At 45.6% G+C, this 72089-nt stretch overlaps 2 long non-coding RNA genes across 3 annotated transcripts; both read right to left on the bottom strand.

Annotated features, from left to right (window-relative positions):
- Positions 1-18482: 18482 nt before the first annotated feature.
- On the bottom strand, positions 18483-40912 carry LOC126543873 (uncharacterized). 2 transcript variants are annotated; one of them, XR_011890357.1, is made up of 5 exons: positions 40658-40912; positions 34700-34735; positions 32522-32589; positions 23010-23105; positions 18483-18805 (listed from the first exon to the last, which is right to left on the bottom strand). It is a non-coding gene; the product is annotated as an uncharacterized lncRNA (long non-coding RNA). The 2 variants fall into 2 exon arrangements; XR_011890356.1 differs by having other exon boundaries at positions 34704-34735.
- Positions 40913-43795: 2883 nt separating this feature from the next.
- On the bottom strand, positions 43796-55359 carry LOC140213504 (uncharacterized). The gene is made up of 4 exons (XR_011890355.1): positions 55296-55359; positions 53210-53292; positions 47941-47982; positions 43796-43824 (listed from the first exon to the last, which is right to left on the bottom strand). It is a non-coding gene; the product is annotated as an uncharacterized lncRNA (long non-coding RNA).
- Positions 55360-72089: the final 16730 nt, after the last annotated feature.

Below are 72089 nucleotides of genomic sequence, written 5' to 3'. Positions count from 1 at the left end.
GGCGTTTTCAAGAAAGGAAACGCAAGCAAGGCCGATGACGATTATTTTTGTGTGGCAGGGATACACCCCAAAGGGCGTAACTTTGCCTAAGAGTGTAGTACGTGAACTTATTTCTTAGAATAGATTGTGTCACCTAATCTATTTAGCGCTGTATTTTTACCAAAAGAACTTTATGCAACTTTCTCCATCACTTTGTTTAAAAAAATATGAAAATATCTGATATTCGATTTGAATATTCGGAGATCGTTTTCCTCGCTTATTGGTATACGATTCGATAAAAAAAAAGTCGCTGTTAGAACAACGCTAACGGTAAAGACGAGACTCAAGAGAGGAGACGCTGGAGGCTACCAAACCGGAGGCCGATGGCCCCTTCTGGGAAGGGCGGCGGCAGAGCACTGGCTACAGCCAGCATTGCAGAACGTAGTCAACGGCGTTACTAGAGACTCACTGCGCGTGGGCCCCGACGGATGGCGTGGTGACGCTGCCCCCTGACGCGTCACTTCGGCAAAGCTGTTCATTGGCAGGTACGATGACACCCACCTCCCTGCTTCCTTGAATGAGAGGTTATCTTTTAGCTTAATTGGCACGATTTCTTTCTCTCTTTTCCAGGATGGACAGGACCGCGAGTATGCGGTGTTTTCACAGTTTAGAGTGTTTTCGCAAGATTCGGTTGGATGTTTGTGTGCACCGCATTTATCATAGGTAAGTCGGCCTCGGCAGTTTTGTGAACTGTGGCCGAATCTTTGGAATTTGAAGCTACGGAGAGGGTTAGCGATGTACTGCCTTACTCGGATCGTAATGTAACCTGCTTGGATGGTTTGTGGCCGTACGCTGGAACCTAATGTGAGAACTAGGTGCTTGGTGTCAATTTCCTTCCTGTCGCGCCTCATTCTAATTCATTTTCCGTTGATAACATTTTGTTACTTCCATTTATCCAAAAGTTCAGCCTCGGCCAGGGCCATCGAGTCATCATCTGAAATCACACCGTGGATGGTATTCATAGTGCGGTGCGGGGTCACTGAAACTGGGATGTCCTCAAAAGATGCTATAGGCTACTTAATTTTTGATACTGCCTTTTGTCATGAAGTACCAAGAGGAGGTCGCTACTTGCTAGTCTAGATGCCTTATAGCCTGGGCCAATTGTCTGACTTAGACATTTGGAAACGAGGAAAGGCGAGATCATTTTAGTTGTCTTTTCTGGTTTCTCAGAGTGAGTGACTTGATAGCGGGGGAAGTTCTCAGTGTGTCGGCCAACAATTTAAATACTTTTTCGGTGCGCCATCTTTTCTGAGGGCGATCGGGGAGTGTTGGAAATGAGCTACTCATAGTAAATGTACCGTTTTCGGCAGTAACGGCAGCCGCCCACCATGGAGCTCGACAAGGGGAGGCCGCAGGTCTTATAAAAAACAAGTCGTGCGGAGCACAACTGTACGTTTCCGCGATAACCAAACATGTACAACGAAGGTGTTTTTCCTTCTCTTGCTGCCGGGAAAATCGGCAGTAAAAAGAAATGAAGTTAGGGAAGAATAAAAAATTTGAGATAAAGACATAGATTGAACAGGAGGGCAGGAAAAGGTAACTGCTGATTTGCCCCGAGTGGGCCAGTCGATCTGGGGGTGCCGTCTATGTGAAGCAGAGGTAAAATAGGCGTGTTGCCTCCGCCAGGGGGCCTTAAAGGTCCGAGAATCCGGCATCGACTCCACTACCAGAATCCCCCTTTCCCCAGACACGGCTAAGCCGTGCATGGCTACAAGCGGGAGGGTCCAAGCCTCATGTGCTCGGGTATGTGGGGTCGCAAACACACCAAGCGCCTCTCACGCAGGAACCTCTACGGGGCACAAGTGTGCGGGACACAAGTGTGCATAAATTTGACGGTTGCTCTGCTGTGGCGCCCCGCGTACGACATGTAGAGTCCAGAAATGACGTGAAGAGACTCGGGGAGCCAGACAAAGGGATGCCAATTCACGCCCACCATTTCCGACCACGGCGGTTCCACTGGGGATAGGGACCGAGCATGATAGCAAGATGAGACCCCAGGACATCTGCCAGCTGTATCACACGTTAGGCATGTAAGCTTGGTAATGCGTGAATTCATGGTCCTTTGTGTATTTGATTAGGTCATTTCCGCAACCTAGCGCCCGTACACCCTCAGCAGCCCGCACAACATATTTCACGTAACCCGACTACGGTTGCGTCTCCGATACAGCCTACCCAGTTTTTACTATAACTGGTTGATTCCAAGTGATTTGTATTGCCAGGCGCGAGAAGTATATAGTATGTCTCAGTTTTCAGAGTCAACACTGTCGAAAGTAGCGACGTGTGTGTGCGTATTCTGTGTGTCCTCTGCGATACAGCTTGCTCTTCCCTAGAAGCTGACTTTATCGCGCGTGTCAGCTCCGTTTTAAAGAGAAGCTTTCTTTTCCCTTCCATCGACTTTTCTGCTGCTGCTCCTGCAGCTTTCTCGCAGACCGCGTCGGGGGGTGATTCAGAGTATGTATATACATGAAAGGAGGGTGGCAAGGATGAAAGGCGACGCGAGAAAGTCGAATGGGACTTTCCATCGCGTGACACGTGCACAATGCCCTCTGGAGCTCCCTGGACATTGCCATATCAGCCTCTTGAGTGCTGTAATAATATCTGACCCTCCGCAAAAGCACTACAGAAACTGTAGCACTTACCCTTCTACTAACGTGCAAGTCCAGACGGGAGGTACATGTAGATAGAAGGGTAGAGACGAGGTAGGGAGAGCAGACAGATAATGGGTAGAACCGACGCAGCCACGAAACGAGTGAATAACATCGTTGCCGCTCTTCGCTCGCCATTCCCGTACAGCAGGGGGAGAGCCAACAGGTGACGTGAGAAGGCAAGCAAACGCTACTATTATTGATACAGCAGCGGTTGCGGCAAATTGAAGGTATACGGTGCGATACGTGTCTGCTATTTCTGAAAAAATAAACACCATGAAAATTTGTCAAGCGGACAACTGACGCAGGACGTGTAGACGTAAAGCCGCATTAAATCACCGTAGGGTCAAGGTGACACTACGGAAGTGGTCGCACGTCAAAGCAACACTTCTGTGCACGTCGCAGTAGCTTTGCGGCTATGGCACTGCTCGAGGTCGTGGGTTCGATCCCCACCGCCGCAGCCGCGTTTCGATGGGAGTGAAATGGCGAGGGTGGTAAAATTAATCCGGAGTCCGCAACTATACAACGTGACTCATAATGAGATTGTGGTGTTAGCCTGCTCTGCCCCATAATTCAATTAAGGTAAACACTTATGCCATGATGCGAGAGCCATGTGAGGCAATGGCAATACTCAATCCTCTCCGAGGTTATGAAATATGGCGCACAACAATGCCTCAAACACATCACCCTGTGTGTCCAGTGTTGTATGCTGACAAAGAGCAGTGGTGCACGCAAGGTAACGTGTAACATCAACTGACCAATGTCGCATTGGACTAAACGTTGAAGAAATTAAACATTCGCCCCCAACATCGCCTCAAATTATGGCCAATCAAAGCAAACAGCACAGAAAGCTTCGCTTACATCGATTCCCACAGTGTGTGGTGATTCGCCCGACGTTTCAACGGGTGTCGCTAATCTGTGGTTTAAAAACCACGAAACCAATCTTCGCAGGTGGGCGGGCTTGAAGTCAAGCTTCACACAAGTATTTGGCCAACCTGCCATGCGCAAGCATCGTGCTGAACAACGCCTACGAAATCGATCCAAGCAAACTCGCCAGGCGTTCATCAGCTACATACATAAAGGGCATCGTCGACCTCTGTAGACGCGTCAACTCTACAAAGACGGAGGCGGACGCCACATCGACGCCTTTCATGTGCTTGTGCCTGAGAACCGTGTCACTTTTGTCGTTACAATTTCTTTTTTTTTTAGCATGTTAGGCTTGCATCATGCAAGACTATTTAACACTGCTGATTTATCGCTCATTGTACTGATAAAATAGAGTGGCAATGCATCGCAGCGAGTATTTAATTTCTTAGGAAAGACATCAGACGCTTTAGAAAAATGCTCTAAAGTGCTAGGAGGCTACAAAAATGAAATGTCTGTGAACAACAGAGCATGCTATCGACCGCGGAACGAACTCTTTGCAAGATAAACACGCCATGCAAGCCCGTGTGCTCACTAATGGATAACCGGCAAAGCACTTCCACAGCTTTAGTATATTCTTTATATATCCCGCATGCTTTCCACGGCTCCTAAAGGCACGAAGCTACTGTTTTATAAAACGCTGAACGGACCTACGCTTGAGTATATGGCCCTATTGTTCGGTGCCCTTTCTGCCATTATAATGTCAGCCATATTGAATCCGCGCAGGAAAATATGTGGGCGCTTTGTATGCCACAGATAGGACCGATACTTATCCTCTGCTACTATTCTTTTCTTGAACTTGATGCCCCACTTTGCGCGCAACGATGTGGACTTCCTAAAGTGTTGGTATGATATCGTTTATTCTTCCTCCAACCAATCCAACTGTGCTCACTTCACTCGTTAAAAAAACTTCTGCGAGGAGTTACCACGAACGTATTCTGCAATCCTTCTGCCCACGCATTTATATATTAAGTATACCTTTTAGCCCAGAACAATTGACCTTTGCAGTTTGTTACCTGTTAATATGCGTTCCGTTCCCCTTAACGATTTTATTTCTGCAACTGATTCTACTATGTCATGCTCTGTTGCCTAGCGTTTTTTTAACATACGCGTTCATGTTCGTATCTTGCGAATCTTATTTTGTACCCACTCCTGATATATCCCTTGTAGGGCTGAAGTATGTGAAATAAATAAATAAATAAATAAATAAATAAATAAATAAATAAATAAATAAATAAATAAATAAATAAATAAATAAATAAATATATACTGAACTCGAGAAGCAACCTATACTTGTGATGATCTGCCAGGTGGACTTCAGCCGCTCGATCTCGCGGCAGATAGTGTACTAAGATATACCGTACTTTTGTAGTTTGAAGACCCACGATGTTTGAAATGCTTGTCTAGAAGAGGTGGACCAACCGCGTCAAACACTCTTCACGTAGCGACGACGCGCGTGGTACGGCAGCGGAGTCCTCCAGGTAACCTCACGCGTGCGAGGACGCCATTCAAATTTTTAGGGCCCTTTTTTTGGGTAAGCTTGAAAATATAGAAGCACGAAGCATAGAAGTTCGCACTTCTGCACCTATATATATATATCGCAGTTCTGTAAACTGCATCCATGAGAGCATGTATAGCGGACAAGCTTGATATGTTGATTTATGTCTAACATGAATTTGTTATATTGTTTACAAGGGTGTTGCACATGTTCTACTCACAAATTAGTGGCATTTTTGAGTCATGTACAATATATCAATTTTGTCCACTTTATATGCACCTTTAGGTGTAATTGACAAAATTGAGATATTTCTTTTGATTGATGAGTTACAGATAGTTTTGCTTTCTGAATATGTGCGATTTTTGCCAATTTTTATAAAAAATTGACAACCTATGTAAAGAAACGGAAACCAACAGTAGCTATATGTTAAATGTTTCTTTTGAATGCAATAAACGTAACCAAATTTGGTGCTGTGGCTGCCGAGAAAAACAATTTCTCAATTTCCATGTATTTAGATAGGAGGCCAGAGCAAAAGCTTTCTCAACGTCGCGCAGCGTCTACGAAAGGCGCCTTCGTGGACGGCTTTCGATTTTCGATTATCAGTTTTTAAGGTATTCCCTATTTTTTCCCTAGCAGTCTTGCTTTCCGCACTGATGGGCTACCACAGCAGCTGCGATTCGAGAAAAGATGTGCTTACGTATTAAGATATACGCATGAACAAGTTGGTTTTGCACCTTCTTGCAAAATGTATGACACATTAATTGTTCGAACTGTTTCCTTGTCGTTGCCCCTTAGTACGCTATGGCAGAAACTGCTCACAATATCGTGTTACATTTACTGGTCACCGGACCAGGTACACCTTTGGGCATGGCAGATACAGTACTTGCATTTAGTTGTCAAAGCACTGACCTGTCACGGTTATTCAAGCGCGTGGAAGATGATCACTATTTAAGATTATTGTGGAGTAATACATGCAGGATTTGTCTGTTCTCCATATTGTGTAATATGTTGCCGTTCTGCTTTTATAATATAGCCGCAATGCAGACTAGCAGGTATCGAATGCCAAGAAGGCTGCCCACGTACTCAAAGGCCTCGCGCACAACTCCTCACACTTATTTGCATTCAAGAGTCGTTCGACTGTCGAAGACATCATTAAGAAATATGTTGAAGTAAAATTTCGGTTTGGGCGAGTTGGTACATGGCCATTCAAAAGGCGCAGTGCGACTGGGACGGAGATAAAGAAACACAAACCACATCACAAACGCTATGATGTCGTCTGTGTTTCTTTGTCTCCCTCTCAGTCGCGCTGTGCCTTTCGAATAATAATTAAGGAATGTTGGCAGTTCGACGAAGGTGACAGTCGGCTCACGAGACAAATTGTTCGCCCCCTCATTGCATGAAAATCAGTATCAGCCTTCGAAGAATGACACCGTAGAGTGCATTGTTATTATTGCGATGAAGTCCGCGTCGCAAATTTCAGACCCATGCCTCACCTTGTAAGGATTCACCCTGTAAGACTGAATATATATATATATATATATATATATATATATATATATATATATATATATATATATATATATATATATATATATATATATATATATATATATATATATATATATATATATATATATATATATATATATATATATATATATATATATATATATATATATATATATATATATATATATATATATATATATATATATATATATATGTAAGACTACACATATAAGCATCTCGCTTATATGTGTAGTCACCCCATTATTTCCCGGCGCTGGCGTCGGCCATAAAATCTACGGGACCTCTCTTGAACACTTGCCGACATCCTCCCCTTATTTCGTTCTATCAGGTTTCAGCTGAACTCTTTCAACAGTCATTTTATTTGTCTCGAAACTTGACCACCCTGCAAACGCATCTTATGGGCTTTTATGTTTAAGTTATATTTATATTTAAGTGAGTGCTGTCATGAGATTTCCATTGATTTCACCTTTCCCAAGATGCCCGCATTTCGGTCGACCTTCGTTCATATCTTGGGGGACCATTGAGAGTCGTTGAAATCATAGCACGGTCTCCTGACCACGCTGTCCAAGAAGTGATTTTATTTTCCTGAAGCCGTCTGCAAGCTTCTGTATTCTTGCCTTTCATGAACCTCCTGAGTTCACTATCAATGGTAGCCCATTTTAACGACTACGATTCCACGGAAGTCGGCAGTCACGCAACGGCCATTTGACTGAAGCTGTTTAAATCAAATTTACCGTGAACACAACAGCCGCTTTTTCCCACTTCGAAAGTCCCTATTTCATTAATGAGCGCGATCCTTAAGCATATAACTTCACAGAATAGAGAATTGTGCGGATCCCACGCACTGTGGGAATAGCTGTAAGCGAAGCTCGTTGTGCTGTTCGCTTTGATTGAAAATATTTAGCGGTGATGGTGAGTGCGAATGTTTCATTTCTTTAGCGTTTCGTCGAATACGAGTGTGCTGAGTTGATGCTAAATGTTACCTTGCGTGTACCGCTGCTGTTTGACTGCGCAATACACAGAACATACAGGGAGACGTGTTGGTTTGAGGCGTCCGTTGTTGTGCGCCATTTACAACCTATGAGAAGGTTGAGCCTTCTCATTGCCTCACATGGCACATCGCATCGCGGCGGAAGTGTTGACATAATTACGGAGCTGTACATGCCAAGGCATAATCGAGTTATTAGTCACGCCATAGGGGCGGACTCCAAAAATTTGGACCACCTGGGCTTGTTTAACGTGCATCTAAATCTAAGTACATCGGTGTTTTCGCATTTCACCCCCGTTGAAACGCGGCCGCCGTGGCCGGGATTCGATCCCGCCACCTCGTGCTACCGGCGCTCTTTACGCAGCACTTTCGTCTTATGCATGGTTGTGAACCGGAGTGAAGGGCAGGAGGGTAGCACGCCTTCCCGAAATGAAACATTCGGAATAAGGCTTTGTTCGACGGTTTGGTATATGTCTAGTGCCCACGATACGAACCACCTTGAAGTCGGTATCAGCTTGCAAAGTGGGAACTCAGATGAAACGTTTTCAAGCGGATAGGATTTTAATTATCATAAGGACATTTCTATTGAAATTTCGTCCCCTGCCTTGAGGTGAAAGCTGACTACTAAGCATTGAAATTGCTTTTATTCTTAAGGCCTCCTGTAAGGAAAAGGTTGCAGTCTTTCACAACCTCCTAAATTAAGATGTATGTTATGAATAATAAATTATTGTGTTAGATGTGTAAACGCACAGGCAAAAAAAGTCCTAGTTCATTTCCCAGTAGTCACTCAATGAAAATGTAGCACGTCTATGCTGTCACGTTGTAGTGATGTGAAGAACAAGGCAGTTCCAAAAGAGTGAGTCATGAATTTAACTCATAATAAGGCGAGCTTGCGCTGAAAAAGAAAACACTCAATGCACAACGATGGCTGCGTGTAAAGTAGTGCTTCTTCTGAATCTGATCTACAGATCAAGGCATCGGTTCATTATATTTTAATGCTCGTACATTACAGAACGATCTCGGGCGCTCGAATGTCATCGAGATTGTACGTTCCGTGGATTGAATCCGTGGCAATGTTCTATATATTAGAACATTGTTCTATATATTATGCAGGTGCGTCTGGAGCTAACCGATAACATTGGGACAGTGGTAAGACGCTAAAAAAAGCTCACCCCAAAAAGAAAAAGAAAATAATGTACAGCTGTACTAATGTAAAATTAGCTGAAACCGTGCTCATGGTAAGAAGGGCCCCCAAGACTGCACAGTGGCGCCGACATACCGGAAGTTTAAAAGCTAAACACTTTCCGAGAACTGATATTTATCAAATCAGCATTTCGTGTTCTAATCTAGCCTTGTATCCCAGGGGCCAGTTCCACCACGGGTACTGTGTCGGAGCTTATATTTCCCATGAGTGTACGTATGTCTACATTAATTGTCACAAAACCACAGTATTTTCTTCTTTAGGTCTTAACATTACACAGCCAAAATATATGCAGCAAAACCATCATCACAATACTTCAGTACTTTTTGTCCTAACGTACATGTCCGCGCTGCTCCATATTTTATAATGTGCACTTTACGAACGGACGAACACCGCTGCTGGCGGCTCAGATTCTAGGCCCGAGGCTGCAAGAATACCATCGAATCACGTGGACGCCGGGCCACGCGGGTCTGGAGGGGAACGAAAGGGCGAACGCCCTAGCTCGAGCGCTAATCAACCGAGCGGGGCAAGACGAATCGTCTCATCAATCCCCACCCTTTACCTTCATGCCTCTGCCGTCCAATCACTGCGACCGACTCGAGATCCAGCGACTCAACCGCAGGATTTATCCTCCGCCTCACAGAAAGCTCAGCACTGAAGATGCCGTAGCTCTCCGACTTATTCAGACAAACACATTTCCAAACCTACACAGATACAGCAAAATGTACTCACAAACATATCGCGGCATCTGCCCCTGGTGCGGCGACACACGCCCTACACTCTTTCACATCTCGTGGGGGTGCGGGGGCAAACCTCAACACTTAAAGAGACACTAAAGGGAAAAATGATTTCTTCTGCATCAGTAAACTACCGTTCTACAACATCAAAAACACCACTATTACAACGATAAGATGTTTGGTAAGCCAGAAAAAGTGCAAGAACGAAATGCGGGTGGCGACGCCTACTTGTGTTCCCGCACCTGGGGGCTGTGACGTCTTGAATTTTGATGGCATCTTCTAGGGTCTACTAATTATATATAGCGGTGCAGAATGACTACATTGTGTTCTAAAGGAACCAATTATTAAACACGGCAAGTTTCGGGAAACTTTACTCAGCCAACGCGGCCCAAATGCGAAAACATACTTTGGAATCCCTGACGTCACACTGACGTGGCGGCGTCGGGGTTTCGGCGCAAAATTCGAATACTGACACTTGGACCTTCATTTCCTCATCTAATAATCACACTATTTCTTTTTGAAATTACTGCCTGCAGGGTTCTCAAACAATGCCTCATTAGACTAAACTGATTTATTGTTTCGCTTTAGTGTCCCTTTAAAGACGCCTAGCACGTCATTTGAGCTGTGGGAGGTACAGCTGAACGGAGATACCCTGGCGGGACAAGAAGCTCTCGTCCAGCAAGTACGTCTAGCAGCCATTTCCAGTGGAGTCCTGGAATGAGGACACCACCCACTCGACCTCAAGCTCAACCACCTCGATGGTTCAAATAAATGTTTTTTTTTTCTCTCTCTCTCTTCGAATGCTTTCCCTCGGGCAGCTGCTGGCTTTTGAACAATCCGCAAATTATTGCCCAAGAATTCAACACTTTTTTTCGGTTCTGCATTCAGCCGAAGAGATCAGAGTGCTGCAATAGATTTAGAATGCGAGGACCATATAATGATAGCATTTTTATCTCTAAAGAAGGTATAGTCGACATGTTGCTAAAATTGGACGTAAAAACGTCTCCTGGTCCTGACAAAATACCGAATGAGTATTTAAAGCGATAGTGCGAATGGATTGCATGCTTCTTGGTTAAAATCTTTTCTCTGTCATTAATAAATGGTGCATTACCAAGTCAATGGTTATTAGCGAGGATTGTGCCTGTTTATAAGGCTGGATACAGGCTAGACATTAGGAGCTACCGTCCGATTTCCATAACCTGTACGGCTTGCAAAATCTTAGAACATATAATTAGTAAACAGTTAGCAGAATATATTGAAAACAATAACATTTTTTACAACAAACAACATGGTTTTCGAAGGCGTCTGTCAACTGTCACGCAATTATTTGAAACAATACACAGTTTTGCAGAAGCCCTTAACTGTCGCGAACAAGTTGATGTCATTGCTCTGGATTTATCAAAGGCATTTGATAGGGTTAGCCATAGCAAGCTAATTGAAAAGCTTTATGGGTATAATGTAAATTCAAAAATTATTAAGTGGATTCAGGCCTACTTACACAACAAACAACAGTTTGTTGAAATAGATGGCGAGTGCTCCTCTTACCTTCCTGTATCATCAGGTGTACCTCAGGGCTCGGTCTTGGGTCCAATTTTGTTCCTAGTGTATATTAATGATATAGCAACTGATGTACGTCCTATGATTGAAGTGCGGTTGTTTGCCGATGACTGCCTCTTGTTTTGTCGCGTGAAAGGTGTTTCTGATCAAGAACGACTAAATGATGCTTTATGTCGAATTTATAAATGGTGTGAAAAATGGCATATGCAAATCAATTTTGATAAATCTGTTTGCATGACAGTTACGAATAAGAAAACTTCGTTGATGTTTTCGTACACTGTAAATAATAATGTCATTAAGCGTTCCACAAAGCTGAAATATCTTGGCGTAACTATCACTAGTAACCTCAACTGGAATGAACACGTCGAAAACATATGTGGATCAGCCCAGCGCAAGCTTGGTTTGTTACGGCGTAAATTGAGAGATGCTGCACCAGATATTAAACTTAAGGCAAACACTACCATTGTTAGACCAAATTTAGAGTATGCTTGTATAATTTGGGACCCTCATCAACAATACATAACAGATAAATTAGAGCGCATTCAGCGAATGGCGGTTTGGTTTATTTTTTCTGATTACGACAAAACTCACTCAGTAACATCCATGCTCGCCAGGGCTGGTCTCACTACGTTGGCTGTACGCAGGAAAATCGCGCGCCTTATGTTTTTATATCAACTCTATCACAATAAGCTGAACCTGAATTCCAGTTTGTATTTGAAGCCTCCTGGAAGGGTTTCACCACGAATTAACCACAATTACGCTATAATGCCTTATGTGCCAAGAGTTGATGTCTTTAAGCACTCTTTCATTGTCAAGACAATTGTTGAGTGGAATAACTTGAATTCTTGTGTGTTTCCGAGCAATAACAGGGTTGACTGTTTTGAAGAAAATTTGACTGCGTTCTTTGCGTGAACTTTGTGTGCTCTGTATTCCCACCCTGTAACAGCCCGGCAGGGCTCACAGTATTGGAAATAAATAAATAATAAATAAATAAATCACAAAAGTACAGCATACTAAAAGTTACAGCTGGAGTGAGATTGTGAAGAAACATTAAGAAGAACCCTGAAGCAATATGCTTTTTGTAACATGTTTGGGGAGTAACTAGCATAGCTCCTGCGGTCCTATATGTAGGGTTGGGACCCAGAGACAGCATTCTTAAGTTTTGATTGATTGCCCGGGTGATCTCGTTTTGATCTCGCAACTTTCCCGGATGTTATCGTTTGAATGCTCGGATATTGCCTTTGGCATTTGGATCAAGGTCAGTTGAAGGTCGTCGACGGCGGGAGCCAAAATCATTTCATGATTAATATCTATGGTAAACTTACAGCTTACAACCTAAAACTTACAGCTAGTGTAGTCACTCTACGGAACAACCTTCAACTAGACCTAGAAAAGTGTGCGAATGCCTCCTTAGAATTGAAAATATATTTCCTGAGTAGTATGTACCCACTTAATATATTAACTGCCAAAAAAAATTTTTCCCGACGAGTAACTATTTTGAATAGACTACCATGTATAATTGTGTTGTACGTTGTGCTCTGTAGAAACATCAATGTGTTGCTTGTGCAATTGTAACAGTATGTGTCCTAAGGTTGTGAAACTCAGCTGTATAAATGCAGGAAACGTTTGAAATACTATTGAAGCGTAATAATCCTGTTAAATTAGTTTTAAAATGTTATAATGATGGTAAAAATATTTTTTTTTGTATCACTATTGTTTTGTTATGCGACATGCTCTTTCTCATAATTATGCTTGAATGAATACAAACTAGCCTCAGGCTAGGAACTCAGATGCATTATTGCAATTCCAGTTTTTGTAAATTGTGTTATGTGAACAAAATTCAACTCCGTAAACCAGCATAAACGGCGTCGTGAGCATTGTTCCTTGCACCGCCGTGTTGTAATGGAATGGAATGGAAAACTTTATTGAGTCGTTTAAGGTTTTAGTGGGTCGAGGCCGAAGTCTTCATTCTGGAAGCTTGGGTCCTCTTCAGCCATGGATGGGCCCCTAGTCCAGGGCTCCACTGAGCCGGGCCGCCTCGCACGCGTGCGCTATTAGAGCTCTTTGAGCCTCTAGCTCGCGGCTGGTGAGCCAGCTCTCCCATTGCTCCGCACTTGGTGTTTTGTGTTTGTGGAATGCCTGGTTTCTTGTACACTCCCATGTGATGTGGTATAATGTTGGTTTAGCTCCACACCACGGACAGGTTGCGCTATACTGCTAAGCGAAATTTACATACGGGAGGACAACATTCCATGCCTTCGGTTCGACATCCAAGCACACTGCCAAGATGTCGGCAAGGGTCTTAATTAGGTTTTTCCTACGCCAATTTGTCTGTGCGTGGTAGGCGGTTGTGTTCGGGTTACTGGTCTGAATGCATTCCAGCGTGTCTTAGGTCAGCTCCACTGTGAAAGCCATTCCTTCATCCGTGATCGGGACTTCTGGAGCACCATCTCATAACAGGATGTTCTCGACAAAAAAGTTCGCCACGTCGGTCGCGCTATCTTTGGGCAGTGTTTTCGTTTGGTGTAGCGGGTAACGTAGTCGGTTGCTACGACGATCAACTTAGTCGAAGATGATGACATCGGAATGGGTGCCAATAAGTCTATGTCGATCTACTGTAATAGACTGCAAGGATGCTCGATTCCCAGTAGTAATCCTGCTCGCCTTCTAGTTGGTGTCTTGCGTCACTCGCACTCTCGGCATTTCTTGAATTAAGGGGCAACGTTGGTGGGGAGGCACGCCCAGTAGTGTTTTTCTTGTGTCCTCGCTAGCGAAAGGGAAAATACGAGGGGACTTGCAACTGCATCATGCAATGCAAAACCTCTGACCTGAGTAATGAGAACACACCCAGAAGGTAGTTCACTGCGACTAGGGAGTTCTTTTCGTGTAGGTTGTTTTCCAGGGAAAACGAAGACAATCCGTGCGTAAATACCGTATTGACGACGTCTGTCTTTCCTTCTATATAATCGATGAGGCTTTTTAGTTCCGTATCTCTTCGCTGCTGTTTAGCGTAGACTGCATTTAACATTCCCACGAAGATGACCATGTGGAGGTCGTCGCGCGGCGGTGGGTCATTTGGGGCACGGGACAAGCAGTCCATATCAGAGTGTTTCCGCCCTGACTTGTTGCTCACGATGATGGTGAACTTTTGCATTCTGAGACTGATTCGTAGAAGGAGGCCTGAAAGGACCTCCATATTTCCTAGCCAACACAAGACAGGGACGCCGCCTACGACTTGGAATTGCCTGCGGTACAGATAGGGTCGAAATTATGCTGTAGCCCTAATGATTGCAGGGCACTCGTTTTTCAATGTAGAATAATTGGGTTCTGCTTTCGATAGCGACTAGCTAGCGTAAGCTATGACACATTAAAGTCCATGTTCTCTCTGGACAAGTAGCTACCTGCTACACAAGGCGCATAACGTTCGTTCGCACAGTGCGCGAAATCAGCACAACCTTTTTTTCTTATCTGACCTAACAAGAACAATAAAATGATGAAATAACATACTGAATGACACTTTTTAGTGTAGGAAGAAAAGATCCCAGCGAACATAATCTATATAAGAGAGTATGTGGGCAAAATATAATGATTACCCGACACAACCCAATGCATCGAGCATCTCGAAACATACAGAAGCGTGTTGGAAAATGTTGCTTTCAGAAAAAAAGATGCTGCTGCTATTTTGTCAGGTGCCGGTGGAGATAACTATTGCCCACATAATACGCCATGGGTTGCCGAGTGCACATGCGCTCTAGAAGGGTGAAAAAGTTTGTCGTGATGCGAAGTGCACAAGCGGTCGTATTAGAATTACTGGGCATAAAAACTACTTGCATGACGTTCCGCACAATGGTTTTTATGGCGAAAGCAATACTGCTCGAGGTTTCCGCTCTTGGCCGTCGTCCTGGAGAATCCACCATTGACCTTTAGCGTGACCTATGTGTGACGTCACACCAGCTGTGAAAAAGCGGGGCCCCAACTCGGCTCGTCGCGATCGTCCCCAGCGAATCCTCCATGCTGCAGCTGCGCGCCGCTGCCGCGAGGGGCGCTCGCTGTACGTGACGTAACAAAGTAACAGTAACAGCCGAATCTTTCCAAGGCAAGGACAAGGTTGTACTTGAGGAAAAAAAGAGCATGAAAGAGACCCAAGGGGGAAAGGAGCTAGTGCTTACAAATTTAAACTGGAAGAAAGCGGAAGAGAAAATTCCTAAGCGCACAGCCACAGGGCTAGACGAGGTTCCCGTTAGGCTGATAAATGAACTGGGACCAAAAAGTAAGGAAGCTCTCGTGAAAGCAGTTGAAAAAACTTTAAAAGATAGACGAATACCAGACAGTTGGCGACAAAGTAAAATGAATTTAATTTATAAAGGTAAGGGGGAGAAAGACAGAATTCACTCGTATAGACCGTTGACCATTACATCGGTAATATACAGGCTAGCAATGCAGGCAATCAAATTAAAGCTTCAAGCATGGGCAGAAAATAATGGCATTTTGGGAGAGCTTCAGAATGGCTTTAGAATAGGTAGGCGTTTGGATGATAACTTGTTTGTTCTTACGCAGTGTATTGAAATATCAAAAGCAGAAAGCAGACCGTTGTATGTGGCCTTTTTGGACATTACAGGAGCATACGACAACGTAGACCGCAGCATTTTGTGGGATATTCTGGAAGGGGAAGGCTTAGGTAACGATTGTATACAGCTTTTGAGAGAGATTTACCTAGAAAATACTGTTTGCTTTGAATGGGAAGGGATGAGGAGCGCGGAGAAAGTTCATATCAAAAAGGGACTGAGGCAGGGGTGCCCTTTATCCCCGCTGCTGTTTATGATGTACATGGTGAGGATGGAGAGGGCGCTAGAAGGAAGTAATATCGGGTTTAATCTCTCATACAAACAGGCAGGTACAGTAATAGAGCAGCAACTCCCAGGTTTATTTTATGCGGACGACATTGTGTTGCTCGCAAACAAGCAAAGTGATTTGCAACGTCTGGCTAATATCTGTGGACAGGAAGGCAACAATTTAGGTTTGAAATTTAGTGTTAGAAAATCAGGTGTTATTGTATTCAATGAAAACAGTGAACAGACAGTGGAGATACAGGGCCAAGAAATACCTCGGGTAACAGAATATAAATACCTTGGTATATGGATAAACGAAGGCAACGGATATATGGAAACACAGGAAAAAACCATAACAGTCAAGGGGAAGAGAAATGCAGCCATAATGAAGCACAGAGCGCTATGGGGATACAATAGGTACGAGGTCCTCCGAGGTATGTGGAAAGGGGTAATGGTTCCAGGACTTACTTTTGGAAATGCGGTTGTTTGCTTTAAATCAGGGGTACAATCAGGACTCGACGGGAACCAAAGGTCAGTGGGTCGCCTCGCATTGGGCGCGCACGGGAAGACTACAAATGAAGCTGTGCAAGGGGATATGGGCTGGACTAGTTTTGAAGTGAGGGAAGCTCGCAGTAAAATTGAGTATGAAGAACGGCTGAGGAATATGGAGGAAAGTAAATGGGCTGGGAGAGTGTTCAGGTATCTGTACAGGCAAAACATTGATTCACAGTGGAGGAAAAGAACTAGGAAGCTTACCAGCAAGTATGTGGCCTGTGGGGTGGGCAACACAGCAACAAAGGTCAAGCGGAAAGTCAGAGAGGCTGAATTAATCTCATGGGTGGCGGCAATGGAAAAGAAACCTGCCATGAGTAACTACTTAAGGGGAAAAAACGAAATTAGGAAAGAAACCATTTATGATAACTCAAAGGGAAGCTCATTACTTTTCGAAGCGAGATCGGGATGCCTTAGAACACGCACCTATAAAGCGAGGTATAAGAAGGAAGAAGAAGCATGTGCTAGCTGCGGTAAAGCTAGGGAAACGACGGAGCATATTTTATTAGAATGTGAAGACGTCTATCCAGCGGTCGATTTAGGCACTGGCCTCCTTGAAGCCCTTGGGTTCAGCGGGAGCAGTGGTAAAGCAAACAGGTCCGCAATAGACATCAGTAAGAGGCGATTGGAGGATTGGTGGAAGAAAAGTAGGGAAACGACAAAAGACGGAGACGTACAAAAGCACAGTTCGCAATAGGGTATCAGAAAATTTGGACGTGGTAGTTCATAGTGGGGTTTTTTTGTTTTTTCATTGGTTAACCTAGGTAGGATATTAAGCAGCATAGTAGCAAGAGCTTGGTGGCGCAAGCCACCGCCCCGTTCCAAAGGGGCGCTCATAACATCCATCCATCCATCCGTCATGCCAGCTGTGGAAAAGCGGCCCCCCCAACTCGGCTCGTCGCGATCGTCTCAGCGAATCCTCCACGGTATGTCGGATGACGTGTATAAGGTGAAGCTGCCACGATATGCTGCAGCTAAGAAGCGGCGGCGTGCGGAAGAAACGGATGAAGAGGATGAGAAACAACGTTTACCTAAACGGCGTGCATATTATGCAGCCAGGCGAATGCGTTCAACCTCTCTTGATCTGGGTGCATCTACAAGTATCATGCATGCTCTCAATGCTGACGCGACTTTGGCGACACCTGAGCGTTCGACAGCAAGCCTTATGGATGCTTTAAATGGCGACGAGACTGCATCTACACGTTCGATGAGCAGTATGGAACTCTACAACCTGAACAGAAGATTGCTTTCGCAATCCACTAGGCTTAGTCAAGCTAAGCCTCTGCCAATTTTTGAAGAAATGCGTGGTGCTGCCGTCCGTGCAGCTCGCTTCATTCTGGCAACGCATTAACATATCATGCACATCGAACGCACATATTCGAATATATGCGAAGCGAAGATTTCGCGAAGCAGTTAATCAAATGCTGCAAATTTTACCTATTTGATTCCTGCGTGTTTGGCGTAAAAGAGACTGACGCTCGTATGTGATTTCTCGTACCGGTTGTACACGATGTGACGAATTTCACATAGACTCGTGTTTCTCTACCTCTTCAGATGTATTGTAAATGTATTAGCCACTTCCTGGCCAGTATACTACTGTGCGTATGTGCCATCGTAAGGAAATCACAGTCATGATCAACACGCGGTGGTTGTCTCAAGGAGACAGTTAGCGTTGGCACGATATTTACCTCCCGCGTCTTAGTATGCGAGAGAAGTACACGTGCTATTGTGGCAAAAACTCGCTCACTATCTCTAGAGCATCGGCTTACTGCACTGGGTGGTGGGGGAGGGGGGAGGTGGGGCAATGTTACAATTCCGCTGCCGGACGCGTCTCACTTTTTTGAAGAGAGTGCAAATTTGCTCGTCGAGAACCCGATCGGTGACCGACCGAACGACCCAGGCGAAACCATAGAATGGTCGACAGAGAAAGTGTCGCTTCAAAAATTGTCCCGGTCGAAAAGGTGAAGCGGTGATAGACGATGTTTACATTGTTGAATACATTTATTCAAGCACTATCTCGAGCTAAAGGAAACCAAGAGCTCCAACGGTGTACGTATGTTAATAAGAATTCTAAATTTATCACATGACAGTCAAGGAACCGACTGCTATGTTTATGCAGCTGTGTTGCCTCGGTGCTATTCTTGTCATTTGTTGTGGCATACATATATTCACTAGCGACGTCTTCTTCCCTCATTTTTATTGCACTGGTCATTTGTTGCACAATGAGCCATGAATGCTTGCTTGCATTTTTTGTGCATAAAGCTGGCTGTACTAGCAGCAACCCAGGCGCTGCATAAACCCTTATCTAAGGGGAAAAAAAGAAAGAGAACATTTACAATTGGAGATTCGGCAATGATACACAGGTGCCAATATACGCAAAAGCATCTTTATGAATATATATATATATATATATATATATATATATATATATATATATAATGACGATTTGTCAACGGCTATCCACCCGCCGTGGTTGTTCAGTGGCTATGGTGTTGGGCTACTGAGCACGAGGTCACGGGATCGAATCCCGGCCACGGCGGCCGCATTTCGATGGGGGCGAAATGCGAGAACACCCGTGTACTTAGATTTAGGCGCACGTTAAAGAACCCCAGGTGGTCTAACTTTCCGGAGTCCTCCACTAAGGTGTGCCTCATAAACAGAAAGTGGTTTTGGCGCGTGAAACCCCGTAATGTTATTTTTAAAGGCTATCTATATTTATAGAAAATAAAGTGAGTTATATTTTTACCCACTTTATAGTCGGTAAGATAGTTACATCTTTATCTAAACGTGAGATAATCAATTGCTAATTTAAGTTGTAACTAAGCAATAAAACAAGCGCAATGTAAATAATTAGGTTGATTCAGGCGTTTCAAGTGCACTGCAATTTAAAAAAGGAATATGCGGGTCAATTTCGCTCTTGTACCTTATGAAAAAGAAAGGCGACTGCATGTTGAAGTCTAATACTTAGAAGGTAGAGGAGCATATGCGCATGTTTTTATATTATGGAGAAATTGTTTTGCCCACGTACATTGATGAAACACGCTATCAATGTTCGCTCAAGGCATTGTTTCTTCTACCAACAGCTCAGGGACTTACTCTGTTGTAAGATGGTATTACTGCTCCCTGAGGAAACCCGCGACATGAGGTGTCCAGGAAACAACAACCTCATGTATCCACCGCATGATACCCACGCAACACATTTACTAAACATTTACGTCTAAGGTTAGAAGAGTACCTGCAATTCTTTCAATTTTCTGCTTTATTTTTTCGCTCAAAACAACTTACAATGGCATCAATCAGGAACCTGTCAGGCATACCATAACTCCTTTTTCTTTCGTAATATGTATCGTGCTTCCACAAGTGGGTTACATATTTGCCAAAAGCATACGACCAAATCAGCACGCGTCCATCGCTCAACATATGGGGGCTGACTCGCTTCTTACTGCCTCTTGGTTGCTGAAGCACTCCAAAGATCCTGTACTTGAAAACTGGCCTATTTAAACAAGTTTTTTGCATGACACCATGGCCGCCGGTCATATGCTGTAGGTGCGAGTGAAAGTGTGGGAGGGTGCGCTGATGTTAGCTTGATCTCGTAGGGTACGCGCCGTCTTGCACCGCGCGCGCAAACTATAGGGGGGGGGGGGGGGTGTTCTACTCCGGCGGTGGCTGCGTATGGCGAGACGGTAGGATGGCTAGCGACGGAGAGCGGCCGCGTGGGCCCTATCTTTCTTGAAAGGGATTTTGCGATGAGTAGGGAATCTAGGAGCACCGAGGGCTGATAGCTTCGTGTGCGCTGTGTCTGACAGTAGCAGTAAATTAAGTCTACATAGTAAGCATGTGAGTCCGAAGGTATTTTCCGAGTGCAGGTTACCAAACCGATACATTATTCTCCATCTATGAACAGAACCCGATCCGGAAAGCTTTAGGAGGAAGCGTTCGAAACCGTTTCGACAACAGGTTAAGCCCAGTGTCGTTGTGGGAATTCTACGACCATGCATGCCGCTAAGTTGACAACGTAAAACGGCTTCTCTTGCGTCAGTTCGGTGCAGCGCCGATTGTTGCGTCGGGTACAGTCACGTGACTCACTGCGAGGGTGAGTAGAGGATGGTGGCTTTATCTCTCGCGCGCAAAGGAGGAAGAGGCGAGGGAGCACGCCGTCTTCCACGGCACGCAAGGCGCCGGAGGGGCGTGAGGTGATCGGAGTATTCGGCCTCCGCACCCACCGAACTTGCGAGAGTGATTAGCCTTACTTCAGAAATCGTCGTATTTGACTTGGCTTTTCATATGCGTATTGTCTGTGTGCCGATTTAATACTTTTTTTGCGTCGTAACGAAATGCCTCGCTAAAATCATCTGCGCCGCGTAACACGCCTTGCAACGGTCCGATCCTAACCTTCACACAAAATAAATCCAATCGGGAAGATTTATGGATTGCTTCAGTTTCGAGAACAGCACCGTCAAACTTGTAGCCAATGTTCATTGTGGTTCTGCCTAATTTTTTTAACAAGACGACGTTTTATGTGTTGACGCAGAGGAGTAACTGGAACGCCAAAATTTTCCGTTCAACACTTTGGCAATGAATATCGGAATACTAGGGCCATCTAGAGAATTTTTTCCAAGTGGGCGATCATTGTGGATTCACCGTCTAATCTTAAGTTAGCCGTACGGATGATGCGAAAGGCGCGTTCCCAAGGCGGAGCGTTGCCAGTGCAGTAGTGTGTGCTTCTGGCTTAGGACGTGAAGGAAGAGCAGAGCTTTGAAATGGGGGCTTTAAATAATGCGAACAACTTTTATATAATCAAGCTACTCTTAATTAATTGTGCTAAGACTAGCGACCCGAGTCGAATGTATTCTGTAGCAGGGATGTGAAGGGCCACACACGTGGTGCAATAATGCTAGCAGGCACACGGCCGCAGGCGAGGCGTAAACAGAGGAACGCCAATAACCTTAGCTAACCCACCAGATAGTCGCAGATACACGGTCCTAGCGGAGGTCTTATCACACAGAGGAGCATAAGCATAGCCATTTGGGATGGTTGGTTCATGACCCGAGCGAAAAACGAGCGCATTGTTCTGGGCATAAGAAAGGTACAGCACTTCGTTTTTCCCTTCTTAGGTCCAGTACATTGAGCTGGTTTTCACGCGAACCGAGAGGAGGAGGCTGACAGCGCGCGACTTGCTTGGAGCTAGCGCAAGTAGTGTACTTTAGTGTTGTTGAGGTAAAATTGGCTCTTCAAATGATAAAGCCGTATGAAAGAGTAGCTCTATTAAACTTCTCTTGGCTGAAGATCCGCAGTATGGTGCGAGCACAGCGTTTCGCGTCTTGCTTCATCGAATCCTAGAGTGCCAGGTGGATGGGATTCTAGATACAACGCAGTGTACTAGCGTACGAGTGGCTGACGAAATAGTCAGCCCAGCACGTGGTTATCAGAGTATTGCGAGCAGGCCCTCTGGCAGCTCTCGCTGTGCGTTATGCCGCAGTGCACATGTCACACTGTGGAGAAGGCTGTCGATCTGGGAGAACCGCAGGCCAGATGATCGATGGAGAACCATTAGAGGCCTAACATGCACGACACGTCACCAGGGATGGGTGCGCCATCGTCACGCGTGCTGTGGCTGAGTCGATACACTGAATTTCCATGTGGCAGCCACGTTGTTCGGGTCGGCCGACCAATATAGCCAATCTGTGCATGCAACCCGAAGCAGGAGCGAAGGTGGTCGCGGATTGAAGTTGAATTGGCCAACCATGGTGCCACGGGTCACGGGCGCACGAGGCGAAGGCGGCAGCTTAGGCTGGGTGTTGTAGCGTGGTCTATGACATGCTCCTAACCCGTGACTTTCTTCGCCTTCGATGAGCAAAACGTGAACAAGGTGAATGCAGGAGCCAACGTTTCGACAAGTGGGCTTGTCTTCTTCAAGGCGACATATGCTTTCCTCGCCACAGTATATATAGGTGGGGCCCCTCCAAAGGGGAGAGGGCGTGAGGCGGGAGGAGGGCGTGAGGCGTCCTCCCGCCTCACGCCCTCTCCCCTTTGGAGGGGCCCCACCTATATATACTGTGGCGAGGAAAGCATATGTCGCCTTGAAGAAGACAAGCCCACTTGTCGAAACGTTGGCTCCTGCATTCACCTTGTTCACGTTTTGCTCATCGTCTTGAATTTCCATCTCCCGCATTCCCCGTCTTTTCTCTGGATTTCTTCGCCTTCGTCATTTAGGCTACGCGTAATGTCTACGTCCCTGTTACTATAGCTACAGAGAAGTTCATGCTGAAGTTGAGAAGATGGCCCTTGGCGTGCGTTCCTGAAAGTGCTGGAAGGATTGTCAATGTTATAAGCACAGTTGACGGACTGCTCAGATTTCTCGGTATCTATTCATTTCAACGGGAGACACTGGAGTGATGATGCATTGGGCGTAATGGCGGCAAAGCAATGGAATGTGGAAAATCTAGAAAACAAGTAGTCCGGTCTATTACAGTGTATAAGCGTTACATTTTAAGACAGCGCGTACTTACACTTTTCTGAGACAGGCCCACGCAAGATAATGCAAGTAGAGGAAACATAAAAAATATGATAATCCCCCTTAATAAGCTCTACAAAGTCAGTATTGGCTGAAAAGAGAAATGAAAAGTTAGAAATAAAAATAGCTGCAATGCATCTCAAGGTATTATCATCATAATGAGTTTATTTATGTCCACTTCAGGACGTATGTGTCTTCCAGTGATCTCCAATTAGCCCCTTATGTGCCAGCTCAGTCCGCGTTATTACCGCATATTTCATAATTTGATCACAACACATAGTTTTCTGCAGTCCTCGACGGCGCTTCCCTTCTTTTGGCATCCATTCTGTAACTCTATATAGACCACAGCCTATCTGCCGTACGCCATTATCTGACCACAATTACTCCATTTCTTAATCTTATGCCAACTAGAACATCGGCTACTTTCGTTTGGCTACCCTTGGCTACTTCTGCTGTCTTCTTGTCTCTTTAGGTCTGCTTTCTAACATTTTTCTTTCTATCGCTTCTTGGGTAGTCCTTAACTTTTTCGCAAGCTTCTTTGTTAACTTCCTAGTTTCGACCCAATATGCTAGTACTGGCAGAACACAATGATTATACCGCCTTCAATTCAAGGATAGTGGTAAGCTGCAAGTCATGACATGGGTAATGCGTGCCGTATGCGCTCCAATACTTTGTCCTTTTGTGTATTTCGTTTTCATGATCAGGTTCCTCTCTGAGAAATGGTCTTGATAAACATACTTTGCAACGATTCTCGAGACTGCCATTCATGAATTCTCGTGCTATTCAAAGGCTATTGAACATTACTCAAGGTAGAAAACACCATATAAAATTGCTATTTTTGTACCAGTGATAGAATGTTAAGCCTAACACAAGTATCTTAGGGTTGTTTTAGAATTTTTCTGGAGCCTCTTTCCTGCAAATGCACGCATGTCATACTTCATACTTATTGCGGGGAATGACTATTTGAAAGAGGGGAAAAGAACCTCTTCATAGAAATGTATAAATTTTGACACTGTGGTACAGAAGTCACATAAACAGGGATAAAATGTCCTGGAGAGGCTGCCCAATGTCTCAATTGGTGGACCTATGTCAAAGGCGGCTTTGTCATCCTCGGTAGGTTAATTTTAACAGGTAAGTAGAGTGATGTTACGTGCGGGCACTGAAGACGGCGGCTGGCTCTAAAGAGACTGAAAAGAAAATGAGTGCTGTGATTCCACGTTTCAAAGCATCATTGCGGGAAGTAAGGGGTTGGAAGACGAGGGGAGAGCGGGGGAGTGAGGAGGTAGCGGGAAAAAGAAATGATGGGGAGAGTCGCCCGGGTAGGTTGTTGGGGGAGTTAGAGGAAGGGAAACATTCAGAAAATGTGGACATAAACCGTGGGTGTAGCACGCGGCGCGCGTTTGTGGTTTTAGGGGAATCGTCCGATTAGCCGGTTAACACGGGAGCAACAAAGGGACATAAGTTGAAAAAATGACATGAGTGCCATAGTAGGCAGTGAGTCGGGAAAATTTCGAAGCCATTAAAACGGCATAAAGTGTGTGAGAAAGAAAGGAGGGTGGTGGGTAGGGAGTAGCTTGGCATTTAAAAGGAGGTTAACCTCAGACGTAGGAATCGTCGGTATAGTTACCACCCCAATATAAATCTTGAACGTGCGCATCCGCATATTAGGCTCCGATATTAAAGAAACACCTAACGGCTCTTGCAGGACAAAGCTGGGCACATCAGCGTATAAAGAACAAGAAAACACTCGAAGGGGAAGTACATGACATGATTTGGTGCGTGCAGCGCTAACCATTGTTACGTATAAAGATGCAGATGAATGAATATCTACAGGTATATTTACAAGCGCATATTCATGTATCCATGCCTAGAACTAACAACCCGTGCCAGTTTATAACGTCGTCCTCATCGTCTCTTTAATCATGACAGGCCGTGACAGCTTTTGGTCAATGAAATAACTGTTCCGTATTAATATTAAGAGCTGCTTTCTTCCGCAATTATGCAGGTGAAATCCATGACGTACTAATAGAACTAGGAATATTCCAAACCTGTGAAGCCGCTGCATGCGTTAATAGCTGCCTGGGACTGTATTCTACATAGAAAAGAATGGCGACGCATCCATCTTTTCGATATGATTGACCACGTTAATACGACTGGCATCATTTCTTTCGATGGTTGTGCAATAGGTGATGATATGTTTCATATTATGTGAATGATGATGGTTAGGTTGGTTATTGTAATGATTATTATGGAAGTAACCAGGCAAAGACAGTTGCGATATGTACAAGTGCAGTGTTTAATTAAAGGGTTGACATGGTGTCTCTAATTGCCCGATGTATATTTTGCCTTTATATGCACACATACATGTTCACCTATACAGGGTGTGCCAGATAACTTGAGCCAAGAATTTGAAAATGAAAGGCGCGTCGGAAGCGAATTGTTAAACCAAACTGTGGGATTTTACCTGCCGAAACTACTTTCTGATTATGAGGCACGTTGTAGTGAAGGACTCCGGAAATTTCGACCACCTGCGGTTCTTTAACGTGCACCTAAATCTAAGTACACGGGTGTTTTCGCATTTCGCCTTCATCGAAATGCGGCCACCGTGGCGAGGATTCGATCCCGCGACCTCGTGCTCAGCAGCCCAACACCATAGCCACTGAGCAACCACGGCGGGTGAAGCAAATTGTACTATTCGCAATACGCTAAGCAACTGATACATTTTTTTTGTTTTCCTCATAACTCACTAATTAATTACGTTAATTACGGAACTATTTATTTATTGCCGGAGGACCCCAAGTATGATACGCAGATTCGTAGAGCACCTTCAGAAACCACCAATAGACTTGTTTCCTTTACGATACGTCTCACGTAGTCTTTTCTTCCGGGTTGCAAAGAAAGCCCACGAAATATAAAAATAGCCACGTGACGGAGCATTCGTGCAGTGGTATTGTGCTGCTCTCAAGCGTGCGTTCGGGGAACAAGGTCGGCTGCATCATGACTGGCGACAAGGAAGCGGCAGGGCGTTCTTAATCTCACCGGCAGCGCTCGGCCAGCAGCATTCATTTTCGTCGTTATCCGACTGGAGCCGACCTTGTTCACCGAACGCACGCTTGAGAGCAGCAGGATACCACTGCGCAGGCACTCTATTCCGTTGCTTTTAGCATAACTCGCGGGATTTCTTGGCAACCCGGAAAAAAGGACTACGTGAGACATATCATAACGGAAACAACTCGATCGGTGGTTTCTGAAGATGTTCTATAAATCTGCGTATGGTCCTAAGCCAATAATAAAAAAGTTGGTTATTTAACCTTTATTAGTGAGTTATAGAGAGAACAAAAAAAATGTCTGAGTTACTATAGGCTATTGGGAATAGTATGCGTTCGGTTCAATTCGCTTGCGACGCGTCTTTCAGTTTTAAATTCTTGGCTCAAGTTATGTGGGACACCCTGTCTACACACACGTGCACAGCACACACAGAGTAAGAAAAAGTGTATATTCTTTGACCACAATGAGCGTTGGTGGAAAGCAAAGTATGGTCAGCTGCAGTAGCTGCCTCCTGTCCGTCAATGACGGCAGCGACAAGCGGACGTTGAACAGCGAACTAAGCGTTGTTGCTCAAAGGCGTAAGCTCTTGCGTGCCCCCAAAAAATAGGTGATCGAGCCTTCTGCTGGTCCTGGCCATGGGCTCGAGCACTGTAGACGTCGACCAGGTCTCTCATATTATGCAGAAAGCATAAGTTTCGCGGTTTGGAGATGTCAATCGTCTCCGTAGATGATGAGCGGCACAACTTTTTCGCGAGAGCTGTCATAGTACCTCGGTCTTGGTGTAGTTAATGAAGTAGGTCGATGAGAAGCGCTATTATCCTTTAGGGTGCCCCAAGGCTCATGCAGATGATTGCAAGGGTAATCTCCTGGCCATTGTCCTTGACATGGCACCTACAGACGCTTCCAACGCCGTTGTATATCAGAATACTGTCCACGTCGGCTGGTATCAGCAAGGCGATGGCTTCGACGGTGAAGTGGCGCATGAGGAGGTTTTTGTTGAGCGCCACGCCGGTGCGCCTGCTCGTGAAATGCTTACTGCGCGCGATGAGTTCATAACCACGAATAGGCACCTGTTCGTGGCTCCACATTTCTGACAGCCTAGGATGTCCGCATTGGCGATGACCAAGTCTCTCTCGAGGCTCCTGGCGTGGACATCGAGCTATTGTTTGTTAATAGCAGCTAGCGTTGTAATCCTCACTTCGGGGTATTAACTAAGAGTGGACGCATATCCAGCGCGCATGCCTGGTTGCATATACCCACTGCATCAAGTTGCCTATTCTGGCACAGACTTGCTGCGCATAGATCTCCGCGCTCTCACTGTTGCTATCGCGGACATATATCATGTTTCGACCTCAAGCACCAGCAATAGGAGAGCCGTGGGTGCATGCATAAATGTGATGACTTAACTGGCAGGGCCTCTCACAAAAACCGGCGTAACGCTTCCCCTACGCACCGTTCCATATCTGCAGCTGTATCGACCGAGACGCCAAATGGTTACCGTTCCACGGGACACTGCGTACCTTCGCTCTTCCGTCACTTTTTGTCAGAACTTCAGTCCGCATAAATCACCTCTGAACGTCACCCGGAAAACTAAGCTATGCAGCGTTCGGAGGAAGATACGACATTCACTGAGAAGACTAAAATTCCACTAGCGCGCCGTTCAAATATCGTGCCGGTGATCGTTGAGGGTGAGCACGTCGAAGCGTTGGTGGACAGTTGTGCGACCTTGTGTATTATTCCTGGCAATTTGTGTTTGCGTCTCAAGAATGTTAACATGGCATACCATAAACCCATGCTAGTTCCAGCTCGAGGACACACTATCGGACCTGAAGCGCTTTAGACTGTGAGCGCATTCAACGAAGAGATTCAACCTGAAGGGGACCAGCTGTCAGGTTGCCCGAAGCGTCGACGCTCGGTCGCGGCCTCGGGGATTGCTCGAGAAGTGAAGGCCGATGTCGCAATGCAGCACGAGGGCCCAGCCCTCGCTTCGTTATGGCCTCCTCCCTGGTAATACACAGGCGCGCGCACACGCACACACACACACACTGGTCGGTGTGCCTGAGCGACACGCCTACCGGGCGCTATGATCCCCGCATTGCTTTTCAGAGGTCTACCCCTCTCTCTGTCGCTCCTACTCTCTTTGTTTTGTCGTGCTCAGCTCTCGGCAAAGCAAAAATAGGTCGCCTATCTCAATAAAATCGATAACCAAACGTACAAAACACCTTCCTAAAGAAAGACTCTGAGTTCGTTGCCTAAAATCCCCGGCTCAGACCATCTCTATTCTTATGGCTCCCTTTAATATACTTGACCTCGCAGCTCTACTCTTGCGAAAGGAGACTCCATCTCAGCAGGCTCCCGTTTTCACCCGACATTTGCTTCAGCCTTGCAAGAGGGAAATTGTCGCTGTCGACCGTGAATATCGTGCCTTGAATACAGCATTCCAGCTTTTCAACGGCCCATACCATGCACACGCCTTCTCCGAGGTGCTAAACTCCTCTTCTCGCGGTGTTAGTTTTTGACTGAAGTGCAGCACGGGATGCTCTCCACAGCGTTCGTTAAGTTGGGCAAGGATGACACCTAGACCACGATTGCTGGCGGCAAGCCACAGAATGCATTCTCCGCAAAAGTTTGGCGAGACAAGCACAGGTCGTGATGACAAAGCTTTCCTTTCAAACAATCCACATATTCATAACAAGCTCCGCAAATCTTCCACTTTCGTGCGACTCGCAAACTAACCATTCCTTTCTCTTGTCCACAAGGACCAGAACTAATGAAAAAAAAGCATGTAACGAAAATTACGTGCTTGAAGTTACACGGAATTTCTAAATACTTCCACGCACGCTCAAAGTGATACTAAATTTCTGCCGCCTGATGAATACACGTGGGAGACACGCACCGACGCTCTGCTTCTTTGTGTCCGAGAAAGACACGCCTTAAAAGAATGATATAAACGTTTTCTAAATTCGGCGGTTAACAACGACTCCTTTATATAACGCGCCTTATTTCGAAAGTAAAGTCTCACGAGCTTTTGGAAAAGCGAACTGGTGCTCAAGCACGCCACTGCAGGTTCCTAACAAACAACCAAGAGTTGGCGGTTGAAGCGTGTCTCAATATTTATGAGCGCGCAGACCATGACATTCTTTCAGAATATTCGTGAGAATCTAAAGCAAACAGTCTAAAGAAAGCTTAATGCTTGCTTATTAAAACGATCATTACCCTCTGAGATGTCAAACATTTTACCAAACTCTAAAAAATAAAGAAACACAAACTGCGCTTTCCCCAAAATCTGTGCTGCCGTTATTCATTCTGAATAGCATACGGCTGCGCCATCTCCTCAAGCCGTGCTCGAGGTGGTCGCTGTGTTAAAGCTCTTGTCAAACTTGTCAAGCAAGGAATACAAAGGGTACATAGGGCATTATTTTTGCTGCAGACCCCCAATGCCTTTCGTACTGTCAGGCTGCCTTCTTGGTATTGCACTCGGAATGCGCTGCCTGGTATGACCACGTTCCGTCGCGTGACCGCTGCGCTTACCCGTGTCATACAGGCTACACCTCGAAAAGAACTGAACGAGGGGCAACATAATTGCACCTTGGCTTTTGTCCTCCTCCGCGCCGAACATCGCTGTCTTTTCAACCTCTTCTGTCGACTCGGACGCGCTCCGACTAGAAACATTCCAAACGACAAATGCGTCTTTCTAAATCTTTCATTACGTTCCCCACAGGGTTTAGTGGCTTTCAATGTACTCGGCCGCGTGGCCTTCTCTGCAGCATTTCCGAATTTGCGATGCCTCTTTCTCGTAGCACTGTTTCTGGTGCTCGTTTCCGAGTGCCTTTTCTTCCTCCCGTTGGCGGCTACTCAGCCTAGCGAACTTCCATGTACTGATGTCCGGAAAATCGGAAAGATTTCCTCTTATAGCTGAACTACGCCTTCACACCTTGTTGTTTCATCCTCCTTTGGTGCACTTCGTTCATCATCGTAACTTTTCTGCTGACCTGACCCGCGTGCTTTGGACCTCTTCAAAGGCGTGACCTGGGCTTCAGCAGATGTGCACCCACTTTTATTTAGTAGAGACTCTGAGCTGTTCGATAAAAGGTGAGGGCATCTTTCCGGTAGTCCACTGGAGGCTGCTGCTACTGTCTCGATATCTCCGAAAGGTCCCTCTGGGGAAAGCTTGTGCTTTGTGAGCAAACTCGCCTTCACTGAACTGTACACGCATGTCCTGGCTGCGCCCAGTCGGGCTACTCGCCCAGACGAGGCTTCTCCCGGCAACAAATCAAGCAACGGCTCCGGCCATGCGTTCTGGTGAAATGATCGCTTCTCACAAATCCTTCAAAATTAATCAGGTGGAGACCGATGTCATGGCCTGTTTTGTACGGCTGAAGTAAACTCGTCCTTACCACATTTTCCGTTTGTGGCGGTACCGCATCCGCCATGCGGGCTGATCTCGGTAGCTCTATAGTCTCATTTACGCGCTCTCAATTTCCACCTGGCGCTTCTCGCGCTTACTTTCTGCCTGCCTTCGTTCCCTTTCGAGCTCAATTTCTTCCTGCCTTTGCTCGCGCTCCTTCTCTTCCTCTCTTTCTTTCCTCGCGCGACATGTATTTTCCGAGGCATCCGCGAGTTCGTCCTCAATGAAACCCGCTTCGTCTATCGCCATACAAGTTTTGGGCTTCCTCAACTTATGGTTAATACCCATACCGAGCTCTGCTGCCAAGAGCAACACCTCCTCTTTCTTTAACACTGTGGTACCCATGCTTATCTGAGAGCTGACTGCAACTTCCCCTGTATTGACCGCACACCACGTGGCGATCAATCACAACTAATTTCCCGATAGAACCTTGTCGTTGTCGTCCGGAAAAACGTAGTCGCTCAAGCACTCACCCAACCTCGAGCTTGCGAAGGTCGTGTCTCACGGAGCCACGTTCCGAGGTCCGCCGATCCCAGATTGTGGAACTGCCTTCTGCTGCAACTCCTTCAAGTTTCCTCTAGTCGTCCAAGACTCCACGCCGTTACTGTGACGGTTGTGCCTCCCTTAGCCAAGAAGAGGAGGTCTGCTGATCCCGGATCCACAGAAGTCGCTCTTCCGTCCTTAGTTTACCTCGAGCGTGCGAAGTTCGTGTTTCCCGGAGCCTCGTTCGCAGGTCGGGTGATCCCAGATCATTGGAGAGTGCCTATTTGATCTCACCGCGGCCAATCATCTTGTGGCTGCTCGAGGAGGTGTTTGGGTCAGGAATCCGCCAAGCCTATCTACGGATACGTCCGGTGGTAGGAATAAAGGAAACAGGCTTTATTTTATATTAGTTACACGCCTCCTATTACGCAAGCCCAATTTATGCAGGAGTCCGTTAAACGTTTGAGTTCACGTGAGTACACGCCCGCTGTCTCTGCACGAGCGGTCTTCGCTTTTAATACCGTCATCTCCTCTAGGCGACTTGACTAGGGAATATGACGACGGAATTGCGGCCAGTCACAATTGTCGAATCGGTCGCAATACCCCGCCCATGATATCGCATCGTTCTGACACACTCCCTCTCCGATGGGAGGGAATAGGTGACCGTACAGCAACCTGGGAATACAAGGTCGGCGCCGTTCTTCGAAAGGATTCGACATCGGCCCTATTCATCATTAGTTCAGACTGAAGGCACTGGTAGGAGCAGTTTGTGGACTTGCAAACAGTCGGTGTGAACGTTGCGTTGACTTCTGGATAAGCGCTGATGAATGGCAGGTTTGCCTCGTGGCAAACGTCCTATCAATGCCCTCGGCCGTGTTGAGACGTAATAACGTTGCCATGTTCAGTTTCCAGTGGCGGCCTGTCCAGATCCGGAGATTCTTAGCATCTTCTGGCACGTCGAACCTCTGACCGCCTACTTGGTCAAGTGCTCCGCAGCCACTGGGGCTATTCCGGCTACCACTCGCGACATACACTGCGCATAGAAATGAAAATGGAGTCTATCAACGTCTTTAGAAAGCTAGGCACAGCTGCTCATTTAATTTTATTTACAATGATACCAAGGAAACCCGAGAATTTGATCGGAATAACTATTACTTATAACTGGGTGGCCGTAACTCGGTCATCTGAAAGTCTAAAAATATATGCTAAATTCTCGCGAGGAAGAAAGCTGTGTTCTAAATGCAGTTATTTGCTTTAATGATAATATGTTTTGTAATCTGTTCGAAACTCGTAAAGAAGTTCTATGATTTATTTAACAACAACAAAACAAGCTTTCTGAAGTAAGGATTTTCTTAGACCCAGTGCATCAAAGACGTTATTTATAATGCCTCTATGAATTGGGATCATGTGTGGCTTGATCATGAAAATGTGAGCGGGTATTCAAAGGGGATTGTATGTGACGAAGTCAGTGGAACTTCTTCGTTAGAGCAATGCTAAAATTATGTCAACAGAAACATGACTAGCGTAATATTCTCGTAAAGCATGCAACAAGGTGTACCAGTTCTTACCCGTTGAAGTGACTGTAAGCGTCGCTATGCCATGAACTTCAAGCAGTTCTAAGGTGACCTCAGCTTCACTGAAAAATAACACACAAGATCTTTCGTTATTCAAAATAGCAAAGCCACATAATACTTCGACTAAGAATCATAATTATCGGGAAATAATACACCGTGCGCATGCATATATTTTGTTATGAATGTTTACAGCAGTCGCAGTGAGAACTGCTGTATAATAAAAAAAATGATGGGCGCTGCTTCTTCAGTATCGTAAGATGCACATTATTTCGCCAAAGCTTTATTTAAAATTCATTTTAGGGTGTTACGTGCCGGAACTACGACGTGATTATGAGGCAGGCTGTAATCAGCGACTATCGAAGAATATATACCACACACCCCATGGGGTATATATTCTTCGATAGCTTTAGGATCACGTGACGCGCGGCACACGGGCGATTACGCATTTCGCCTCCATCGAAATAGAGCCGCAGTGGCTGTGAATCAAACCGGAAATCTCAAGCAACCATCTTTTTTACCCCCGAAGGTCGAGGGTCCGACTCCATTCAAAAGTAGCGTGTTCGAGCGCATTAATTACCTTTGTCCTAATTAGCACCAAAGGCAGTGGGTTCGACTCCCACCAAATGTCGTCGGTTGCAGTGCTTCAAATAAATTCATCCTAATCAACTGTTCTTTAATTCGGCCTAAATAACACGACATGTCGTGGTTTCGACTCCCATCAAATTCGTTGCCATTGAATTTTGCTGCCATAACGCCGGACGGCTAATTTTTCTACGCATGAGCCATTGAAGGCTTTCTGCATAAGAATTGTGCAAATCCCACGCAATGTGGTAATCAATGCACGCCAACCATTTGGCAGGTACCTGGCTGTCCAGCGTTCTTTGAGGTTTCGCTAAGTGAACAAGGTGTACTAGCGTGTCTGTCTAAATTGAGTAGCTGTGGCTGCCTGAGTGTATGTGCGTGTCTGCACCGCCAGTGTAAGTGTCTGTGACAACGACAGCAGTACCACAACCAGGTTGAAGCGAGAAAGCAGAAAATGATAAATGAAAGGCAGGCAGTTTAACCTAGACAGCCTTGATGGCTGCTCTGCACGGGTGAAAAAGAAAGGAGAAAAATATTAAGACAAGAGAAAGTCGGTTGGGGTTACCAACGACGTAGTAACAATTTCGTGTTCTGCATTACAGATGCGGACTCAGCCTGACAGTCGATTTTGGTGTTGCGCTGCTAAGCACGAGGTCATGGGATCAAATCCCGGCCAAGGCGGCCGCATATCGATGGGGGCAAATTGCAAAAACAACCGTGTACTTAGATTTGGGTGCACTTTAAAGAACCGGACGTGGCCAAAATTAATCGGGATCCCAATTAATTTTGGTCCCCCACTATGACGTGCCTCATGATTAGGTCGCGGTGCTGGCACGCAAAATGCAATTTGTTTATGATCTTGGGTTGCAGCGCGAAGGAACACGGACACAGACTAGACAAATTCTTCAACACACAAATGCCAAACCACACGGGAAATAATCGAGGCATTCCACATTAAAAGATTAGGATAGACGCGTTAGCCATGCATCTTTGTCTCTGTTAGAATGCGAATTTCAGCATCTTCACAACACGTGTGTTAATCTGAAGTAGTGTTTTTTGTTGTTTCCTTTTTTTTACTTCCCTACCTCCTGATATGTTTAACTGATGTCTTTATACCTTGTCATGTTCTTATGTTGAGTTTTTTTTTTTTTTTTGCAGTCACCTATGTATACCTTCTTCGTTTCAGTAAAATTGTAGTTAAGAGTTAGCACTCGTCCTGTCTGCTTCTAGTCTGTGTCCGCGTCCTTTCGCGCTGCAACACAAGATCATGTTACCGTACCAACTCGCCCAACTTTCTATCCTTTTGCAAATTGCTTAATCTTGCAGGAACTGGGTATTTTTTCTCATTCCAGGCGATTGCTGCAACAGACCCCGGTACCGGTGGCGGCGGATAAGACCGCCAACCGAATCGGCTATTGGAATGAGTTCATAAGAGCTTACGCTGTAAAATTATTTCACAGAAGAATGCTGCGCGGCCAGTTCTTTGGAGAAAAACAGTTCAGCTCTCACAAATGCAATTCACATAAAGTATACATTTTCCTCTAATTTGCGTTAACATTAAGAAAGATTTCTGTAAAATAGCTGCAATACCTACTGTCTTTTTAATTTAGCGTCGGTGCTCTCGGTCTGAAAGAAAATCAAGGACATTTATGAGTGTGGCCACGAGAAAGCCAGTTTCGCACGAAAGGCGAAGCAGTGATTGCTATAGCAAATTACTGGGCAGTTATAGGAATTTAGTGTATAGTACTTTTATCGGCCGTGTATGCTTGTAAACATAGACATAAGAAATAAATTAAGAAGCATGTTGCCACGCGCGCAAAAGCAAACACGAACTCGATGGCCACGGAAACTCGCTGTCAAAATGCTGGACTGAGGAAGTGCGGCAGGAGCAGCGAGCGAATCGGCCTTCGCGCTCCGTCGCTTCAACTCGAACTAAGCCGCGGAGACACAGGCCGGATTCTGTCACCATCTCAGATGGCTTTCAAGATACAGCGGCCCGCGCACGACTTTACAGTTGCTAGTAAGTACAGCGGGGCGTGGCATTTATGGAGGCGCCAGACGTTTGTGAGTATGACCGGGTGCAAGAGAGAAAATGTGGGGAGTTTTTCTCCTTGAATATATGACTCTGCTTAGGCACTACGGAGGGGAAGTTTCCTGTCTGTTATAAGTGTAAAAAAAAGCCTACTTACATGACCTTGCCGAGTCGCAAGTCAATTTCCAGCGGATCTATTTTTTAAGCGGCTGTATGAGGTCCAGTTGCTAGAAACTGAACGACGTAATTTAAAGAGTCCGTAAGTCACTCGCAGGTTCGATATTTCTTCCGCATATACCACTTTCCAGCACTTCCTAAGGACATTTTTTGTTTACAAAAGCTATTCTTGATACACTGTATTTGAATTCACATACAGATTCGCCATAATGCTTTCCCGATGTCCGCTAAACTTGGTCTCAGTGGTGTTTGTAGTTCTCCCAAGGCAGCGGGATAAATTATGCGCCATTCGTAAAACACGATGGGCCGTCCAGCAGGCACGCGAAGCGGTCGCCAGGTATTCCCTGTCGGTCCCTATGTGGGAGACGCCCGCTACGCCCGAAGTGAGTCCTGCGGGACCATAATAAACTTTTCCAGTCCAGTCGTATCGCTTGCATAGAAAATTTACTGTTAAGGCCACAATTAGTCCACACACTTTAAACATTGCTTATGCATTTCTTATAACCTGTCACTAATTTTAACCACATATAAAAAAGACTGCCTAGCTTAGTAGACCGAGGACACCTGGGAAGTCTACTACAAATCTCGCAAAACCCAAGAAAATAGGGTAAAACATGGGTGTAGTAATTATTTCCAACGCTCCTGCTTAAGCCGGAAACCTTAAACTTTCGCCGCACCATGCACATTAGATTCTCTCCATTCGCATTAAATGTAAGCTTGGTGTCACGCAGACTTCTTTCAAGCCACTAGGAAACATAGGATAAAATGGCCGTTTAACGCCTTCGAGCACTTGTTAAAGGAATTTTTCGCAGTGGCTGTACTTGAACTTCATGCATTTAAATTCGAATATTCATTTGCTATACTATTCCCCCTTTGGTTGAGTTTTATTTCAGTGGTTTTTGTAATTATTCTAGAGAACTGGGATACATTTCATATCGCAGGTAAAACCTACTGATAACGCTCCAGAGCCCTTGAATTCATAATTTATTTCATCGGCCGCAATTGCCTCAAGCACTTTGAATTTCGCCTATACAATCACTCATAACTCGGGTTGCCAACCATGCGGAATTTGTCAGGAGCGTCCCGACTTTTGGGTAAATGCCCCGAGTCCCGACTTGACCCCATCGGGACGCCTAAATGTCCCTACTTTTGTGTTTTATTGGCTGAACAACAATAAATAAACAAATCATAGTTTATCTTTTTAATTCTTTTTTATTCTCTTGCATGTCATAAACATAACAGCGGTTTCGCTTTTGTCGAGGCTTTTGTTCTTCTGTAGCCACTAGCCATTCACAGCACCTCTATCTGTATTGCAAGACGTGTTATCCCGGCAACGAGTGCATGTTTTTTCTTGCAAATCGCGACATGGTAGTTTTTGAAAAATTTTTTTTGCACGTACAGACTGGCGGCTTGTGGCGTCGACGAGGTCGTGGTCGGCCGTTTCGTACCCTCGTACTTACCGTCTCGACTTCATCCAGTCGAAAGTTGGCAACCCTACCCATAACGGGCCCCTTTAATTTCCTAAAATATAAACAAAGTGTATCGTATAGTTCACCGAGGAATCCGGATAAACCGCCATTAACCCCGTATAAGGCATGAAAATAAGGGGAAAAGGTGCTTCAATATTTAAAATGGTCCTCATTAAGCCAAATACGTCCAACTTAGGCCACACATTGCGCTAAAGATGTGCTCTATTTTCGCCATATCTACACTCGGTGGGAAGTACAGTTCTGTCGGGACATCCGGAAGCATAGCTGATAACGACCGTATGATGCTTTCAAACACCTGTTTAGAAAATAGTTTGCAAAAGCCTTGGTCTACTGACGCAGGACACTTTGTACACGCATCAGCGACGTACATGTACAGCGACCGAAAGGCACAGACCGCCATCACAAAGATCAAGACTACAACCGAACAGACACTTGGTATGATTCGGAGGGTATCCAAGAGAAACCGAGGCCTTAAAGAAGACGATGCCATGCGCCTGGTACGCTCGTTCGTCGTGTCGCGGGTTACCTACTCCGCCCCGTATCTCCAGCTGACGAAGTCGAATAGGGACACCCTAAACACGATGCTTCGTAAGGCAACGAAACAAGCACTGGGCATGCCCATATACTCGTCCACGCAAAATCTGCTAGACATGGGCGCCCACAACACAGTGGAGGAGCTCATCGAAGCCCACCTCTCTAATCAGAGAATCCGGCTCAGTCACACGGAACACGGACGAGCCGTCCTACGCAAGATAGGATGGCAGACCGAGCCAGTATCTATCAAGACGGCCCTTCCGGAAGACTGGAAAACGATCATTCAGACAAAACCCCTTCCCCGGAATATGACGCCGGGCAAGGACGACGAGAGGCGCACCGTGCGAGCCAAAGCCCTAGCCCGGAAGCTGGAAGAGAACCCCAGGGTCCTCTACGCGGACGCCTCGCTCCGAAAACACAGTGACCGTGCAGCGGTGGTGTTTACATCAAAAGACAGGCTGATCGTCAGCGCGTCCCTGAAGACAACAGACCCCGCAGTTGCCGAAGAAGCGGCCGTGGCCCTCGCACTCGCACAGCCGAGCGTGGTCACCGTAGTCACCGACTCAAAGACAGCCTACACAAGCTTCCGCAAGGGGGTAATCTCCTCCGCGACCCGAGCCATTCTAGCCAAGCACAAGCCTCCGGGAAGAGCCATAGAGCTCGTGTGGGTCCCGGCTCACTCGCAGGTAGCAGGCAACACCATCGCCGACTACCATGTCCGAGAAATGTCAATCCGGGCCGAGCACGAGCCGGAAGAGTTACCGCACCCGGTTACCAGCTTTCGGGGCATTACCCGGATGTGCCGAGAGGAAAGATGCAGACTGCCAGAACCGCACCCCAAACTCACCAGGCACCAACAGACGATCCTGCGTCGAGCGCAGGCGGGATCGCTTGCGCATCCCGTATTCATGAACCGCATGTACCCTGCGGAATACGATATGCTCTGTCCTTTTTGCAGAAGAGGAAAGGGCACCCTGCCGCACGTCTTGGCAGAGTGCACAGAACTCAAGACCCCCCCTCCTCCCCTTCCCACCAACACCCCCAATCCCCAACCCCTTGAGCGATGGGAAACTGTTATCCAGCCCCGCCTTACCGATTCAGCTCGCAGTGACGGACAGGGGCCAGGAGCTGCTGGAAACATATGGGTCCCGTAACTAGGGAACCACCCCATCTGGTGCCTGCGTGCACCACCGATTTATTTAGGGCCCAATAGAAGTTGCTTCATCATCATCAGGTATATGATGTTCGGAAGTCCTATAAATTTAAACTTTATGCACGTTGAGTTCTTTTAGAACATTGGAAAAACGAAGTTTTTTCAATGGTATTAGGTAGTATCGTAATCGTTGGTGGATTCTTTAAAGCGAAGCTTTCCTTGTCTCTTCTCTCGACTTTGCCCCTACTACTGCTACTGCTGCCGTCTGGCACACCGCGGCGGGGGTTGGTTCAGAGCGTGTGTATACATGACAGGAGTGAGTCAAGAGAGGAAAGGCGACGCGAGAGACTCGTTTGGAAGCCACCGCGTCGAAAGTGCACAATGCCCCCGGAAACTCCCTGGGCGTCGCCACATTAGCCTCTTGACAGCTGTAATCATCCGTGATCCCCCTAAAAAGCATTGCAGAAACTGCAGTGCTTCCCTTTTTACTAACGTGCAAGTCCAGAGGTGATGTAGATAGAACTGTAGAGAGGAAGGAGAAGAGGCAGTTCCCCTACAGTTGGGGGGGGGGGGGCGTGACGTGAGAAGGCAAGGAAACCCAACTATGATACGACAGCGGTTGCGGGTAAACTGGATAAGTTTAAGTTCAATGTACGGTACAGTACGTTTCTCCTATTTCTGAAAAATAAACACCATGCATTATGTCAAGAGGAGAAATTATGCAGCGCGTGAAGAAGCAGGGCCGCTTTAGTTAAAATGCCCCGTAGGGTCGAGGCTACGCTGCGGCAGCGGTCCGCAGTAAAATCAACACTTCTGTGCCCGCCGTGGAAGCTTTGCGGCTATGGCATTGCTAGAGGTCGTGGGTTTGTTCCCGACCGCGGCAGCTGCATTTCGACGGGAACGTTATAGAAAACGTACGTGCACTTAGATGTTGAACACGTTAAGGAACATCACGCTGTCAAAATTAATCTAGAGTCCACAACTACGGCGTGCTTCATAATCGGATTGTTGTTTTGGCACGTACAGCCGCCTAATGCAATTCAAGCTTAATACTTCTGCCATGACGCGATGTTCCATGTGAGACAATAACAAGGCTCAACCCTCTCCGAGGGTATGTAATATGGTGCACAACAACGCCTCCAGCAAATATCTCACCCTGTGTGTTCCGTGTACTACGCAGACAAACAGCAGTGGTGCACGCAAGGTTACGTTTAGCATCAACTCACCACGCTCGTGTTAGGCTAACCGTTGAAGAAAGTAAGCTTTCGCCGTCAACATCACCGCTAATTATCATCAAAGCAAGCAGCACAGAAAACATCGATTCCCACAGTGCGTGGGATCTGCATAATATTCTTCCTTGAAAACTTCCGAATGATGGTCTTGGCACACGTAACAAAGGGCCGGAGAAGTGTAATAACTCTCTGCTAGCTCCTCTTGCTGCTCAGCGTCCGTTTAGACCCCTACCAAAGAATTCACTACATGTAATGTACAACGTTTCTTCCAGTGGCGAAAAAGGAATGTGCAGGGAACAAGGTTCTCCACAATAGCCGCCCCATATTCTGCAGTGTGCACGTTTGCTCTCAGCATTTCTCTATTCTCCTTGTGTGGGCTCTCTTAGCTCTAAATCACATTGTTAGTTTCCGAGAAGAACTATACTGCGACGTTTCCAATTGTCGGGCACATGCAAAAACATTTCTCGTGTACACATCCTGGCAACTCGGCAATGTTCGCTAATTCTGTGATATGAACGATGGAAGCAATGCAATTTTGAAAGTTGCTTGCAGCTTTACAAATTCAACGTTGAAGAGGAAGATGAGAAAGCACCAGAGGCCAAGACGTGTGCGCTCTAAAAGGAGGACACAACATTTTTATATTGGAATGCTTGATTTATCAGTCACCATAGTAAAACTATGAAAGTACATCACGATTCGGAAACTAAAAATCTGGGCTTGAGCTGCCTCGATTCTGATTTGCGCCGTTTGGCGCCATTTGGTGATATTCTAATTTACGGCTACACAACCTTCTTGAAGGAACAGGTGCAATTATACGACTCAAGTTCTCACGTTCTGGTTAAACCATCAGATTTTTAAGCCTTCATTATAGATTTGTTGTAATCAGCCTTTCATTAATATGTATATTTGTCTATAGATTTGAGCGCTTACATTTTCCAACCAATTTCCATGAACATAGTGAGTGAAGGTACCAGCAGCAGCAGGCCTGGAATAGGAAGACTTCCAGCACCGTAGATCGTTTATCTTCGGTGGAAAACTGTCGACCCAGAGCAGTACGAGAGGGGTCGGCGCTTGAAGCAACTGTGCATAAGAAGAGAAATTGTTTCGAAATCAGACTGATAAAAGTAAACATTTATCTGCTCTACGAGTGTCTGTCGACTGCTAACCCGTACGGCTTTAACACAACGATAAATACGCTCAAAGTAGCTCCAAGAACACTTCTGTCTTCATGATCCTCATCCCATATATTCTACTCGTGCGATGTTCATCTTTAACATGGCCCCCACCACAAATTCCTTCATGAAAAACCCAAAGAACGAGCAGCTGTATTGCGAAACTATGACGAGTTTCAGTTGCTATAGCCAGGGTTGGGCTGGTGATCTTTCTGGTGCCGATAATCCTGGAAAGTAATCAATCCTAAGACCCCTTCATCTAATCTTATACCTAGAGCGCACAATAGTGAAGTCCTTTTGCACACCCAGGTCGGTCGCCACACAATTCAATACATTCTTGAGCTCCGTGTTTACTATCGAAACTGCCGTCGATCCAGCAATCCATGCTGCTTCTCTTAATGTGACCATGTGCGTCATCCTGCTTACGCAAGATGTTACAGAGGTTTAACAAATAATTCCACCCCTTCTGCTTACGGTGTAGGCCCCAACTGCTCAAACTGACTAAACTAGTCATAGCTCGCATTTCACTGCTGTCTTTCAGTGGCCTACTGATACTGGATGGGCGCCAGACGTATAAAACTTGCTCGGGGCGTACCTTTATTTTAATCTCGAGACCCTTCTGCCCTCAGAAATTACAGAATTAAAGTCCATCTCATTAGCAACTGTCCCATAAAGGATATAAACAGGGCTAAGGTGCCTCAGAAGGGCTGGCCAATGTTTCGATAGCAGGACCTATCTTCGCCGAAGGCGGCCTTGTCATCCTCGAGAGGTTATTTTAACGGGTTAGTAGAGCGACGTCATGTGCGGTCATTGTTGGTGGCGGCTGGCTGTAAAGGGAGACTGAAAAGAAAATGAGCGCTGTCGCTTGACGTTTCTAAGCGTGGTTTCTAAGACGGTTGGCCAAGAGTGGGAGATTGGAGAGACGGCAAAAAAAGCAAGCAAGAAGAAAACAAGAAATGAAAAATAAGGACATAGGTAGTTGAGGAAGCGAGAGGCGAGGGACGTTTCAGGGTGTCGTAGGCGGCGTGCGTTTGCAGTTAGAGAAGAGCCGGTCATCCGGTCAGTGCGCCAATTTCCTTTGCACTCAGTAATCACTGACAACGACCGCACGGGACGTCACTAACCCATTGAAACTAACCAGTCGAAGAAGACAAGGCCGCCTTTGACGAATATAGGTCCTGCTATCTAAACGTAGGCCAGCACTTCTGCAGCACCTTATTGCAATTTGTAACCTTTATACCACAGTGTGCTTCTTCATCTCTCAGCCCCATTCTTGATTTTGCATCTCATTAACAAGCATGTGTTGTAAATGCGTGGACACATAATTCTCTTCCGTATTACTGAAGTTCTTGGCTCAGCGCAATTTTTTCTTTCATCGCAGTTTACGTCAGCCTAACATAGACGCAGTGAAGCGAGAGGGAGAAGAATGCGATCCCTCCCCTTTGCCGGCACTCTTTATCACGACAGCATTTTGATAGCGAATGTGCGGTGTGAGCGCGATACACCACGCTTGTTAGTTGAATTAGTAACTGAATGTTTACTATCATTTACACCACCGATAAAACTATGAAGCTGGCTTCGTGCATCACCTTCCTATCCGTATGTATGCCTGGCCCTTTGGACGAATGTGCAATTTTCTTCGTCACATCTGCAATATAGCACCGCAATAAAACCGATTATTATTTTGGTTCAAATACATGAGAAGATGACGCAACGTAGCACTTTCTGCGCTGAACATGGTAACTAGCACTTCACATTGTGCGTAAAGCGGTTGTTACAATGCATCTCGTTAACTACTACCTGATCTATATGGCAGCGAAGTTATGCACGTACTCCTGGTAATGTTTTGAGAATGCATAGACATGGCTCACTGACTTAATAGATGAGACAAACAATGGTAATGTTAGCGAAGTATTATTCTACTGCTTGTGCTGCGTTGGATACCGTGTACTTGCTTCTAACCGTGGCATGGGTGAAGAAATTTCCTTCCAAAATAAGTTTTTTTTTGCGTCTTTTCTTTCTAATAATGCGGCTAAACTGGGATGCGTACAGTCGACTATTCGACCGGTTTGAGAAGTTTTGCAACCAAGACGCAATTTCGAACCTGATTCAAGTGAATGCCGTCTAGATGATACAATGTTTAAATCAATGATAAAATGTCTTCTGTGTCCAATTTTCGTAAGGGATTATCTGACGTGTCTGTTTTAACGCGACAGACTTAAGGCCCACGTGTCGCAAAATATCCGGCGCCGGCATCCGGCGCCGGCATCCCGCGTCCGACATCCAGTGTCCTACGTCGTTCCGGCAAAACGATTTTCGAACCAGCCATACCCAGGCTCTCCATGTTGGCGCACGAAAGCTTCTGAACTATGTGAATTTCTCAAGTTAAAATACGTAAAGAAATCGTAAAGTACGACTTACAGACAACATACCGACATGATGGCGTCGAGATTGTAATTTTACTATACGAGAAAACATAATTATGTCACGCGAAAACTGAAAGAAACCCCTTTTCCAGCGTTTCACCATTCATAGAGCGGCCACGGCGCCCGTCCTTTGCGCGCACCGGCCCGCGAGGGTCTCGGGGGCCACGGAGCGGCGCGCCCGGTTCCTTGCAATACTTCCAGATGGCGGTCGCCTCCGTCGCATCGCGGGCAACGCAAAAGGCCACGTTTCTACCGGAAGCTTGCCTTCGTGCACAGCGTTCGTGGCCAGCGTTTCCCGGTAAACATTACGGTTACACGCGCTCGAGTTGCTGGCACACGTGAGATGCAGTCAGAGATCTTTGAACGCTATCCCCTTCCACTGTTGAAGGCGAAGGTTAAGCGTCCTCCATCCTTTGACGTATTGCTGTCTTTATCAGAAATATAAAAAGTGAATGGCAGAATTTACTTACTTTTCTAACATCAACTAGGTCTACAGTCTCTGAAAAGGAAACAAAAAAATGTACATAACAAAGAGTTTCAGATCAGACGCTCAACCCATCTAATAAAGAATATTGTGATGCGCCGAGTAGTTCGGTACACTGCAAATGACGCGAAAAATCTTGGCACGTACTTTTCCAAGCATTTCACCGTCTAAAAGACGGCAGGTCGTCATTTGGCAAGGCGTACACCACGACGTGCTCCACAAGTCCGCCAATTTAGTCACGTTATCACAAGCAAAATGCTTCTTTAATGGTATTATTTAGTCTCTCTTTCCCTATATAGCAACGTTGGCTTTTAAAAATGATAAAATCTTGCACAAACCTATGAACGAACGAGGAGTATGAAGCGATACCTCGTCCTGGTGGCGAATTCGCAATATTGCCTGATGGAACCTGTTTTTGTGTATGGATACTGTGAGCGTTTCCTTCTTTCTTCCTGCTGCGTTGCTGTATTGTGTCCACACCGACAGCACGCACGTTTTTAATAATACTTTAGATAAGCCCACCATAATATACCGAATGCTGCTGGCACATTGAACGTGGAAGCTGGATTTTAGAGATCATTCGAAATTGTCTTCACCAGCCAAATACATATCTTCCGCAGATAAACTGTTATACTAAGCAGTTCAGCACATTACCTGTAATATTATTGAACTAGATATTGGAGGAATGCTTCCTCTATGATAATTTTGCACTTTATACTGAACTATGGTACGCGGATAACGTGTCGGGCTGAGCAGAAATAAAATGACTAAGACGATTAGCTTGGAGGTTTACAATCTTTTCATATCTGGTGCAGAATATGGTGCATTAAGAATGACAAAATCTTTGTGACAGAAAAAAGTTGCGATAATATATGCTTTATATAACTTTTCCTTTATCATCACTGTGTAATGCTCCTATGTGGGGGCTGCAGTGAAGTTGATGTGAAGCAATGCGTTACCGCTTATCTTGTATTTCAAGTGTTGAACCTACAGCACCAAAATAGCTATAGGTAGATAACAAATAAACAGTGTAAAACCTACGCACATGAACATCAATAACGGGAAAATGCCGTAATTGTGCGCGGTCTGTATCATTGTACATTTTCTTAATATGATTTCACGAGAGAAATTTCTGACATATCTAGAATAGATCAGCGCAGCCTTGTTATGCTAATATTCGCAGCATCTAATTGCAATGCCGATTGAATCTAGAGCAGAGCGAATAAACAACGATACTTGACGTCCTTTTATTTAGATACAAAAGCAATGAAGTGCAGCACTTATATGTTTTTTGTAACATGCCCACATGCCTGCTTGGCACACGCTGCCGAGTCACAGCGTGAGCTGGAGGAGCGCCTCCATAGCAGCTCCATTTTCGGCAGCACGCACAACAGGGTCCACGCGGCGAAGTCTCCTTGCGTTATTTTCACGAGAACTATCTGAACGGTCCGCCCGCCGTGGACGGCGAGATGCGGCTTGTGCTGCTCTCTGCACAGTGGTCTGCTGAGGCCGTCGTTGCGCAGTTACAACAGCGCATGTACGATTCGCTTCTTGAGCAGTGGTGCGTACCTTGAGAGGAGACGCCATACCGAGCACCGGAGAGTAAACACAGGTACCGATACCAGCAGGCCCCGCACACTCTCACGTTCCAGCGATCGCCACAGAGGGCGGAAAGTCAACCGCGGCGCGTTCCAGCATGAAGCGCGCCCGTGGAACTACTGTAATTCGCTCGCATACATTAATTTGTTTTTTTTTTTTTTGCTACGGGCGCTCAACGCGGCTAAATAGTTGCTCTATAAATGTACATATAACAATTGACAGACATAGTTAACAAGTCGTTTCTTATAAAATAAGCACACAATTGTTTTTATTGGACTTCTTTTATTAAAGGCTTTGCTTTAATTCTTAAATAAAGGTTTTGTAACCTCACTGACGTCTGATAAGCAGCAGCCCATTGGTATCGATCGCAGTCGGTGCCGTTTAAAATTCAAATAGTACGGCGGTTATATTTGCGAACGGGGTGGCCGTTTCTTTCGGGCAGCATCATGCACGTTCGTTTTAATTAGATATAAATAATATCTCAGCCTGTTTATGAACAGTCGCCACCAAACGAACGTGTTTAAAGACGGTGAATTGTATCAGCTGCGGCGTTTCACTGGCCTAACGGCTGCGTGCCCGACTTCCATCGTTAGTGATCTGCCACGTCTTGTCGCGTAATGACGTGACTCTTGAAAAGTCTGTGCTAACTAGCGTGACAATTCGCCACAGGAGGCCATCCCAGTTAGTATGGAAAGAACCCATGAGAGCGGGTTAACTCTGCCGCATCTCGGCGCGTGCACTGGTGAGTAAAAAAATGCATTGCTTCGCATCTTCAACTTTGAATTTCCTTGCGTGCGACGCGAATAAAGCAGATTCCTGCCGTCGTTTCTTAAAATAGAAAAGTAACATTATTATAGAGTTATTTCTCTTTAGAGATAATTCAAACAAGGCTTTTGTTATTTTGCCTCGTTGCAAAATTTACTAACACTGAGTACAGCATAAATAATAAATTGTTTTCGCCGTTTCTACATCAATGATACACCGCGATAAGTTCACTGAATATAAGTGCAAATGTTCTCCCGCTGATACAACTGGATTCATTGAATTTTATACATAATAAAATTACTGTGTTTATTACCTAGTATCTGGCAAAACATTTCACCTCGTCGATGCTTCACCAAGCACAGCCCCCACAAGGACTCCATAAACGCACACTCAAAACACTGCTGTGTGTGTGCTTGTGCTTTTCTGTCATGGAGCATTGTGTGCACTGTTCTTAATCATAGATGAATCACAAACTCACCCGCACTTCTGCCATAGTAAATGACGCTCTTTCTTCTTTCGACTCCAGCCTCCCAAAAGCTGCTCATATTTGCTCACCCATTTGGACTCTATTATCTCTGGACGTATCACCAATAAGCGAGAATCCTCACAAGGTATGTTTCTGAACGATTGGTCCAAACCGTGTTCTGTTCATTTATTGGGCGACCTTTTGTTTGACGAGCTCTTGCTTGCATGTTTGTCATGGCTTCATCATTTCTCTTTTCAGGAAGATGGACAAAAGAGTAATTGTTGGCCTGCAAGCTTATGCCAAGCCATAAGAAGCTCAACTGTCACCATAATGACAACACGTGCTCTTGAACTACGTGCCTCGCCATGAAATGCTTGCAAATTTACCAGATAGAGGGTTGTGAGCCCTATCAAGAAAGCAGCAGTCTACAGTTTTGTATTGTACCGAGCTGGAATGCTAAAACTTTACATATAAGCTTACTTGCTTTTAAGGGCGTTTTATGATAATCGGAGAAGTAGCATCTTAGTGCCAACTTGTTTCTTTTCTAATCATTATAGCCATGATGACCATAGCTGAAACAATGCAGCAAGCTTGACAGGCATTAACACTAAGTATCACATGGTCCCTCACAACGTTAATTTGTTACATGAAAATGCAAATAATGATAAAACCTTCAATAACACTCAGTCCAATTTTGATGAAATGGTACTTCATACTGACGGAAACTGGCAGTACTCTTTATTTTATTATTCTAGTTTTTACCTAGTGTACCCTATGGCCATATGACATAAAGAAGGGAGTGGTTACAAAGCAGTAGACAGACAAACAAGTGCAGTGAGCTCTGGTAACGTAACGATTCTCTAGATTATACAATGTTAGCTAATGTTTTGAAAAAAGTTATTTTTTATCGGTGACGGTTACAATACTTGAGGGAAGGTGGTTCCATTCCTGAGATGTGCGGGGGATGATAGATTGAAAGACTTCGTGTAACATGAACCAGTGCCTACCTTACTGTGATGATCAGCGCGGTTTGAAATGTGCTGAGGTCGCAATATGAAGTCTCCGTGAAATATGGTATCATGGCAAATTTTATAAAATAGCGAAAGATAGGAGAGTTTGCGGCGGTCAGCTAGTGGAATAAGTGCTAGGTTTTTATTGAGGTTATACTCGTGGTATGGTTAAAACTAGAAAAGAATGAAACGAGTGGAGTTAGTGACTGACAGCATTAACTGCATCTGGCTAGTACAAAAATTGTGGGCATGTACTCATGCACCATTTTACGATAAACAATATCAGCTTACTTGTTTGAACTGTTTCTTTGCCACTTGAGGCCTCTTGGGCACCTGGCGACATAATAAAAAATATCTGTAGTCATGTTAGAGCAAAAAAACAACACACGAATACCGCCCCGAAAACGGCAACAAAACGCCCAAAACCAGCCAGCGAGCAGCGCGACGAGCGCCACCAGCCGCTACCACAGCGGCCATATTGCTCACTACATAATGATGATATTAGTTTTGATTTTGCCAGCGCCATCTCTCGGTCGCATACTTTATTTCACAACGCCACCGCTATTTTTATTTCCGTTGCACTGCGAAAGGTACAGTTTCCCTTCTCTAAGTTCATATACGTGTTCTGCGCCGATATTACGCGGCGCACATGTTACACCTCTTGACACGTGGCACAATACGATGCAGCTGCTGCATCTCGTGACAACTGGTGGAATAAAACGCAACTGCAATTCGCCGGTATCGATGCTACACGGCGCGCATCTCTCATTGCGCCCTCGCATGCTAGGACGCGTGTATAGACTTCTGACTCTGCCCAGGCGGCGCTGCGGAAAAACCAGTCACCAGCGCCCCCATCGCAGACTTGGCGCGAACTGAGTAGTGCAAAAGGAGCGGGCCTTTAGCGAAGGTGCATAGGCCGCAATGGACTCTCCGCTTTCGGTTGTGTTGAGGCACGGTTTCCTCAAAATCAAGGACCTGGAAAGCTTCTTCTGCCCATCCACTCTTCGGAAAGGGAGGAAGCTCAGCAGGGCGAAGTACGTGTACAACATAAAAGAAGGCCCAGGTGTTATTTCAGCGCGCTGCAACTCGCAAGTACAGAGAGCATCAGGCTTGTTTATAGGCATATCAGCATAAAAATCTAAGCATTTCAAATTCGTTCATATTGAAAATGTCCTGAAGACATAACCTATGTAGCTCCTATATTTTTGGGCATTTTATCGTAATGTTTCTTTCTCGCAAGTATTTACAGAGAGTAAATTCTCCCATAGCCTCTTTCAGGGCAGCAAACAGAAAACGTTTTCTAAGGCAGCAAACAACGTGCGAACAAGTCGAAAGTAAGCTTCCTACAGTGCTATACGCGCCGCACCTTTCTTTCTCGCAGGAGGTACAGCATCGCTCAGAATCTCTTCGAGCAACAAGCGTGCACAAATAAATGTAAATAAACGCGACATTTTTTCTTTTACAGACGTACGTTACTTCGCAATTACTCATCCAGTGCTCCTATAGCAACCTTATTGCTCACATTCGAAAAACGCAGTCGAGCAGATTCAGCATATTGCGAAACGTGCTTGTTGTGTCGGCGCAGGACATACAAAATACCGAAACTAGAAATGAACTCGTGATACAACGATGCTCTAGAACAGGATTTTGAATTCATAAACGAACGAAAATGTTTGGTTAAACTGACCTGCCAAATCTCTCCGTTCCACCTGTTGAGTCAAGCGGAGGCCGACGTCTGTTAAAAGTTGGAAATATCGATGGCACATGCGCAGGATGGTTCGCAACGTTGTTTTTTCTGTTTGTTACCAACGAAGTGGCGGCTGCAGATTCTTGAGTTTTCGCTTGGTTACCATGGTCCACCATCAGGGCTACGCAACACAATTACAGCAGAACAAAATTGTCGCACTTTCTCATACAAGCCGCTGCGTTGTGGGGAATGCAAGTAATTCGATTACCCGACAGATTGAACGGCCCGTATTCAGCGCTCTCGCCTTTCCCCTTCATACGATCGCGATGGAAATCAGTAAAACTGAACGTTGTTATTCAGTCCTTCACATTCATGGCAATTTAAAACACAACAGTAGCATCGATTGCGGCGTTTCATCGTAGCGCGCGGAGCTATCAAGTTTGCCGTTGTTTCCGCAATCAGTCTGACGAGTGAGCCAGCAAGCGCTTTATGCATGGCTTTATCGCAGTCCGGCGGCGCGTCCGACTAGCAAAGAAATTCATAGCTCTCTGTCTGGGTGCTAAATGCGCAAAACACTCGCAACATGGACCAACACCTAGTTAAATCCTTGTTTCGCAGTCGCTAGCTGCATAGGCAACTTAGCAAGGGAGTCGGGCTTCGCACTACTCAATTACTGCCGCTTCGCGCCGGCTGGTAGCGCTACGCGTCTTGCAAAACTCCAGAGTCTGACGTTTATAGGGCATGCTTGCGCAGCAGCTGGCAAGCGCCGTGGAAGCAAGCTGCTACTGTTGTTGTTGCTAATGATTGTAGATGTTGTTTGACCCCCTTTGAAACGGGGTAGTGACAAAGAGTCACCTAGCCTGCTTGATTTAACCAGGTAGGCCACAAACATTTATCATTCCAACATTTTTGTATACCTCTTCTTAATCTTTTAGAGTGCAGCTGTTAGGCGCCCGTACCTGCATTTAGCGTCCCCGCCCCTAGGCCTCGTCCCTCGGTGTCGGCCCTCGGTGTAACCGGGCGAAAGAGCACAGCTAAGTATGAAAGAGCGAAGGCAGAGCGCAGGTGGGGGGGGGGGGTGAAAGACGGTGCTTGCCAAGCGAGCGCGAGTCAGAAAGCACAAGAGCGGGTATGGCGAAAACGTGCGAAGGAAAGCACAGTGCTGCGCAAGAGGAGTTCTGCGGAGCCGACCGCGACAAGATGGCACCAGAGTAGCGTGCCGTCGTCTGTTCACCGATGGCATGCGGCGAGCGCGTTCGTCTGCCCCATATATGGAAACAAAACGCTCCATGAGCGGAGGTCTGTCTGCAGCGACTGCTGCGCATCGCGCCCACGCGTCACCTAGGCGCTGCCTCTCACGATCTCCCGATGAAAGAGCAAGTCGCGCCATTAGGAGAGAGATTTTCCACGGCAGCCAATATATCGCGAAATGAACACACGTATAGAGGAGCGCTCAAATTTCGCATAAGAGAGTATTGTTATCGTCAGTGAATTCTTTATTGCTCACAAATTCTCTAACTTGTACCGCTACCTATGCAACTGCTACCTGGCGTGCCACCTAGTACTATAATATGCAACTGTAATGCAATGTCTGCACGTATGCACGGCACGCACCTCACATGGTGTGACTCCTCGCACGTTAGGATGCGTGTATAGGGTATGTTTGCACAGCTAGTAGCAAGCGCTGGCGTTGCGCAGCCGTAAAGTAGTTGACTCCCGCGCAGAGTGCCCGTGTTGCATTCCGGTAGGAACTCAACCCCGTGAAGTCCCGTGAAGCCGCCATTTGCCATCGTTCCGTTGCCACGGAGCCAACCGCCTGTCCACGTCATCGACTACGACTACGACCACGGCCTGTGCCACGTCAATCACGGATGCATCGTAGGCATTGCGGAAACCAGCACCGACTAGCGACAGCGACGGAGGACGACGCCTGCGTCACGTAAAGTTACAACGGTGGCGTCTCGTGACACACCGACCAGCTTACCCTCTTGTGGGGAGGGGACCGCGAGGGTAAGTCTGCTTCTCTTTTGCTTTATTAGAAACTTAGAAACTATAGTATCAGAGTCAGTTTGTTGTGCATGAGTAGCGAGGAAAGGGATGTGCTTGTAGAATTATTCTTTCTAACATTCTTTTGTAATTTTCTCTTACTTTCTTTTGTGTTACAAATTCTTTTCTATCATTGCCGCGCTGTGTCCTGCCTATCTTCAGAGCGCCAAAATTTGTGAGTGCGCGTGACACCATGATTGGCAAGTATTTGAAACAGCCGATAAAACTACGGTATTTTTTAGGTTTCCTAATATTCCCCATCTCTATCAATGATTCTCCTTTCAGGTGAAACTTCGACTTTTAATGCACTATGTGCCACAAACATTTTGTGCATTTCTTGTGCCGGCTTGGGCTGCCAATGTAGGATGGCTGCCCGTCAAGCTTCCCGTGGTAGCAGGTTCCTCAGGCCGCCTCTGTCGTATTCATAAAAAAATTAAGATTTATTTCCGTGACTATTTAATTGTTCTTTTAAGCTATTAGAGAAATGAGCTCGTAAGAGCTACCACTATAAAAAAGTGGGACGTATATGACCCGCCCTTCACATAAGCCATCTTTATCAATGAGGGTATTACAGGGCCACTTCGTCGGCTACTGCCTTCTCAAGGCTGTTTGTAGAATGGTCCGAAGCACCCTGTGTATACTGGTACACCAGAAAAGCAACATGTAAGACTTCTGCTTGATTTCTGAGTGTTTATTGAACGCTCTTTGGTACCAGAATTTTCGTTCAGAGCTGCTCAGTGTCACAGAGATCTTTATAACGCACCTACTTCATGAAAAGCCTGAAAGTCTATGAATTTTTTTATAGAGCACTGTCTTCGATTCGTGAGGCTAATAATAGGTAACACCATACTGGTAAATATGTCTATTGCACATAGAGGTTCCGATCTTCGCCATAACTACAAGCTTCAAGTGTATTCAACAAATATATCCCTTGCATATAGATGTGCAGCACTCAGCAATTGAAATGGAACAACCGGAGCGCGCTGTTGCTTGTGCTTTTTGAACCACCGGTTTGCGCTGTGGACACCGATAGGATGCATATTGCGATAAGATGAACGCGAGAGCTTTAGCAGCAAATTTTGGCTGTATTTGGCCCCTCAACAATCACTCAGCGTTCACCGGCGGCGGAAGAAAGCGTTATCCATCACGCTCGCTGAGTATCCCGTTTCAGTCACTCAGCATTAATTCATTACTAGCAAGTCACAGGAAGCTCGAAAGATAGGAACTCCAATAAAAGGAAACAAGTGCCATGAGAACGCACTTCAAGGTATGGTCAAAGGACAAGCACTAGGAAAGACGATCTTGGGCTTTCGTGTGGAGTTACTGCAACAAAATAATTTGTCTGTGTGGCTTAAAGGAAAGCGAAACAAATAACACAGCGGTAAAGGAACCGGAAGTAAACTAGGGTAGACCATGTTCGTTTTGTTTATTAATTTGAATATTACTCAACCAGATTAGGAGGTCCAGAATTACAGCTACGGTGAAAATATCAATCTTAGTTTTTCTATTCCAGCATAACGGCACAGTGAACTTGCAGTAAGGAGCTGGGCAGATGAGTTATATTGTCCACGAAATTATTATATTAAACTTGATAATTACTAAGCTTTTTGCAGTATCGCTTCAACATTTTTTAATCATGTTTAGACGCGTTTGTTTCACTGAGCGTCCTATAACAATTAATCAGGCACGTTGCTTTTTGCTCATACTGCCCAGTGGGACGCTCTAGGAGCTATGTGCTCCATACGGTGTTTCCGCCAGGCAAAAAAGGGATGTGTGCGCAGATTCTGAAGGTCTTATCGTGATCGGCAAATGAAAATGAACACTTACTTGTAGTTGACCAGCTTACAGACCATAGGCAAATGGCGAACATAGCGTAGCTCAGGACATTCATTTCCGTTAGTCCTCACGTTCTGCAACAACGAAGACAGGCGAGTGCTTTGTTTGCCTCTGTCAACTGTGATAGACTTCAAGAAAAAGAAAATGTTCTCGCAGGGCAGTATATTCGATATTTAGAGGTTTCTAATCGAATGATTTAGTATTATTGCTTTTTACGAACAGACACATTGCATAGTTTGTTAAAAAGGACACATAAAGATCAATGTTCTTAGGCTTTGCTGCAATATTTTTAAAGGATACAGTGGTTAACGGGATTATCATGTGATGATAACTCCAAGATGGTAAGTTGATATAATTAGGCCTTGGATTCTCAATTCCTGAGGCGGAATTCGCGCAGCTTTTTGTTCCAAACTGCTCTTTTACATTGGCTGATCGCCTTCGCTATTTATATGTCCAGCATCAGGATTTGCTTAAGTTTAACCAGACGAACAATACTAGCATAGGAGTGTTTTGTGAGTTCCACCCATGATGTCTCTGAAAGTTCAGTGTGGCGTTTTGTTAAACAAACATCTTTCACCCTGAAAGTTCAGCTTTTAGGAGCAAGCCAGTGAATGCTTAGTTATGGCTCAAACGGGCTGTGTTAATGATTAAACGGGCACGAAAGACAAATACTAAGTCGTCGTGGACTGTTTAAATACCATTCCAGAAACATCGCAACGCTTGTTTCGTGCCAAGAAAATACTTAGTTTGCGATAAAATTGCATATGAACGGTCTTATTAGCGTTTTCGAAATTGAAATTTCCCGCCACCCAACCGGGGGAATGGAGACACTGCATACGCCGTCACTTCCCTTTGCTGCCGTTGGTGAGTAAAACGGCGCCCGACAGACGGCGCTACGGTTTTATGCCCAGAACGCAAACGCGCCGCCATGGAGAAACCGAGCCAGGACACAGCAGTGGATTCGCCGCTGCAGCTGCTTTTTGGACAAGTGGCGTGGACCATTCAATAGTTTCTTTAAATCTGGGTTAGCACTGACACCTTCGGCAACGGAGAGCAAGAAAACTGTTGATGCAACGGTCAGCCATACATAATCACTTTTCAGCCTTTATAATAAACTGTGTCAATAAATATTTCCAGTAACACTAGCAAAATGCGCACTGATCCAAACACTCTTCTTGATTGATGTCAGCTATTGATCAATAGCAGCCGCGAATGGGAATCTGCAATAAGACGAAATATGGCAGCCCCAAAAGAGCGAGAACGCTTCTGTTCAAAACGAGAATGTTTGAAAAAAAAAGGCGACTTCGCCCTCCGCCTGGCTGCAAAATGTCGTTTAAATGTTGCTAAATGTTGACAGCAGCGTATTCCGTCTGTGGGCTATTATCTCATCAAGCCCGGAGGTTTCAAGGCTTCTTTGAAGCAAGCCTACGAAAAGTTTGCATCCGTGTTTAGCACCGGTCCAATGTATTATTCATGACCATGGCTTATTTCTACATTCATAACCAGGGGGCTGGCATACGCTGGACAATGTGGTCAACCGATTTTCTTTGTCTTTTGCATTTACCACGCGGGCTTTTTTTTTCTCAATATACAGTTGAGAGAACAGCTATACAGATGCGCAAGAGCGTAGTGAAGTCATTTTTGTCACATTTCGCGGCTTTCTTTCGAGCCAAGAGAAAGCAGCAAGTAAGACATCTTCATCCGTGGTGCGGGGTACACTCTACAACTTTGAAATATGTCTTATGCTTTAAAATAAATAAAATCTTGCATATATAAAACAACTGATTGCCCTTCAAGATAGTGAGCCACTGAAGACGAATAGGAAAGGTAAGTAGTTGGTCGCACTTTTATAAAGTCATACCAGTTAATCCTTGAACGCCATCACAACTTTTTCTTTTTACAAAAACTTTTTAGCGTTCGTAAAACAAAAAATATGCGTTAGGTGTAAATACAGACGTGAACAAAAGACTGCATGTGTCACAATCAGAGCTTCATGAAACGCATTATAATATCCATCTACTGTGGAATATGCTTAATCATTCTGAGGGCAGTAGCACTGCGAAAAGTTATAGGTTACCTTTTCAGAAGACGAAAGTATCAGTTTCGCACCCGTTCAACGACAGCAGACCAACAGCCAGAGACTACTGAGAGTGAAGCCAAGCTGCAGATCGCGGATATCAAATTATACTTGAAGAGAAATTGCTTCTGAGAACTATAAAAGAATTTGACACAGTCAAAGTCGCATGAATCATGCTCTCATTAACTGCGCCCTTGAGGAACTCAAGATACAAAACATCTTGCCTTATTAGGTACGCCTACTAGCCTGTGACATTTCATTCCAGAGGGACGCGACACAAGCATCTCGCATATGTTTGTTGACATCGTTCTACGACTCAAATTTCAGCATACCGCGACCGTAGTGTATACGTGTATAGTGTGCTGCCATCCGCGAGTATCAAATGTTACTCAAAAAATGTTCACCGCTTGGTTCTACGGAAAAGTGGAAATAAAAGCATCTTCCGCATTAGGAACTTCGGAATACGGAATCTACACTAGGAATCGTAAACGCCCTAGGCGGAGGTTTTTCATTTCTGCGCGGGAAGAGCGGGGGGGGGGGGCACCAGCTTACCGAATCATATATATATATATATATATATATATATATATATATATATATGCATGCGCTGAAGTGGCGGCGTTATATGAATATATACAAGACCTCCTAGGAGGAGGCAGTTCAATTTCACAGCCTGAGTCCTCTTGGTGGTGTAATTTTACTTCGTGTAATTGTCTCATACTTCGCTATCACTAGTACTGCTTCGCCTTTCCAGCGAAACTGCAGCCTCTCTCTCTTTCTCGTTCTTTTTTCCAGTGAGTCCGAGTACAAGCGCTGCGGCCCATGACTGCTGTTGAGTCTGATTTCGAGTGAACCCGGCTATGCCTCATTTCGGTCCTTGAGTCAATTATGCAGTGTTCCCCAACTATCATGGACCAAGGCTTTAAAAAAGAACGTTTGCGTTACTCGAAGAAAACCTAGTGATTATTGTTTCCAGTACAGTGGAGTAGCCGCCAGTAATTCTTTCGTTACTCAGATTTATTTCCGTAATTGCATTTAATTATCTAACACGAGATGTATTGTCCTAATTTTCAAAGTGTCAATGAGGCATTTGTAGGCACCCAAAATGACATCTAACTGCAGTGTTTTGAGCGACGCACTAATCGCGTACTAATTTTTTTCCGACTGGTAAAGAAACCATGAAATATGAAAAATGTCACGTGACTACGCTCCCACCCTCATCATGAAGTAGCGCCCCCAAATAAGTTCATTGAAAGCAACTCAATTGCCTGTCGCAAACCCGGACAGATAGCGCATCACCTTGATAACGGTATACGGAAGGAGCACCAACAGCAGGTTTCGCGGCTCAGCAGGTATTCCTTCCTATAATTTCTACGTCACACTTATCCGTCTCTCAAGGCTGACTGATCACATTGATAACAAGACGCCTTCGATTACGCGGCCGAAGCGCCACTCTAGCCACGAACGAAATGTGAAAAGCAATGTAATACGCATCGCATGTTTCAAAATCCGCGCATTATTCGCACCGCACAGAAAGAGTGCGTGCAAACCTATATTACGCGCCAGAAACTTGCTTCGATCGAACCAAAGCCAAATTAAAATGACCGTTTTATTTTTTCATGAAAGTGCATACGTGCTGCAAAAACAGGTTCGCGTCAAAAAATAAAAGCGAACAGACCGGGAAGCGAGCGACGGGTTGAGAGAATTCTACGGCAGACATCCGTTATCCTTGCCTTGAACTAATCTGACGTCCGTCTTGATCATGTAAGCACGATGTATCACATAACCCCAAAGAAAGAAATGAAGTGCAGAGAGGTCAGGTGACCGAGCCGGCCAACTTATAGGCCCGTGCCTTCCAATCTATTGCGCATGAAAAGTCGCATCCTGCCAGTTTCGTGCTCGGCTGCTGCTGTGTGCTGGTGCTACATCTTGCTGATACCACAGGAGTGGAATACGTGACAGCGGGACTTCGCGGAGACACTCATCAACCACTCCTTCAAGGATTTCATTCACGTAACGCTGTCCAGTCAGTGTGTGATCGAAGAAGATGGGACCAATTATAGCACCGACATAAATTCAGCACTCCACATTGAACTACCGCAAGTACTGGTGTCTATTGCGCTTTACCCAGTGTGGATTGGAATCCCTCCAGTGGTGTGTGTTATGCAAATTGACCTAGCCATTTCTGCGAAAATTGGCTTCATCTGTGCACATGATAATTCTCAAAAAGTCCGGTCACCCATCGGCTTTTGTGAGACCCAATTCGAGAAATCTAGACGATTCCCCACTTCCCTACCTTCAAAGCGTTCGCGATGGTTAATGTGGTACGGGCGAAAGGCTGTCGTTTAGAATCCTCAAAACTGATGACTTCGAAGTTGGTGCCTGTGCGGCCGCGTCCCGCACTCTAGCATGTGGGTTTGAGGCCATAAATGCTAGAACATCCGTGCGTAGTCAAGGACTCGAAGATGGAGTGCTTCGCCGCTGTTTCTTGAAGCTGCCGGTTTCTCCCAGGTTTTCATAATTTCTGATGATAGTCGATGCGTTTGGTCTACCACCACACTTCGATGTCTGATACGTATATTTGCGGCATTTCTCTTGTTGCCATTTGTAAATTCTAAGGCAAGGATCATGTCTACCTTCTGTTCATTAGAGATAGACATGGTGACTGGGACAAAACAAAACGTACCTTTGAACCTTTGCACTGACGTTGTCAATTTGCTTTTGCGGTAATATGTTTTGTGGGAAAAAAAAAATCCGTGCACTTTATCTGCGCTGAGACAACAGCTATCACAGCTTGTTTCCAACTAACGCCAAACGCGATGTGTCGCTTCGGCCGGGGCACGGCAGATAAGGAACTAGCTCGATCACGATGTTTTCGTTTATTTCCTTTATTTCGTTCTGGATAACTCAGAGGAAGCTTGTTCGAGGGCGCTGCTTCATGATGCGGGTGGGAGCACAGTCACAGGGTATTTTTCTTTTTTCGTAGGGTTTATTCATCAGTCGGAAAAAATTAGTGAAAAATTAGTACGCCGCTGAAAATAATGCAATTAGGTGTCCCTTGGCTTTGACTTCAAATGCCACATTGCCCCTTTGATAATTAGAATAGTGCGTCTCCAGTTAGATAATTAATTACAATTACCCAAATAAATCTCAGTAACGAAAAATTACTCACAGCCACTCCATTGTGTAGCAAACAAGATCCGCTAGGTTTTCGTTGAGTAACGCATTGTTCTTTTTCAAATCTTGGTGCATTATATTTAATTGGGACACCATGTAAGCATTTATGACCTTTGCATGCAAGTGACGATGTTTCCATGCCTAATAGATATTGTAAATTATTAGAAATATTTTTTTTTCATGAGTCGTTACCATCGCTTACTGGAAAGAGAAGTAGTATTGAGACACAACATCCACGTGCTTTTCACACGTCATTCATAAAAGACTCTGCCGATGAGGTAACTAAGTCTATAGGTTTTTTCATGGTCAAAAAAGCACGCAAAGCAGTTTCAAGTGGGGTGAACATGCAGCAAGATATTCATCCTCTAGGCGTAGGCAATTTATACCATTAGAAGGAATGTCTAATATGCTACCTCCATCTGTTTCCAAAATATAATGAACTTTTTCCTGTGTACGTGTAGATTTAAATATATTCTGTATGGGCATGGTGTTTACAGTGGAAGTTGAAAACAATGTTGAAGCGAGAAAATATAGTTGAGGCAGCCGCAGCTAGTGCTTCTAATGCCCGTGTCCTCCTATTGCCAGAATTTGCAGAAATAAAACGAAAATATGAATTAAACGTTGTGCACGTCCGCGCCAACGATGATGCAGTAAGATATTAGCCCAAGTAAAATTTCAAGTGAAATGGTCGAGGAAATTAAAACCTCAAGTTATGTGGGTGATAAAACTCTCGTAATGGCACTTTATGTGTGTGTGTGTGTGTGTGTGTGTCTGTGAGGGGACGGGGAGAGGGTGTCGGAGGGGGAGGGGCCATAGGGGGGCGCTCAGCCTCCCCGGTAAAGGCCGGAGGGGGCTCTTGTTGGCTTCTGATGATATGACTAATGAAAATCGGACCCCTCGGTTAACCCCCTTCTCGTTTATTACATAACGAGGGTCTCGAATCCGGCAACATAGATGCCTTTCAGGTAGCATGTGTGGGTTTATGGACCGGTTGCCTTCACCCAAAACGGTCACGTTCTCGTGACGCCTGCGGCAGAAAGGATGTTGCACATCCGCCGCCAAGGTCTGCGAGTGGTGGCGCTGGCTAACACTCCCAGGGTTCTACTAGGAAACATAAATACCCAAGAAAGTGGATGGGGAAACGCGCCGCGGTAGCTCAATTGGTAGAGCATCGAACGTGAAATGCGAAGGTTGTGGGGTCGTCGCCCACCTGCGGCAAGTTGTTCTTTTATCCACTTTCATTTCCATTAATTTATCGTTTCTTTATTTCATTTATTAAGCACAATTTCCCCCATGTTGGCCGTAGTGTCAGTGTTTGTTGGCATCTTATGATATGACTAATAAAAATCGGGCCCCTTGGTTAACCCCCTTTCTTCTCATTTAAAGGCAATAAGTTGTACGTCCCTACTTGCACCCGGCAGTTTTTTTCCTTAGAAAGTATATCATCCGTGATGCTTTGGAGCGTACATTATCAATGTATGTACGCCCTTCACGTTATGCGCAACTGTTACACAAAGGTATTTGAAAGTACCTACTGCCAACAAGGCGTGATTGCCAATGTGATATTCAAATGGAATTATTTTTTTCTTTTTCGAAATGTGATTAGTTATTAACTTTGAGTCGTTTATTTCTGTTCCCCAAGTTTGAAACCACAAGTGTAACGCCTGTGGAGACTGGTTCATTTTTAGCTGATCATTCCCATTCGGTATTTGTGCGTATTTAAACAATCGTCTGCAATCAGTTTGAGCTTTACAAGAGGCTTTGCTATCTCTGCAATATCAATATTATATATCAGAAATAATAACGGCCCCAGAACTGAGCCATGCGGGACTCCTGAAAATACTTGTAGTCAACGAGACACTACTTCTATTTTCACGTACTGTTTCATATCTTTCAGGTAAGCTTCGATCCGAGACAGCACAGATTGACTATGTCCAGCAAGACGGAGTTTATTCATCAATCTATTGTGAGGCACCTTATCGAAAGCTTTAGCAAAATTTGCACATATGACATGAAGTTATTGCATGTCCAAAGCAGTTGCAAAGTCATGAATTGTTTCAATAAGCTGCGCTGCAGTTGAAAGACAACTCCTTAAAGCATGCTGATAAGAATAAAAATAATTCTTGCTTTCCAAAAACGCGATAATGGGCTTGGCTGTGAAGTGTTCTAATGTTTTTCAACAAACGGATGTAAGTGAAACCGGTTGGTAATTGTTTGCAGTGAATCGACCACCACTTTTAAACACAGGAATAATGAAAGCTTTGTTCCAGTCACATTGTACCGATTTAGTACAAAGGACTTTTCGGAAAATAATTTTCAAGTAGTGTGATAACCACTCCGCCTAAAGCTTCAAAAAGGGAGTGGGTATTTCATCGGGCCCACTAGCCTTTTTTTGAATCAGGAGACAGAAGTTGTTGAATACTCCTTCTTGGCTAATAATAATGTCTCCAATCGATTCAGATAAGTAGCATGCCGTACCCACGTCTCTCTGGTTGTTCTTAAGTCACGTGAAAACTGACTAAAAAAAAAAAACACTTCACGCTCTCTGCTATGTCGGCCTTTCGAGTTAAAATTTCATTACCACATTTTAGTTCCATAATTTTGGCCCGCCTATCACCTGTATAAAGCCAGAACTTTCTAGGCCAATGTTTAAGAAAAGTACTGAGCTTGTGATTAAAAAAAACATAGTCCTTTATTGTAACAGCGCATCCTTCAGTCCGCTTCGCGCACGTGCTGTTTATGTGGAGTGATACTTTCTTTTACGCAGCCTATTTAATTTCTGCTTCTTATGAACAGTATCTCACGTTATCAAGGGATTACGCTTCTTCACTCTGCTAGGAATGAATTCGTGAAGGCAATGTATGATTATAACTTTGAAGCGCTGCCATAATTCTTCTACAGTTTCCTCCTCGGATGTATGCTGAAATTGGCTAAATGAATACCCTAGTGTGTAGAGAATGGAAGTGTCATCTGCGTTAGCGTAATCCTTCACCTGTACAGTCTTATAACATGTAGTTCGCAGCACACTTAATATAACTAACAGAAACCATTTTGTGATCAGCAACACCGTCATCAGCATACATCGCATAAACATCTGTTTTATTTGATAGGAACACCAAGTGCAATGTCGACCTATACGAAGACGTTACTGTTGTATATTCACTGACTATTTGCTTTAGCTTCTGAGCAAACATTATTGCCAACAACGTTTAACCACAGTCAGCCTAACGTGACCAGGCAAAAACAATTATGGGGTTTTACGTGCCAAAACCACTTTATGAGGCACGCCGTAGTGGAGGACTCTAGAAATTTCGACTACCTGGGGTTCTTTAGCGTGCACCTAAATCTACGTACACGGGTTTTTTCGCATTTCGCCCCCATCGAAATGCGGCCGCCGTGACCGGGACTCGATCCCGCGACCTCGTGCTCAGCAGCCTAACACCATAGCCACTGAGCAACCACGGTGGGTGACGTGATCAGACAAGAAAGCATCCCAGTTAATATGTGGTAGGTTAAAGTCTTCGGTCAATACAAGTCTGGTGCTCCCATTCCCATGGCCGCAACGAAAACTATTCAGTTCGTCCAGAAGCTCAGGTGCTGTTGCGGGCGGTCTGCACACGACCTCATCAAGGTATATTGTGTTTGAAACGTTTACTTTACACTGCACTGTTTCTGGGACGTTACTGTTTTCACAGTAAATAGTTACTTCAGTCGTTTCAACTGCCACTCCAAGTGTATCTGAAAAGTTTACCGGCTAAGGCTTTCAGGAACGCCAGAAAGCATAATAATGTTATGTCGACTTCGGTTTTGGTAGTCTGCAAGCTTTCCGGCTTGTTGCTGCAGAATACGTTCTAGATTTTCGATTTGTTTGTTCATTTCCTGGATTACTGTAAGGTATCCGCTTAATCGTTCCCTACGGGTGTTCCAGTCAGCGATTTCTTCCTTAATATTACCTATTTTACGATCTTAGGCAGCTTGATTGTCCAGAATTGCTTCAAGCATTTGATGATTTGTTGGCCCAGGGTTTTCCTCAATGTCTCCAGACAAGAGAAGCGAAATCACAGAACAACATCGCCAAAGAATAATAAAACATCTACCAAGGCACGGCACTAAGAAATATTGATCATCACTTTTAAAACGAACGACATTTGGGCAGCAACCGACCTGCATAGGCATAAGCAGAGCCTTACCATGTTGTTCGAAACATGCGTGCCGTGCCCTCTCAAGAAATTGTTGTCGCGCTGCTCCTTTAGTATATCCGCCGTTGATGACGTCACACGCTGCGATTGACGATCCACCAGTAGACAGCTCGCTGCCATGTCGATCTGTGATTATTTCAGAAAGAAAACTGGTTCGAAGCAGCACGCTGAGGCAAAGCTGGCATTCCCGAGCAAAACCTGTATAGGCATAAGCAGAGCGTTAGCCACGTTGTTCGGCAGATGCTTGCTATGCCATCTGAAGAAATCAATGCCTTGAGGGAGAGCTTGGGTCGAGTTGCTTAAGTTGATAAACGGTAGCTGTACGTGGTTGTCAACAACAGTCACGAGGGTGTGCGGCACAGCAATATTTTGGATCAATAGCATGTCAACTTGTGGTGATACTACGTCGGCGCCGTCGGCGACTGGTGATGCCGTTGTCAAGGCCACACACGTGGCGGCTCGTGGTGACAACCAAACGTAATCGACAAAGCATATGAGGTGCGACAGTGAAGGTGGAATATAAGCAAGTTGAGGAAGCTCAAGTTGAAAGATGCGGGTTGGACAGTCAATGAGAGCGGCCTGCGCAGAGAAGAAATCGAGTCCGAGAATGACGTCGTCGGGGCATTGCTCGATGACAGCAAACAAAACAGATATGTGGTGACCGGCGATGGTGATGCGAACTGCGCACATTACGATGACGGCGGGAATTCGTCCATGAGCGACGCGAGTAATGCCAGTGGCGGCAGGCGTAAGTACTTTCTTCAGGCAGCGACGAAGACGGTGATTTGTGCCCGAGTATCGACGAATGCGGGAACAGTTAACCCGTCAACGTCGATCAAGTTTCGTCGTGTCGGCAATGCGAGGATAGGATTTGAAATGGAAGTCGAAGAAGCAGCGTCGCCTCTAAGAGCTGCATCCTTTAGTTCTCCTATCGTAAGTTGAGCGGCGATGTTGGGCGTCGTCGTAGAGGCGAAGGAGACGACTGAAGACGCGCTGGCGCCGAACAGCACTGGTGACTTCGGGGTGACGGGGAGCGGCCGTGCGGTGTAGGGGTGGAATCCACGTTGTATGGCTCAAAAGGCTGGAAGCGGCGATAGCTATCACTGTTGTATGGATGAGTGGGCTGAAAACAGCGATAGTTGTTGGTGCGGCAAGCAGTGTCATCTCGGGTGAACGGTGACACCCAACGGATGTTGCAATGGCGCGCGACGGGACCGATACGGCGGTAGCTAAACAATCGGCCGATCATCTGCCGTCCACCATTCAACCACATTCCGAGAGCGAGGATAAAACGGCTGCTCCTGGGGCGGCTAGCTTCGGTGAGGCGGCGACTTAGGGCGAAAGTCAGGTGGTCGAGAATGAGCAACGGTGCAGACGGCGAAACCCAAGTGGCCGACTTCCTCCCGCACGAGGGACCGGACCACAGAAACGGCCGGCATGTGAAAATCACCGTGGCGGGTGTTTGGGAAGAGCAGCAGCAATTGCTTCGGTCTACCGACGCGCGATCCGTGTAAGTTCCGACAGCCATGGCGACTGCAGACGAGAGACCTGTCCTTCGCATGATGACGTCAGGGCGGTGTTCGGTAGCCGAGCAATTGCCCTCACAATACGCCGGCTTTTGGCTTGCTCAAAATGCCGGCATTCTTCAATAATTTCATCGACGGTCGCACAATTTCGGCTCAGTAATAGGTTGAACGCATCGTCTGCGATTCCCTTCAGAACATAAGCAACCTTGTCCGACTCCGTCATGTCACTGTCGACTTTACGGCAAGGAGTCAAGACATACTGAATGTAGGATATGTGTCGTTCAGTGGGCATCTGAGGGCGGATGGATAGCTCTTTCGTAGCGGCTGCCTTTTGACCCATGGGCTTCCCAAACAAGGCCCTAAGTTTTTCTCTGAAGGTGTCCCAGCTTCAAATCTCTGTCTCATGGTTCTCGAACCGTACCTTTGCCATTTCCTTGAGATAAAACAGCAGGTTCGGCAGCATCAGCATTGGGTCCCTACGAGTCATCTCAATGATGTGTTCTTAATCGGCAATCCAATCTTCGACGTCAATTTCATCGGTACCGCAGAACGTCCCTGCGTCTTTAGGATGCGTAAGGACGATCGCTGACGTTATTATCGTGGCGCGTGCAAACGTCGTACTGGGTGTCGCAGGTGTGGTCGTGGTCTCCTCTGTCATCATGATGACTGGGAATCAACGACTACTGCGGAGCACCGTTGTACAGCCCCTCTAGCAACCCGCAGCTCCACCAAATTGTCACGAGGTTTCACGAGTGCAAGGGGAAGAGACGAAACCGTATTTTACTATATTTATGGGCTGCTGCTACCGCAGAAAGGCTGACAGCATCCCACGCGGCAGGTCCTGTCTTCGTTCTCTTCGCGGAGTGAAGAGGTTCTTTAACAGCATGCTCATACGCGATGCCTCGCAACAATATATGTTTGAAAAAGGTGTGGTTATTGCGAATACGGATGCCATATGCCGGGGGGCCGGGGGGGGGGGTATTCTGCAAGTGTTCTTCTAGCGGACATCTATATTTCATCTGCTGCTGAAGTTCTATTTGGCGGAGATTGGGTATGAATAGGCAGCTTCTAGACAGCAAGCTCGCGTGCATTTACGAGTGAAGTGGCACGGGGTAAATGCTTTAGATAAGGCGTCCAACGCGATTAAGAAAACAAATATTCTTATTTTTAATGCGATAAGCTTTCTTTGCCTACTTCAGCGGTTTTTAATCCGCCCGTCCGTCCGTCTGACTATCTCCTTAGGCCCACCCAGGGCCCAAGTTGCCTACCTGTTTGTATCATTAAGTGTGTGATCGTGGTCGTATATCAGTCGAGGTCATTGCATCGTCGTCATTACACGTTAGTCATCGAACTGTCGTTAAGCCATTGTCGTAATGCCATCGTCGTCGTAGACTCGTCATGCACCCGTTGTCACACTGCCGTCATGATACCGTCATGGTCGTTCAATCATCATTATTTCATGTTCGTGAGGTGGCTCTCGCCCGGCCGTCATCGCCACACCTATTCCAACGTAGTGGCTCATATTTTGTGATAGATTGGGTCAATATGCATGACCTTGAATTCGTGATACCGTCGCGCTTCTTGCGTCGTTGTCATTCCAGCTTTGTGAGATGAGACAGGTCATCCTGTCATCGTCACTCCATCATTGTCACACAGTTGTGTATTCGTTCTCACGCTACCATCGTGATGTCGTCAGCGTCATTTCATTTTTGGTTATGCGAGCTTTGTCATTTGACTTTCCTCATGCCGTCATCGTACCACGGTCGTCTTTATATCGGCGTCATCACTTAAGAATTGACATCTTATTGTAGTCACGCAGTCGTTATTATACTGCCTTTGTCGTTGTAAGGACGTCAGGCCTTCTTCATCATTTCACTGTTGTCCGTGCATCAACACCATGCAACCGTCGTCATGCCATCATGCTCATTGGCGACTTCACAAGCGAGTACCACGAGAAAGTGGGAAGACATCGGAGTATGTCTCATATAGCCCCAGCAACGAAAGTTTAAGAACGAGTGCTACATATAGTAAACAAACGAGACTTGAAGAACACAGTGTGACACTACATCGCTCTATTCCTAAGCGCATCACCATGGGCAGTCATCGGAGATGAGTTCTGCCATAAATATTTTTCTGTTTCGTTTCGGAATGAAAAATTGTAACCGTCCGGCTGACTTCCGGCACGCGGCAAAAATAACGTTTCTTTCTTTTCGGTTTTACGTTCAGCTTCGGCAAGGCACTCTGTTGACGGCTCTTCCTCACGCATTTCAAACGAAATTGACACATGCAGATTGAGGATCTTGCGGCTACTTTACAGATAAGAAGAATCTGTGTGTTGTTACCGCTAGTGCGAAGTCATTAATTAGGCTGATAATGGCTACATATATCGAAAACAGAATCCAATTAGGCAGACCAAGCTGTTTTTACATTATTTATGAATAAGAAGTATCGAGAAGTCTGAAGGGCACAAGCTCGTTACAAGGCTCGAGAAAGCGAGATGCGTCTATTATATGAAAATCTTCATACATCCGACGGTGCTTTCTGAGATGACATGAAAAGTGCAAGGAAGGCAACAAGGCGAGGGAGAAAAATCTCCGTTAATTGTGGCAGCTTGCACATTTACAATCGATAACGTCTTCATGAAGCGGGTCACTAATGACGTGCGCACAAAAATATTTATGCAGACATCTGTGTGACTAATTTTGCAATGGCGTGTACGAGCGTGCGAAGAAATGATATGTTTTTGTGTCTCAAGCGTTCGGCGCGTAAAGCTACTTTCGTACTAGCAACACGAGAAATTATAATAAACGTATTGGATTTTCCCTATTACGGGATGCCTGGGTAGCTGCAACCAAATATTTATACATACGTCAGCACACTAATAGAGAAACTAAGAAGCGCATGATCTTGTAAACACTTGGGAGCACTAAATACCCCCCCCCCCCTTTACGTATGTTAATTTAAGTTCGTATACAGACACGTGTGCTTATTTATCCTTTTCACGGGGACTGTATCTCGGCTGCTTACTTAAAGTTATCGCTCGGCGCAAGAGGCGCCTGCATGATTTGGAACTTACTTGAATGTTATAGTTGTATCAGAATATATGCGGGACACGAATTGTGTAATACTTTTTGGGAAGTGCGCCGGTACCAACGATTGCGCTGGAACGTTTGACGAGCTATGTATAAAAGCTGACGTGATTGACCCGCTGATCAGGTATCGGCAAACGCCCACTGCACTCGCCACTGTCGTTATCCTTTGAGGGTCACTTGCTGGCCGTGGTTGAACGTACTGGCCGTGGTTGAATGCCGACATCCTCGATTACGTCAAGACATGCCGAGACCACCAGCGACGCAAGACACTACCGACAAGGCTAGCGAAATTGCAACAGCCGATCGAGGCTCCTTGCGGACTGTTTCAGCACATCGGGATGAATCTGTTGGGGCCTTTTCCGATGTCAACATCTGCCAACAGGTGGTACGTTGTGGCCACCGACTACCTCGCCCGCTACGTGGAAACAAAGGCCCTTCCCAAGGGTAGCGCGGCGGAAGTAGCGAAAGACTTCGCCTAGAACATCCTGCTGCGGCATCGTGCGGCAGAAGTACTTATTACCGACAAAGTAACAGCGTTTACAGCTCAACTTACACTAGCCATTCTGCAGTATAGCCAGACAAGTCACCGGAGGACAGCTGCCTACTCCCCCGAACATGAATGCCGTAACAGAGTGCCCGAACAAGAAGCTCGCTGATATGTTAGCGATGTACATCGACATCGAACACAAGACAGGGTATGTTCTGCTTCCATGTGCAAAGTTCGCTTGCAACACAACAGTGCAAGAAACAACACCGATCACGCCGTTCGAGCTGGTTTACGGATGAAACACGACGACGACTCTCGACGGCATGCGGTAGCATGCCGTCGAGAGCGAGCGATAGCGAGCTCTGAGAAATGGTTCTTTGTTGGTTTGTTCTTTTCCTTTAGTACTTGTACTTGCCAAACTGTCGTGCCCGGCGTGTGCATGCCACAGTACAAGAATGAGAGGAAGGCGCAAGGCGACGACGCCGACAAGCTCCTGAAATTCTAGCTGGTGTAGCTCGCGGTAATAAAGTTCTTTCTGTCCATACGTGCCTGCGCACGTCACAACGAGCTTGTGTACTTGCGCGCTTAGATTTACTGTCGTTCACACTGCCACTAATGCTACGAGCTTTACTTCGTGTAATATTTTATCATGTCTTTATCAAATTTATATTTTCGCCCTTATTCCGGAATTGTAATCTTGAAATCAATAGATCAATAAGACTTCCTGACGGACGGATTTGAGCAGAGGGCCAAACATAGAAGGATGATGTATACTGTAACCAATGGGTCACTGACACTTTTCCCCTACAGCAGCACGCATCATAATTGGATCGTAGTTTCGCGATGGTATTTCCAATCATTAACACGTAATCATACGTCGAAATATGACCTGATCTTGAAGATATTGCAGCCTGAAAATATGTGCCGATGCCGAAGATAGCAAAGCGAAAAAAAAAAATTGAGTACGGTGCTGCTCCTACTCCCCTTATGCGAAGACTGACGCGATAAAGTGCGGTGCGAAGCGGCTCCATCTCTGTTTAGTGCCTAACTCAATAAGGAAGATCTTGTCTTCAATCGAATTCAGCTGCAGGCGGAATTGCATTGCAACGTTCCAATATATCCTTAGCTGCTGACTACGGCTACGCATTCTCGGCATGAGGAAGTATAATTTATTGCTATTGTCACGTTCATACATCTACCAATCATCTAACCGACTGTTTACTTCTTGAAGTGGTTACGAGATACCTAGGTTCCAGATATGCCACAGCCGTGTGAAGTCGGCTCAGAAGATCTTAGGGTTAAAAATTCGGTCAACTGCACTGGTGCAAGGCCAAATCTGGCGTCTTTTCCAGTTTCATGATTGGAAGTTCAGTTACAATTTTAGCCATGGATAATTTTATTGCTGTTATGGTGGCTGAAGTTATAACCAGTGCCCAGAACCAAGTTTATTTTTTCTATTGAACGTCAGATTTGTTAATCATGGAGGAATTATTAGCATTCTACACAAATCTTATGTGACATTGACCATGAAAGCGCGGTAGAATAAGAACTCTCGCCACTTCATTTACTTTAGCTATATGATTTTTCTTTTCAAGCCGTTATAATAGCATGGAAGTCTTACGTTCAGAATAATTTTTGTCTGGGGCTGTTTTTAAGATAGCTTTTACCGGCGGCGTCAAAATTTTTGTTTCCAAAAGAAATACAAGTGATTTATTCTGCATTGTTATTTATCGAACTTTCAGTACTAGACTTGCAGTGGTAGGTGACTACACCGTTATTGCAGACTATTTTGAAGCACTCCGTTTTAAAAAGAGCAACAACGTGATTCCGGTTACAAAAAGCTGCCTTACCGTCAGCATCTCAGCTGTACCGCGACATTTTATTGCCTATTCGCCTACTTTGCGCTTGCTGACTGCTAGTTGCTTTCACGATGATCCACGAAAGGTCATCGCTCTGCTCGCGGCGGTTTTACAGAGTGGGTGACGTGGAAGCCGTGTACGATAACCATGTGGTAGTCGTGATCGGTCTTAGCACTACCTTGAAAGCAGAGATTTCTTTTTCTCTTCCCTGCACTTTACTGCAGCGGGCTTAGACGGCAGATTGGTCGTGTTTATTATAGTGCGTGTGTAGAGTCTGCCCCGGCCCAGACATGGGCATTCATAATAACCCCAACAAATACGCGCGCCGCAATGCAAACAAAATTTGACGAATGCATGCAGTGGGTTGCACGGTAGATGTAAACTCGAACAAAGCGCCCTTTGGAGCTGGAACATCTCCGATTCGCCACAAAACGGGATTTAGAACAGAGCGCATGCTGACTAGTAAATCCAAAGTGGAGCAGCGTTCACTGGCGGCCATGAATACCACGAAGAGCGGTCAAGATTTCGCCAAGAAGCGCGAGGCGAAGCTGCGCCGACAGGCAAACAAGAATGACGTGGAGCGCGAACGCACACTGGTGAAGCCGGGCGACTTAGATGCGCAGTTAGTGCTGAGACAGCAGGGCAGCGGGAGCGCGCGTCATTTACTGGCACAAACAAGTTGAAGCGAAGAGCTTTTCGCTAACCCTTTCGCCCTTGTTTGTGGTGAATGGTTATTTGGTTGGCGGTGGTCGGACTGTCAGCGCCTATACAAAGGCGCGGATGCAAATGGCAGTTTCTGTCGCGCAATCGAGTTCAGGGGCGCTTTGATCTCGAAACGCAAACTGTTGGAGCTTTTTGAGATGCACGTGGCTTTGCGCGAGAGAGCCATGGGGCGCGCGGGCGGGGGGGGGGGGGGGGGGGGGCTTAACGTTAAGGTTCTGTGGTGCAGCATTCAGGAAGGAGAGCCCTCCACATCTATCGCTGCCCTCTACATCTTAAAGTGAATCGGCCTACGTGTATAGCCACCTATACCACTACTAGAGTTGTGCTGGTTACCAACTGTGTTTTCTACGGAACTGAGCAATGAAACGAACTATGCTGGCCTATCTTCACTGCTACAGTATTCGCGCTGTGCACATGCCCATTCACCTAAAAAAATTGAATTGTTTCGGATAAGTTTGTGGCTATTCGCCTACATTCAGAATCAATCTTGACGAATCGTGCACAATATTTTATTAAAGAACACTTCTGGAAGGACGAGTTTGGTTCGCAGAGCAGCATGTGCGACACACGCTGCTCCACCAACTGACGTTGATGGATTAGTTTTCGGGCGGAAACGTGTGCATCCTTATCGTGTGTTCTGCACGGGCAAATCCTCGTTTAACAAGAACAGAGCTTCTTGTAGTCAACAAGTCCTCCTCCCCATAAAGAAAGCCTACAATTAAACAGAATCCCACAGCACGGGGCATCAACATATTATGTTAGAAATTTTTTGGCGCTTTTTATTGCGTTCCTAACAAAAATGTGAGGTTGCAATGCTTCTGCAGATTGACTTTATTTAAATGTCCCTTAAATACAAGTTCTCGTGTTGATCTGTTGCTGCGTCTACGGTCCTTTCGAAAATGTTATACGTCACCTGTATCGGTTCCTCAATATCTTGCTTCCTAAAATCGTTAACGGACGAGATAACTTCCGGTGCAACTACTGAGATCATTGATGAATATATGCGTATAGGCTGTGGCACACTTGAAAACTTTGTAAAGAGAGTGCACAGCTGGCGAAATATCAGGCGCTGACATTTCATCTGCTTCATTAGCAATGTTTTCGTATAGTGCGGTTAACGTCAGCTGCCATAATAAATACACCACATAATATTAATACATGACATATGTGTCATCCCTCCAACGTACAAGAATTAATATCCTTGTTTTTGTAACATCTGTTCTCTATTATCTTTTATTCCCCTTACCTCCCCCCCCCGCCCCCGCACATGGTAACCAGCCGGTCAGAGAACTGGCTATCCACCCTGTCTATTTCTGCTTCCTTCCTACTATGCCTTTTCAGACGAAAGACAACTCTAGAACATAATTAGGTGTATCAGTTGTGGTTTGCGCACGATCCCATTTAGCTTCGATGGGACTTGGCTTTTTCGCAGGTTCTGAGGTAGCCCTCACAAAGACGAGGCAGCAGTTGTAGCTGTTGGCGTGAACAAAACCCTACTGAATGCACGAACTTTGTAAAAAGGCTTTAACTACGTGCATAACGAAATAATTACCAGTACTCAAGAAACGTCCGTTCTCGTTTGAATCACCTCCGAGTGCTCGCCGATCAATCATGGCCCCCAGCGTGCCACCCCGTTCATGAACCCACGCTTGCCGTAATGGCCCGAAGCCGTCTTCCCTTTGATTCTTGTTGGCGATGGCGTATGACGCCTTGCGCACGCTTGCTCCATGA

Source organism: Dermacentor andersoni, chromosome 10 (assembly GCF_023375885.2).
Source record: "Dermacentor andersoni chromosome 10, qqDerAnde1_hic_scaffold, whole genome shotgun sequence".
Taxonomy (NCBI): domain Eukaryota; kingdom Metazoa; phylum Arthropoda; class Arachnida; order Ixodida; family Ixodidae; genus Dermacentor; species Dermacentor andersoni.
This window is presented reverse-complemented; position numbering and strand designations above follow the sequence as displayed.